This window comes from Dendrobium catenatum, unplaced genomic scaffold (genome assembly GCF_001605985.2).
Source record: "Dendrobium catenatum unplaced genomic scaffold, ASM160598v2 fragScaff_scaffold_948, whole genome shotgun sequence".
In the NCBI taxonomy this organism is placed as follows: Eukaryota; Viridiplantae; Streptophyta; class Magnoliopsida; order Asparagales; family Orchidaceae; genus Dendrobium; species Dendrobium catenatum.
This window is the reverse complement of record NW_021319410.1, coordinates 566,516-633,406: the sequence shown is the minus strand read 5'-3', so window position 1 is coordinate 633,406 and position 66,891 is coordinate 566,516. Positions and strand designations below refer to the sequence as shown.

At 34.2% G+C, this 66,891-nt stretch overlaps 5 protein-coding genes across 5 annotated transcripts; 3 read left to right on the top strand and 2 right to left on the bottom strand.

Annotated features, from left to right (window-relative positions):
• Positions 1-17,363: 17,363 nt before the first annotated feature.
• LOC110106422 (homeobox-leucine zipper protein HAT3) lies at positions 17,364-18,858 on the top strand. The gene is made up of 3 exons (XM_020836328.2): positions 17,364-17,957; positions 18,189-18,268; positions 18,405-18,858. The coding sequence occupies exons 1-3, from the start codon at positions 17,541-17,543 to the stop codon at positions 18,727-18,729; spliced, it is 822 nt and encodes a 273-aa protein (XP_020691987.1). The 5' UTR covers positions 17,364-17,540; the 3' UTR covers positions 18,730-18,858.
• A 717-nt stretch (positions 18,859-19,575) lies between these two features.
• On the bottom strand, positions 19,576-20,568 carry LOC110106423 (retrovirus-related Pol polyprotein from transposon RE2). Its single transcript, XM_020836329.1, has 2 exons — positions 19,972-20,568; positions 19,576-19,857 (listed from the first exon to the last, which is right to left on the bottom strand). The coding sequence occupies exons 1-2, from the start codon at positions 20,566-20,568 to the stop codon at positions 19,576-19,578; spliced, it is 879 nt and encodes a 292-aa protein (XP_020691988.1).
• A 2,008-nt stretch (positions 20,569-22,576) lies between these two features.
• On the bottom strand, positions 22,577-23,023 carry LOC114580324. Its single transcript, XM_028697505.1, has one exon. The coding sequence runs from the start codon at positions 23,021-23,023 to the stop codon at positions 22,577-22,579; it is 447 nt and encodes a 148-aa protein (XP_028553338.1).
• Positions 23,024-35,024: 12,001 nt separating this feature from the next.
• LOC110106427 (putative dual specificity protein phosphatase DSP8) lies at positions 35,025-47,445 on the top strand. The gene is made up of 6 exons (XM_020836333.2): positions 35,025-35,562; positions 37,378-37,500; positions 44,345-44,438; positions 45,954-46,036; positions 46,119-46,208; positions 46,435-47,445. Exons 1-6 carry the CDS (start codon positions 35,359-35,361, stop codon positions 46,807-46,809), a joined length of 969 nt encoding a protein of 322 aa, XP_020691992.1. The 5' UTR covers positions 35,025-35,358; the 3' UTR covers positions 46,810-47,445.
• A 9,788-nt stretch (positions 47,446-57,233) lies between these two features.
• Positions 57,234-59,941, top strand: LOC110106425 (putative kinase-like protein TMKL1). The gene is made up of 2 exons (XM_020836331.2): positions 57,234-58,011; positions 59,216-59,941. The coding sequence occupies exons 1-2, from the start codon at positions 57,495-57,497 to the stop codon at positions 59,767-59,769; spliced, it is 1,071 nt and encodes a 356-aa protein (XP_020691990.1). The 5' UTR covers positions 57,234-57,494; the 3' UTR covers positions 59,770-59,941.
• Positions 59,942-66,891: the final 6,950 nt, after the last annotated feature.

The window sequence follows — 66,891 nt, the reverse complement described above, 5'->3', positions numbered from 1 at the left end:
TCTATTGTTGAATATAATTGAAAGCAAAAATTCATATTTATTATTATTTTTTAAATAAATGAGAAATTAAATCATACTTAAAATTAAGATTAAAGATATGATAGCAAAAGCAAGATTTTTTGTCAGGTAGATAAAATGTCACAGTGAATTGATTGCATTTATTTTGATAGAAAATTTATGTCACTTATCTATTGAAAAATATTAAGACTTTGATTGTGATGATTTTCTTAATGTTTTATGAAACAAAATTTTAGTACATTTTTTTTTTTAATTTGACATTTTTACAAAAGAACCCAATAAGACTAAATAAAGTAGTACTCAAACTGACTCGATTCATTTATAGCCCCTATAAAATTATTTTAAGTTTATGAAACTTCAAATTAAAACTATTTTACATATAATCTTTTTAGTAGTATTAAAATCAACTAAAATAATCATTTGCCTACTAAGGCTTTGTTTGGAACGGTTTTCTTACTGTTTTTTGAAGTAATTTTTTAGTATACAAATTTTAATTTTTAAACTAAAAAATTATTTTAAGAAACAATAAAAAAACTATCCCAAACGAAGACTAGCTTTCTTACTACTTTTAAAAAAAACTTTTAAATACAAAAAAAATCTAATTTTTAATGCATAATTAAGCAAAAAATGTTTTTAATTAATAATTAAAAAGGAGCAAAAACGCCAATTCATTTGGCATTTTATATGTAAAACTTAATTAATTAAGAAAACGCCATGTGCTTCGGAGTTTGCCCATAAGCAGAGAGAGAGAGAGGAGGGAAGAGAGAAATAGGATGATATAACTAAATTTATTAAATTTTAGATAATTTTTATAACTTAATTAATGTAAATGTATAATTATAATTATTATTATAAACTTAACTTTATTAAAAATTATAATTATTAATTTAATTATGATATAATTAGTAATAATTTTTTTCTAATTTAATTTAATTACTGGCTTAAATTTAATTAAACTTATAACTTTATTTAAATAATTTTAATTAAATTTAATTAACTTTATAAATTTAAGTATAAAGTTATTTAATTTAATAAATTTTACAAGTTTATTTAAATTAATAAAATTATTTAAATTTATTAACTTAATTTAATTTTTTGGGTTATAATTTTAATTTAATTTATCAAATATTTAATTTAAATATTACTCATTAAATTACGTTAAAATTATAACTGGATTAAATGATAACTTATAATGGTTTATTTAAATAAATTTATTAAATTTAATAACTTTAAATTTAATAATTTTATTATAAAGTTATAAAGTGGGTGTGATTGCAGCCAGCAGGTTGAGGTCTCGCGAGGATCGTCTTGACCGCGGTTTGCAAGTGCGAAGGCCATTCACTAGCGTGCGAAGTGCCGGGCGACCGGACGTCTGGTCGAGGCCAGGGCTAGCTCGGGGTGCAGCACGTATGGGTCGGAACTGCAAGTGTGATGGCCAGCATCCAGCAGACGCTACATAACTTACGAGGATGTGACACATGTGTGAGGGCCAGCCGCCAGCAGAACACAGACGTCGGAGGGCTTACGCATACGTGACGTGGATCAAACCCGCGTTGATTTCGGGTTGCTGGTTCATCCCAAACCCAACCCGATTTTTAAAGGGGCCGGAATCTCGAACCTGAACCCGAACGTATGCAAAACGGTTTGATCCGAACTAGAAATTTTTTGGATCGGATCAGATTTTGACACCCTACTAAATGCTCTTTTTATCGAGCTAATTAATATATTTACAAGACTATTCGAACTAATTATAAGCTGAAATCATTATTGTCGGTCTACTCTGCTTTCCATGGTGTAAAAGAATAAAAAATTAAAGTAAATGTGTGAAGAGAACATTCATGATGTGGTCAACTTGATAGCTAAGCATTTAGATCTTCAAAGATTTTCAGGAAAAAAATGGCAGAATGAAGGTGGGGAGGAAACGAGAGAGAATATATTCCAGCATCCATAATTATACGATCACACCAAATAATTAAAATAGCATATATTCACGAATCTCAACAAGTTTTCTGGCTTTTGACTGCCACTGCTCATGAGTCATGGGCTACAGCCTTTGGTTTTTGATGATTTATTTATTTAAATTTACTGATATTTTCTGATATTATTTTCTTAAGAAAAAATGGCTAATAAATTCATGCACCACACAGGCTGCCAACGCCTCTTTAGCTGTTCAAAATCTATTATTTTATTCAATAAGCAATAGAATTGATAAAAAATGGTGAAAAGAAGCAGTGGTGTTGGACCGTTGGTGGAAGCGCGTTGTAGAGGCAATAGAAAATTTCTTTAATGAAAAATAGTTTAAGGTTTTGTTTGGACAGTTTTTTTTTTTTAAAGTAAAAAATTATCTTATGAAGCATTAAGAAAGCCATCCCAAACGAAGCCGAAATGTATGAAATATTGGGGCAATAGTCTAATTCTCATATTTTGATAAACCTGTTCATAAATTAGGGGATTTTAGTCCAATGATTATTATGCTTCGTCCTAACATGCAAAACTTTGTTATCGATTGTATGCTGTATCGAAAAGTTTTAGAATGAGATCATTCATCTTTTTACGACAATTACTTGTTGATCTTCTCATAATAATATCTCATCAAAACTCATCCTCCATAGACTGATCAACTTCAAACTAATGATCATTAACTAGAGAGTACTGTCAATGCAGTGACTTCTCCCAAAGGTTTTAGGCCCTTCTCCTCTACTGTAGCTAGCAAATGATTACCCTTTCAATATATTTTGTTCAACATATCGATTACGTAGAAACTAATATGCTCGTTATTAATCTTTAACTATCTTAAATTTAACTTTGACTTACATCATTGGCATCTGCATGGTGTCCTTTGTATTAACCATAATTCTCGATTTTGGAAGAGTTTCTCACAGATCTTGGATACACTCACACCAGAAGTAGCGGACTTTTCAAAAGCCATTGCCACTTGTTAACATCCTTCTCTAGCATCTTGTACTAGGGGATTTATTCTCTCATCCATCATATTAGACATTCATTCCTTTGGCTTTTTCATACGCATAAATAACCATAGAATAATCTTGTACATTCAATATGCATATAGTACACTCCATTTTTTTAGCTTCTAATAAGAGATAGGTCCATAAATTATTTTATTCCCTCTCATATAAGGCTAACAATACATTTGCTAAACTTATTAAGCTTTTATCAAGCAATTTATTGCCAATTGAAGAATGCTAAATTTTAGTGTTCGATCTTGATTAATTAGAAGATTTTTTTAGAGAGTTTTCTCCTAACATATTATATACTCATCTTTAAAATAAGATATAGTTTGCACCTATGTTTTTCTCATACATTTCGTTCTAATATTATTATAGATGAGGCCATCATAACCAAATAAAAATAATTCAAATATTCCTTTGATAAACATAAGAACCTATAAGAAGGGATTATCGCCTAACAATAACCACCTAATTGCACCCTCTAAATACATCTAGGGCTAGCATCAAGCTACTAAAATTTTTGAATGATTGAGGTCGTATCACATATTGTCAATTTTATTACTATAAAATGGCTCCAAATGGAAAAATATTTCCACCTAATGAAAGGGATTAAATGCTTGATTTACTAATAATATGTAGGTTAATACTCATAAGTTTGGTGCCTAAGTATATAATATTAAGATAAATAGAATCATAAGATTCAATTACAATAAATTATTGAGGTTGTTAAATATCATTGGGGATCACCATAGTCCATCACTTCTCATACTCAAGAAGAGGAACTAGAGAATAATCATATTTCATTTAGTTTCCCCGACTTTATAGTGGAATATAGTACTATTAGCATCAGAATTTTCATACTATTTCAATATGAAAAAGGGTTCCTCCCATTAACAACATACAACTTTTGATCAACATCCATAGTTTTATGGGCATGCTATGTGACACTTGTAAAGTCGGTGGATCATTCAAGTCATTATAACCCAATTAAGTTCAAGGTAATCCATTAAATTTCTACATTTGAACCTTTTTGCATGTACTTGAAAATAATATTATGGGAGCATGTAAGAGTTTGCATGTGATCTTAAATAGGTCCCGGGGGCTTCTTTGCATGTTTGAAAAAGTATGAATTTTTTCCACTAAGGCACCTCGGCGTTGGGGTTGGCAACGCTATGGTGCTATTGGTCTCAGGTTTTTGGCAAAATAAATTAGCACAACAGTGTTGAAGGTGTCACAATGATGTTGTGTGTTCTCTGAGAGAGCATCGTGGCGAGCGCCGTGGGGCGCCATGACTCTAGGCCACAATTTAATATTTAGAATATCGATCCAAATCCACTATTTCATTCGATTCATTTTATTTGGGCTGCCATCTAGTGAGAGAACTAGAAAATTTCCTAGAGAGAGCTTATTTTGAGCACTTTTGGTGTTTGAACTGAGATAATTTTTAAATTAGAAATTTTTTATTGCATAACTTTTGGTATGTTATATAGAACATAGTTCTGGACATTTAAATATTTTTTAATTAAATTTCTACTAGGCATTTTTGAAATGTTGCTTTTAAAAACTATTAAAAAATATTCAGACACCCAAAAAATAACTCTATAGAACAATTAAACCTCTCAAATATAGTCTTGCACAATCTTTGGTAATTTGATAGACTTTCGAGTCAGTAAAATTTTGCTACACTTCATTTGGTTTGATTGCTAAAATGCTACCTGAAGGGCACACCTATGAAATTCTATAAATAAAACAATTTATGTTTAACTGGTTAATTATAATGTTATGTGACATAATTTCTATATTGTGCATCTTTAGATGATATTTTTTATGCATATGAAGAGTTCAGTGGGAGTTCTATTATACATATATATCTGCGAAGTTCTATTGCAAAAATTCTGGAAGTGCTAAGAGCACTGAAAGGCTTAAGGGCAAGGAGTTCTAAATGGAATACATAGTAGTTTTGGAGTTCTGAATGAGAGACATAAGGGTAGGAGTTTCAGTACTATGTTTATTTCTAATCTCTTAAACATGTTATACTTAAAATTCAATAACCTACTTAGTTATATGCAAAACCCTACACTATTATGATACTATACTATTGTAAGTCTACTATTAAGCTAGAATAATTAGTTTTAAAATTATTAAGAAATTATTCGGGTAATATAATTTGCTGAATTGTTTTAGCTCATTCCATATTCTTCCTTTCCTTTTCAGGTTATGGCAAGGGTAAATGGTCTGTTGAGTAGATAAAGAATATTTTCTTTGTCTGGCTGGTGTGTAGGTATATTTTTTTATTTTTCTATTTTAAATTTTTAACAATTTTGGCATTTTTATATTTTGTTCCCCGTGTCAGTCTATTGCTGAAGACTGTGATAGCAAGAGTATGTAATATATACTTTTGTTTTGTGGATAAATGAAAAGAAAGAATTTTTTGTGGATGAGTAAATTCATGTATAATAAAAAAATTAAAAACTCTAATATCTGTTATTAAAAAAATATGATATATCTTCAAATAAAAGATCTTGGTTTGTGTTGTTTCACACCTATTCTGCCATCATTTAACATGGTGTGACATATATCTATGGGTCATATCAAATTTGGTTGTGGCATATGCTATCCCTCCCTATCTTTATATATAAATCTTGGATTGAGCATCACTAAGCTTTAACTTTATCCTCATGATCCATTTTGAATATCAGACTATGGAGTTCCTCTTCATAAATCTCGATGCAACCCTGTTTATATGCAGCGCTGCGGCGCTGTATTTGGTGAGCACCTCGGCACTAAGCACTAAAGCATATTTTATATATAATTAAATCAAAATATGCCACTCACTCCTCCCTTTCCTCACCTCACTTCGTGGCTTATCATGGAAGGAAATAAGAGCTAGAAGGGGGAGGAAGGAGGAGAGGAGAAAGAGAAAGCTTGGTTTTTGGTAGCTAGTTTGTTTTATTGCTTTTACAAAAGTCTTCAGATCCCTGTAGGTGACTTTTCTTATATTTTTTTTTTTCAAATAATGTGATTTCTGCTGTTTGATTCCTCTTGAAATTATTTTAATTGCATTTTTCTTTGAATTTAATAAACTTCTACTATGTAACCTTTTATATGTTATAGTATTTATTATTTTGAATATTTTAACTGGTTGATTTTATAATTTCATCAGTTAAAAATGTAGTTATTGCTTTTTGGATTATTTAATTAGAATATTGGTTTTGATATTTTAATTTGATTCTACTATTATTGCAAGCACATAGAATGAATTCTAGCATGTGATTGGGTGATAGTTGTTCATAAATATTTTTATAATAATGAATACTAATGTTTGTAAAAATAAGCAAAAGTTGGATTCATTGATGTTGGTTTACTAGTGTGTATTGATTTATTGGCTTACATATTTCACTGTTTTCATACTGCACTATTTTACTGGCCTCTGTATCATTTTACTATTTAACAAAATTTATTGTGATTGGATGTATTTTATTATTTATGCATATATTCAAGATCATGTTGAGTGTACTATTATGAACTAAGGAATTACATGCATACTATTTTCTTACCATGGTTTGAATATAGTTGTAGGATTTTAGTGACGTGCTATCTTTTTTTAGTTCATTATATGTGATTTAGATAATTTCAGTTTATGAAAGAGGATCGAGAGTGTGAGATTGATCAGTTATAATTTTTTTAGGTTTTACTGATGTTATGTTTCTTTGTAGTCAAGAATGAACACATGGCGCATTGAAATTTCTGACTCATGACTACTATACATTATTTTATATAGTAATTACATATGTATAGTGATATTTTAATAAATATATTTTTCTTCCACTTACATTTTAATATTTTATGATGGAAAGAAATTAGATAGTTCTGATGTTATATAAAAGATAAAATATATCATTTTTTCAATTTAAATGCTGCGACGTGACAATTTCTCTTGAAAAGGATGGCTTCCTAAACTTGAGGGAACATATAAGATCTTAAAGAAATCATCTAGTCTGCATGATATATTTGAAATACAATATAAAGTAAATTCTTATTAAATAAATATTATTAATTTGGTTGCATTTAATTTATCAATATTAAATGCTGCGACGTGACAATTTCTCTTGAAAAGGATGGCTTCCTAAACTTGAGGGAACATATAAGATCTTGAAGAAATCATCTAGTCTGCATGATATATTTGAAATACAATATAAAGTAAATTCTTATTAAATAAATATTATTAATTTGGTTGCATTTAATTTATCAATATTCATATAAAAAACTAAATTTATTTTACATTTTTTAGACTTTCATAAAATTCGCATGACCTCAAACAAGTCAACATATATTATCTCTTTTTTTTTTATTGGCTTGACAAAATGATTATTTATATGATTCTTTTATAAAATAATAAAATATTCTATGTCCATTAATATGGAGCCTTAAAAGTGAACAATTTCATTTTATATTTAAAGTTAATTAAAATTAAAAAAAAAAAGCTCACGCAGGAATAAACAGATATGATAGTGTGGAACCTCCCATTCATTATGTGTGGGCATCCAATAATTAGCCGGTAATAACTGCGGACCACACTGTCGTCCGACGAGGGAACAGCTCAACACCCACGACGGCTATCCACGTGGGTCCCACGTGCGGAGTGCGGAGCCCCTTCCTTGTGCTCGCACGTGCTGCGGCAGGACATCCAGGTCCACTTGAGATCCCTTCCGAGGCGATGCTGGCCTCCTAATAGGCTAATACCCTCTGTCTCATCTGGCTTGGCTCGGCGCTACTAAGCTCGGCTTCGTAGGAGACGAAAGTGCCCCCAACAAGGATCAGCTAATTGCGGCTAAGGACCCGTCCCAAACGAAGCCGGAGGCTCTAATTTTTTTATTATTTTATTTTTTTAAGATTGTAATCATAATTTTTATTTTTATTTTTTTTCTTCTTTAAAAAATTTTATACTAAAAGATTGATTTCTATAATAGCTTTTAAAATTTTATTTTAGGTACATCAGTTTTATAAAATAGTAAGAATACTATACCAAACAAAATTGAAAGGTTCCAAATTGAAGGGGCCATAGCGGGAAAGTAAAAGAGTCTAAGGCTTCAGTTGAGACAGTTTTTTTGTTGCTTCTTAAATCATCTTTCTATTAATTTTTTTTGTACTGAAACGTTGCTTCGAAAAGAAATAAGAAAGCCGTCCCAAACAAAATCTGATCTTTTTGTACAAGATTACTTGCTTTGCTCCCGAGCTATTGAGTTATATATGTGATCAAATCATAAATAAATGTGTGTGAAGATCTAAGTAATGACATCATAACTACACTAAATGGATGAATGTCCGTGCAATTTGGTTATCTCAGAGGCATGGTTATAGCTTTGATCTTGTTTATCGAACATCGAACGAGTAAATATTAGATCTTATTGTTTTATAAATCAACTTTTTAGTATAAAATTTTCACGTTCAAAAATTTTTTATACTAAAAAATAATTTTATAAAGCAATAAGAAACCGTTCTCAAATGAAGTCTAAGTTTAAATTTGAAACTTATTTAAAAGTAATTTTAAATATTTTGAAATTTGAGATTGAATTTTAAAAATTAAAATTTTTGACACTTAAATTAAAAAGAAGTTGATAGATGGTTAATGATTAGCATGATGATGGACACACTTTAAATTTTTGACACAATCACATGGTGTAGGGACGTGGAGTTAATGGAATGAAGACATCTCATTCAAAATGTTCTAACACTGACAATAATAAAGCTATATTTTTAATTTTTTTATGAAAAAGAGTCTAAGTTAGTTGAAACAACACATTATGAAGTAATATTACATAACATCTCACTTTCTCTTAATTGTGAAAGGCGATATTATATAATATGGATTATAAGCTTGAAATCTTATGTATGTGGGGGAGAATGTTGAAGAAGCTATGAAGGATGATGGTGGAGAGAGGGTCATTAGTTGATAGATGTTACTTTGTCGATGGCTATGGCAGTTAAGAGGTGGTTGGGGGATAATAGTAGTTGAGTGGTGAAAATTGAGCGACGACAGCCATTGCTGACAATCAAACAACTATGAACAGATAATGATAGTCAGATTAAGACAATTCGATTATGACAATAGGTAATGGCGGTCAGGTGCTGACACACAAATGAAGATAGTTATGAAATAACACTCAAATGATGATGATCGAGCAATGAAGTGATGTTCGAGGAATGGGGGTTGGACAATGGTGATTGTTGGTGGTGATAGTTGGAGTCTATTGACAGAAAAAAGGCACTAGAATTTTTCAAATCTCTAAGCCTTCTTCAATTGATTCATGTTTGATTCAAGCTCTGATTCTTCTGATGAATGTGGTCTATTTACAAATTTTGAAAGTAAAATTTTGATTCTTTCAGTGAAAACCCCAAAACACTTCATTAGATGTTTAATGTTAATTTTCTTGACTACAAATTATTCTTTAAGTATTTAAGTGTTTTAATGCCATCAAAATTAAATGATCTTGAGCAAAATTCCCAAAGAATTCTAAGCAAATTGGAAGTAGAGATATTGTTTGGAAAGATGTTGCATATTAAAGAATACTTAAAAATAACAATGAGTTTATGCTACATCATTTAAGGTCTCCATTCCTCTCGAGGCAACACCTTTTTTATATATTTTTTTTATAATTTACTATAGAGCAAAATAACTAGCATATCCTCTCAAGTCTCAAGTATCACACAAAATTTTGTTGATGAATTTCATGAACGATAATAGAGATAAATCATAACTCAAAGAATAACACAATAGGATTTTGATTCATTTTTTAATTAGAAATTAAAATATAAAGACGACTACATTTCCTTACAAGAATACATCACTTGATGTTATAAGGACATTCAACCTTGATCAATTTCTCTTTCAGTGCTTCTCAAGGTTCTCATGTGTATAGTATTCTTCTCTTTCTTCCTTCACCACAAACTCTTTTACTCAAGTATACAACTATAAATTTTTCATATGCTATAATGGGCGCCAAAAGTATACTATGCATGATTACCATAATCTTAATATCCTTAAGCATCTTTATTCTTAGAGTTTAGGATACTGAAATTGAGGAAGGGAAAGGTTCCAGAGACATGCCATATTATAGATTCATATCTCTAAGAACTTAATCTTTATTTGATTCTCATATATAATCTAGCTATGTGGATCTTAGGGCCAAAGTTTCTCTTAATTAAGTGGAATGTTATGCATTCTTGGGTGGAAGAAGAATCTCCTTGAGCTTTTTGGAAGAGAAAGAGAGGTAGGGAAGAGAGGGAGAGAGCCTTGCATAGGAAAATTTTACCCTCTTCTAATTGGCTTTACAAAAGGATACCATTAATTACAATAACCTATACACTTATATGTAAATATAGACCCTGAAATGGAATCTTGCAAGGCAAACAAAACCTAAATTTGGGACAATATCTAACATGGAATCTAATTTCTACTCATGTAACTTATTATTGAAAGCATGTAGCTCTTAATCAACAACCCTAATATTCGATCCTTGAATCTCTGCCTCTTATCAAACACAAGCATAATCGATACCTATTTCCTTCCAAGATCACCATTTATTATAGAAACCATTTTGAGGAGGGAGGCTAAGAAGAAGAGGAAGATGAAAAGCCTTCCAACCTACTAATGATTATTTTCTTAACAAATATTCTACAAGTAGAATGCGTGTCTCATTATAACAATTTATTCATTTACAATTAGAGTAAGAGCTTTAACATCCCCATGGTATTTGATAATATCACAATAGAGATCAAAGTGATAGAAGAATAGTAGTTTGATTTGATATCCCAATTTTTGTCATCATCATTATCACCACCAATGTATTTTGTGGGTGGGTCAAGAGTTTGAAAGAAGGATCTTCATTCACCTAGTGAATTTTCTCGAAATGTTCATCTTTAGGAATGAAATTAATAATCTTAATTATGCGATGTGAGGAATAAAACTCCTATTCATAAGCTTTGTCCTTGTTGGACTCTAAATCAATCAATTTAGGCTTAATGACTCCATAGAAATTGATAGCAATGCATGATTTGATAGGAACAATAGTTGGTTTGGGGAAACTCTAAGAAAATTTTCCATCATCTTATTGTTTAATCTTGTGGCTAATTTTTTTAATACATCATAAGTAGAATCTAGAAAAGTGTTAACTCAATGAATGTAAGAAGAAAATAAGAGCAACAATGAATGAACATGTTAAAGCTCTAAAAGTTATTTATAGAGTTTCAAAATAAGGAAAAAAAAATCAAACCTTGAAATCTACGAAAGTGCTATAAGTTATATCTACTATACACAAAAAAATAATGCTTTTGTCAAGATATTTGAATGTCTTCAATAAAATACTAAGAAAATATCTTTCAAACAAGCTCTCTTGTACTTCAAAAGATATTTATATTATTAAAAATAGTGAGAAGATAGCTAGATTGATAGAATAAAAAATTTATTTTTATTTTTAATGAAAATTTAATAATAACATACTAAACAAATATTAGAATAGATTAAATTCTAATTTATTTTTAATTAGAAACCTTTTCATGAAAAATATTGTACTCGACTCTATTTGATTTAGTTATAAGCCTAACCAAATGTGCCTGAAATCATGCTATTTTTATCATTTTATGTCATTATAGTTATTGTGATGACAAAATCATTTTAACATCAAATTTCTATATTTTAGAGTTTGTTTAATCCCTAAACAAAGTTGTATTTATAATAAATTTATCACAATTGAATTAGTTTAGATATTCTAAATTCATGCATTATGCATAATATTATGTCTGATACAATAAGAATCTCCACAATCCCAATAATCACATAGCAAAATAAATCAATAGGCTAGCTAAAGTAGTTTATTCATAACTTTCTAAAAGAATTTTAGTATAAATAATTATATTTATCAAAGTAATTTATTTAAATTAGAATATCTAATGTTTCAATGATCAAAAGTAAACAAATTTAAATGATAAATTAATGAAATTTTTTTAATTGAGTGTTAGGACAAAAAAATAGCCATATAAAATAATTATTACTTATATAGTTATAAGTATATATAAATTATGAGTAGGGTATCAATAAATGATCCGACTCCTCAAACCAACTCAAATTAGACCTAAAAACTTGAGTTTAAGTTGACTAGTCAAATAAATGAGTCAGGTTCCAGTCATGCATTCCATCTCGTTTGTTAAACGGGCTGGTTTTAAATTAACCCGCCAACTCAATCTTAACTGGAAAAAGGCTTGTTTAATTTTTTTACTTAAATTATTTTATTTATTGGTATAATAGGGCGTTAAACTTACACATGTTATTTTTGAAGTTATAATTTTTATTTTATATTTATATTTTTTTTTTCTAATTAATGAAAAAGTAGAATATGTTTATTTGTATTAATTTTTTTTAATTGTTAATAATTTCTTAATGAGAAACAATATTATTTAATTGACTATGTAGTAGGTTTTTTTTGTTTGAAATCCTGATGTATATCAAAGTCTTATATGGGGTCCTAATTGGGTACACATGCTTTACTCGGATGGACTTTGCCCATCCATGCCCACCCATGGTGGCTTTTGGGATACCGTACCAACCTATACCCACCCACTTTCCATTATTTTTGAACGCAGTCTGCCACGGACTGATGTCCTTGAGGCTTGTTGTCCTTTGCTCTGTTGCAAACTTTCAAGCCGCATATCAGAATTTACCATAGTCACAACATGGTTTAAGTGCTGCGCATTATATAGTGAGGATTGCAGTAATATAAGATATACGGTGATTAGCAATGTAAATTGATTTATCCACTGATGTTGAGTACTTACCCATACTCACCTACAAGGTCATGATTGTACCCATACCCACCCATACCCATTGGGTATAGGTGGGTACATGGGTGGGTGTAGGTATGGGTACCCAATGCAAGACTCTAATGTATATGTATTTAAATTTTAAGAGTTTGGAATTATGCCGTATCATTAGTGTTTATTGTATTATATTGAAATTAATGGTAGAGTTATACCTGATTTTGATATTAGTGTTTTATTAAAAATTTATTAATAATTAACTGAAATCATAAATTTTATTTTATTTTTTGAATTGAATGTTAGTACAAACATGGCTATATAAAAATAATAGAAAAAAATAATAAGAGAAATATAATAAAAGATAATATTCTGAATAATGAAGACATATTAAACTCATAAATATTTTAAATTAATACTTTATATATTAGAAGCATGTTCAATATCAATGAGGCTCCTAATCGTCAATAAGTTTAATACATGATGTTGACATCAATATGCATGTATCTGCTAGCCACTACAAATAACATTGATATGCACGATATCACTAACAAGATTGATGCACATCTTTAACACCAAGGAAAACACCAATAAGATTTTGGTGCAGCATCGTCGATGTCAACCATCGTTAATAAGGTCAATGCATGTCACTCACAACACACCAATGCCTTGAAAGTTTTTAGGTTACTTGAACATTTTTATAAATCAACGCTGACGTCTATATGACTGTCATCACCAATAAGTTTGGTGCTCGTCATCGACACCAATACTAATGTTAATAAACTTGTCAACACCGTCTACACCAACAATATATATTAAATTCCACATTAGCAATACAATTGATAAACATAATTGACATTGACTCTGAAGTAAACAAAAATGTCTTTAGACATTACCAATAGCATAAATCATGAAGACTTTGCCAATGCTTAACATTCTCTCTAAAACCTTTAACATGAAGACTTTGCCAATGCATAAATTTCATTCTAAATTATTGTTCAGCACACACCTTCATTCATACATTTATATATGATTCCTTGAGCCATCTTCAAAAACTACTCATGATTCCTAATGCCCAGGTTCCAAATTTCCTGCTTAGCAACTCAAGCGACAAGCGGGCACAAGCAAGATGAAGGTGCTCATGTGCGAAGAAAAAGAGAGATTATTAGATGCGGAGTGTGGACGGGGAGAACTGTCCGCACAAACATTGGGTACCTAGCGGTACCCGCACTCGGTACCGCTGGGTACCGCTAGGTGCCCAGTACTTCTGCGGATGGTGCGCACTCAGCACCTAATAATTTTTCGAAGAAAAAAGACCATTAATCAATAAGTCTTCTTGAGGACTAAGATGATCTCAAGCAACAAGATAAAATACTTAATATAACCATAAAAAGCTACATCTTTTTCTTTTTGATTGAATGAAATGTTAATATAAACATGGCTATAAAAAAAGGATCCATCGTATTTGTTTATGAAAACTTGAATAGGATAAATTATTGTCTTAAAAAAAGTTTTAAAATAATATTTTTAAAAATGAAATAATAAAGATTTTATAAAAAACATCAATTCTAAACATTCACTAGTGTTGCAACTTGCACCAAATATTCCCGTAGGTGTCATAAATAATAAACAGAGAAAAATAAAGGAGAGATTATGATAGATGCCTTCCAATCATTTTCTCATCAAGCAACAAATAGTTATACACAACAAGCGAAAGATTAAAAAAATATATATTTATTTATGGTAAGATTTTTTTTTTTTTGCATTTTAAGAGAAAAAATAGATGAGGATGTATTGATCAAATTTTGATTAAATATTTAAATTTATTTTATGATAAATGTAATATAATAACTAATTGGTTATCCAAATTTTGATGCCATCAAATCCAAATCTAATAAAAAAAATGAAATATTTATATTTTTAAATAATGCAACTACAGATCAATAATTCTTTTTTCTTAAAGTGATAGGTAATATTTGGGGCAAACGTTTATTTATGAGTAATGATACCTAATTAGTCATATTTTTTTATGATAGCTAATTATAAGAGAATATTTCTTAGTCTTTTAATCAAATAAACAATAAACACATCATTTAAAAAAATTTGTGACAATAACTCTAAGAAATAGCAAAACATTTTTTTATAACTATAAAAATATAAAAAAAGCAAGCTAGGGGTGTAATAAATTTCTTGAGTAAACTATTCTGTGCGGAGGCCGGATGCAGCTCTAAGTTTAGAGACGAATCAGGTGCAACCACGTCAGCGGTACCGAGCCGTGATATCTAGCTAAGGGATGACGTGACACATTCTGATTGGTCTCCAGACGGTGTTCGGCATCCGCATAGAATAATTGCACAACCCAAGACCAACTCAAAAAATTCGGGCTCGAGTTCACCCGTTCAATAGATGGGTTGGGTTTGGGTTGACTTGCGAACGAAATTTTGACCTAAAAGTGACCCGTTTATTTTCTAATTATTTTGTTTGCCGATATGCTCTTTTTATTCTTGATTCAGTTATCCTAAACTCTATATTTAATAACTAATAAACAACAATTTTCAATCAAAACAGTTTATCGTATTAGGTTCAGATCATCCAGGTTCATCTTTTTGACGCATTCATTAAACACATGATCAGATTCAAATCAATTTGATTTAAATCGAATAAATTTCGAATCAGATCTAAATCCGAACCCTAAAACAAGTTAGCAAAGTTCATGCGACCCAGCGGTCCGTTGCAGGGAAGAATTTTTTTGTGACAAACTAAAAAAGGAAAATTATGCATTGAAGACGATATTGCTCATCATTAATACTAACTTAATACAATTATTAAATAGTATAAAACAAAATCAGTAACTCCCTGCACAAAAATTGGTAGGCTGTGGAAGCAAAGCAATCAATTGATGAATAGTCTGTAGAGTACATTTGCCTCTTTCATGATTCACCCGACAGCTCTGATGGCCTGTCCATGTGATCCCTGATACCATATGGTCTGCATTATCCATCCTTAAAGACACACAGCTTATTTAATAGTTTAAATTCATTTGTAAAAAATAATTATAAATGAGAAATTATATTATACTAAAATTATTAAAAATTTCATAATTATTTAAGAATAATTGTTGATGTCAAAATGAACAAAATGTTGATAATAATGGTGATGCTGTGATTGGTGATGATGAATTATTCAATAAGATTCATTTTTTTATTTTATTATGATGATAATATAAATCAATAAGTATTGATCAGATCAAATCATATTGATAATGTATTAATTGATTATTAAAAATTATTGATGGAAAAATTTAGGATTATTATATTAATGTTAATTAAATTAGTTGAATGATTTTGTTTTTAATTTTGAGGGTTGATTTGGGAAACTTTATAATTGTTTTGCTTCTTAGGGTGATATCATATGTCATTGGGGTGTCAAAATGGGTTTTCAGTCGGGTTCAGGTCTAATTCGAAAATAATCAGCCATCATCTAACCTGACCCTATTATAAGATTAGGTCAAAGACCCAGACCTTAACCTGACTCGATTCAAACTCACGTATAACCAATACGACCTACCAACCTATTAATTAATTTATTTTTTTACTAATTTAGTAATCCTGCTTTCACATGCTTCTTTGGCCAAATCCAGTTTTCTAACAGCCTAATCACCTGAGCTGCCAGATCCATTTTACACACTTCTCCTTCTTCCATTTCGTGCGTTTCTTCTTCGTCCAAAACCCATAATCAGTCATGTTTGTTTCACTTTCAGGCTTCCACTTTTATGCATGGAGCCACTAACTCAGACCTACGCATGAAATGAAATCTCATTCCCACCTCCCATATATACGCACTTCTTCGACAAAATCCATAAATCCTTCTGATCCTGATCAAAATTGAGTTATTTTTGGGTTGACCTGAACTCAACTCGTTTATTAATTGGTTCTAATTTTTGGACCCAAACTCAGCACATTTGTTAAATGAGGAAAAACGAACTCATAATTTTCTGATTGGGTCTGGATCGAGTCGGCAGATCTAAAAAGAAAATTTTATTAAAATGTGATAGTTATATAAAAATTATTGTATATTATTTTAAAAAAATTATAATACCCCTAATAGTTATTAAAACTTTAATTTCCCCTCAGTCCCCAGACGGACTGCTATCATACTTCTCTTACTGCACGCGATCCATTTTACATAAATCTTGAAGCGAATGATTAAATGATCAATCATCATCGCGTGACTTATTTTAGTTATATTACCGCCACAACAGATCGAACATCCTAATCCTAACAAAATAAATTACTTTATTAAGCTTTTAAATTTAAAATGTTTACTTCATAAAGGGTCAAACTATCAAAGCAGCATTTTGTGTGGAGCCGCCGGCTTATGAGGTCGACGTGGCCCGGCTCAGCTTAAGCCATTTAGCCAGTAACGGCTTCCTGGTATACCCTAGGGCTAACCAGAGTTATTTGTTAAACCACGGTTAAGGTTTTACAAAATTTCAGAGTTCATTTCTCAGCAGCCATGATTGCCGTACTGTGGGAAATACTGCTTCCTATTTAAATCCCCGTTCTCTGCTTCTGAAAACCAACCTGGCATTTCTCTTTCCACCACAAAGCTCACAGCTTTACCCACTTCTAGCTTGTTTTTCTCTCTGCAACCCTACAGCTTCAGTTGAAGAAAAGAAAGGAGAGGGGAAAAGGCGGCGAAGAAAGAAAGAGCAAAGGGATTCAGCACATATCAGATCAGCCGATGGTGGTTGAAAAAGAAGATCTTGGGCTCAGCCTCAGCCTGAGCTCCTCAGATGCGTTATGCCCTCTTCAGTCAAACCTAATGCCGCCTGCGACATTGCCGACGGAGCAGAGGCTGATGTTGATGGGTGGAATCGACGTTAATCGGGCTCCGATGGAGGAGTGGGAGGTTGAGGATGATGCCGGTGGTTCTTCGCCTAATAGTTCTGTGTCGAACACGAGCGCCGGCGGGAAGAGAGGGTTTGGAGTCGCCGGGGGTTTTGTTGTCGGCGGCGAGGTGGTTGAAGGGGAGCAGGAGTGTTCGCGTGGTGGGAGTGACGAGGAGGATGGTGAGGGCGCGAGGAAGAAGCTACGGTTATCTAAGGAGCAGTCGGCCGTTTTGGAAGAGAGCTTCAAGGAGCATAACACGCTTAACCCTGTAAACATTTCTTTCTCTCTCTGGTTTGCAGGATTCCTGAAAAAAAAAGTGATGAACGTTTTTAAATTTTCATTTTTTTATGCTTTTCCTAATTTTCAAGTTTTGTGTTGCTTTAATTTGGGGATTTGGTTGTTGGATTTAATAACTTTTGTAGATTGAAGGATTTAAGCGCTATAAATCTGTGGATTTTAAAAGAAACAAGTTTGAGCTAATGTTATTAAAAATGTGCAGAAGCAAAAGCTGGCGCTGGCGAAGCAGCTCAATCTCCGGCCTCGGCAAGTAGAAGTCTGGTTCCAAAATCGACGAGCGAGGTAATTATCTTCCTCATCATCATCTTCTACTTCTTCTTCTTCTTCTTCTTCTTCTTCATGTTCATCTTCCTCTATAGAGGCATTTCAGATAGTAGTCCAAGTTTATTCACTCTATTCTGTATTAATGGTCTTTCAGGACGAAGCTGAAGCAAACCGAAGTGGACTGCGAGTTCTTGAAGCGATGCTGCGAGAATCTCACGGAGGAGAATCGCCGGCTTCAGAAAGAAGTGCAGGAACTTCGAGCCCTGAAGCTTTCCCCGCATTTTTATATGCACATGACTCCTCCCACCACCCTTACCATGTGCCCATCGTGCGAGCGTGTCACTCCGCCGCCGCCGGCTGTGACCGGCGAAAAGCGCCTCATTGCTCGCCCGATCAACGCTGCCGCTGGCGTCGCTCCTCACTGGGCATCCTTACCGCTCCGCCCATCCTTCCTAGACGCGCCACCGCAGCGCCACTGAACTCGCTCGGTAAAATTGGGAACCTCGCCGGGTTTTCTGGTTTGACCGGAGTTTTTTTTTTTCTCTTTTTCTCGAAGTTCAATTTATATTTGTAGCCTTTTTTTTTTTTTTTTTTTTTTAGTGTGGGAGATTGGTAGTAAAAAGTTAAAAGCCTTTTGTGAAGATAGAAATGTTATTTATATCCGCTTCAATTACTACATTTTATAAACATTTTTGTGCTGATATCGTTAAAAAAATGTTATTCTTTTTTTACATCATAATATTCTTTAAAGTGATATATTACATAAAAACTATATTAAAAATATAAAAAGCACTCTTTACACATTCTAAAAATGAGATATTTTTATAAATATATAATATGACCAACAACAAATTTTGCTTTGTTACGCGATCATGCATGATATTTTTGAAGATATAATCCATTAACAAGCAAAATATGTGATTTCCTTTGCAATCAATCAACTGATAAGGTCCTTGAAAGCAGAGCAAGAATGAAAGGAAATGTATTCATGTCATGCGAAGAGTACATAAGCAGCTATATATAGATAGCTTTGGGACTTAGACAGGTAACCAAATACAAGAATACACATAACTTGTAAAACAGGTATAGGTATATAAATGTGCTTATATTATACGCCCCCTTAAGCTAATGGACAGGTTGAACAGTCAGCTTGTTGCGTAGAAGATGATAGCGAGGAGTGGAGAGTGTTTTGATAAAAATGTCAGCTATCTGATCTTTGGCGAAGATATGAAAGATATGAACCGTTTGGGATTGGATATGATCCTTGATGAAATGGTGATCAATTTCAATATGCTTGGTACGAGCATGAAATACTAGGTTGTTTGTCAGTGCAATCGCTGACGTACTATCGCAATGTAGACTGTGGGAGACTGTAGTTGAATATGGAAATCAAGTAAGAGCTGGCAGAGCCATAGTATGTTGGCGAGAGCTGTAGCGAGAGACCGGTATTCAACTTCTGTTGAAGAGCGAGCGACAGTGTGCTGCTTTTTGACACTCCAGGAGATGAGTGTGTTGCCGAAGAATGTACAGTAGCCAGAAGTAGATCGACGTGTTTCTTTGTCTCCAGCCCGATCAGCGTTCGAGTAAGAGTGTAGTTCCGGTTTGCCCTACAAAATCAGAAGACCAAGAGGTAAAGTACCTTTGATATATCTAAGAACTCTATTGAGTATATAAAAGTGATGGGGAGTAGGATTATGCATATGTTGGCATAACACATTAACCATAAATGATATATCCGGTCTAGTTATGACAAGGTACTGCAGAGAACCAGTGATATGTCTGTAAAGCTTGGAGTCGAATGGTAAGGCGTCTTTGATATTGGGATCCGGAAGCCTGGCGCACGAAGGATTAGCTAGGGCCTTACAGTTGGTCATACATGCTAGTTTAAGGATTGAAGCGGCATAGTGCTGTTGGGATAGCATATATCTTTTGTTCATCGAGCTGATGGTAATACCGAGAAAGCTGCTTGCCATCCCCAGATTTTTCATGTTGAATTTATTGTTTAGCTGAGAAATAACATTTGTAATCAAAGTGGAATCATTGCCAGTTAGTAGTATATCATCTACATATATAACAAGATATAGATGACTGTTTCCCATTGTAAGGATAAATAGGGACGAGTCAGCTATGCCCGGAGAGAACCCAAGAGTGTGGAGAAATGTTGAAAAGGTTTGGAACCATTGCCGAGGAGCTTGTTTGAGTCCATAAATAGCTTTCTTGAGTTTACAGACATGGTGCGGATGATGGTCGTCTTCAAATCCTTTTGGTTGTTTCATGTAGATCATCTCATCAATGGTACCATGTAAGAATGCGTTCATCACATCTAAATGATTCACGGGCCAAGCATTAGAGATAGCAATAGTTAGTAAAATTCGGATAGTCGGAAACTTAGCTACGGGACTAAATGTTTCTAGGTAATTTATGTCGTATTATTGGTGGTTTCCTTGAGCGACTAATCGAGCTTTGAAATGAGCAATAGTGCCATCGGAGTTGTGTTTGATGCGGAATGTCCAACAACTACCAAGAACGGGTAAATCAGTAGTAGGGATGAGCTCCTAGGTGCCTTGTTTTTGTAAGGCATAGAATTCCTATGCCATTTCGCGACGCCAATGAGGGTGTTGGGTGGCTTCATTGTACGTAGTAGGTTCATGCAAATATGGAGACTGCATAGGGGTTTGAAGGTGAAGCAAGTTAAGACATTGAGTGGGTCTGAGGGAACCAATTTTGGTTTGGGTGATCATAGGATGAGTGGGCTGTGTTGTGTTGTTGGGGATCTTTATAGGCATTGGTGACGACTCATTTGAAGTAGGCTGAGGAGGAGGTTCAGATATAGCCGTTGAGGGAGATGCGGGTATGTATATGGATGCAGGATAAGATTGCAATGGTTGTAGAGTATGATTAACATGGTTTTGTTGATGTGTAGAGGAATTATGAGTTGTGGTAATAGGAGAAGTGCAAGGGACCGGTACTAAAAGTGATGGAGATATCTGGGAAGAGATCTGAGATTGAGGAGGTGGTGTAGTTTTGAATGGGAATGTAAGTTCATCAAAGACAACGTGTCCTGGGATGTAGATTTTGTTGGTTATAGGATCGAAGCACTTATACCTTTGGATATATGAGAATAGCCGAGGAAAATACAGGAGCAAGATCGAGAGTCTAGTTTGTGTCGTTGATTTGGTGGGATCCAAGGAAAACATGCAAAGCCAAAGACTTTTAAGAACATGTAATATGGAGTTTTGTGAAATAAGAGATAAAGAGGTGAATGAAGATTAGTGATGGCTGCATGTATACGATTAATCAAACATGATGCAGTGAGAACTTCATCAGGCCAAAATGAGTGAGGAAGCGAGGCGCTGTTTAGCAATGTTCGGGTAATTTCAAGCAGATGCCGATGTTTACGTTCTGTGAGTCAGTTTTGTTCAGGTGTGTAGGGGCAGGAGGTTTGGTGATTAATTTCATTTTGTTTAAGGAATGTTCTAAAGTTTTTGTTGAGGTACTCCATACCTCCATAATAACGAAGGCATTTAATCGAAAACTGTGTTTTCTTTTCAATGAAACATTTAAAAGTGCGAAAATATCAAAAACTTCAGACTTATGTCGCATAGGAAAGACCCACGTAGAACGGGAGAAATCATTAATAAAGACTACATAATATATGAAACCTTGATGCGAAGGAACAGGCGAAGGGCCCCAAACATTCGAGTGAATGATCACTAAAGGCACAGTGGCTCTGTGAGTTTTATTTGAAAATGGTAGTTTATGACCTTTTGAGGTCATACAAGTTGAGCAAAAAGAAAAGCTATGAGGTATATGAAGACATTTATTGTTAACATAAATTGTATGAATGATTCTAGAGTGCGGGTGACCAAGTCTTTGATGCCATAGGGAAGCAGCTTGAGTCGTAGCAGCTAATGTCGTTGTTGAGGAGGAAGAGTTGCTGGCTTATCGAACAGGGTATAGACCTCTGCTACTTGGACCCGACATAAGAGTTATGTTTGTCTTCATATCCTTAATAGCAAAACCATGAGAGTTAAAACACACAGAGACATTGTTATCTTGAGTGAGATTGGATATAGATAGTAAATTGTGAGATAAATGTGGAACATGAAATAAAGTGTTGAGTCTAAGCTTACGGTGTGGTGTTGGCAGAATACCTTTGTCGAAATGGGCAATGGGTAAAGATCTGCCATCACCAATGGTAATGTTGTCGGTACTTGTATAAGATGAAGCTTGCGATAAGTTGTCCATGGAGTTGGTTAGATGCGCCGGGGAGCCCAAATCCAAATACTAGTCGTGATTGTCTGAATCAGACGCTGTGACCATGGCTCAAGATGAAGAGTTGGGAGGTTGAGTTTCAGGGGGATTGACAGAGATGTTGAGACGGTGCCAACAGTTGTGTTCCAGATGCCCCTTTTTATTGCATATTTGACATTGAAGGGTGCTCGAGTTGGTCGTTCTAGAGGGCTGAGATGAGGATCGTGCTCGTCCCCTTCGACCATGACCTCGATGCGAATAGAGCGCAGTGGAGGAATCGCCTAAGGTGAGCTGACGAATGGACTCGGCCTGAATATTGATTTCTTCACTGATCATGAGAGAGTAAAGATTGTCTGGATCTATTGGCTGCAACATTATGCATATGGTCATCTTGAAGGCATTGTAGGACGGTGGTAGCCCGCTTAATGTGTACAGGATAATATCTTCGTGATCAAGAACTGAGCCTGCAGAGGTAATATTGTCCACGATGGTTTTAATTTGCTGGAGATATTGAGCCATGTTTTGGTTCTTCATTTGCATGTTGTGTAGCTCATTTTTGAGCTATATAACGCGCGAACTGTGATGATTGGAGCCGTCGTTCGAGCGTGAGCCAAATAGCGTAAGTGGATACGAGATGAATGACATATGGGAGGATCGCCTGTGTGAGAGTGGAACAGAGAGCTTCCGATAGATTTTGGTCTACAAGAAGCCATTCTTGATATGTTTAATTGATTTCTTTGGTACCGTCTAAAAGAGTTTTGTAGCAAGCGGGAGGAGAACTTGATGGAAGAAGAAAAGAGGCAAAACCATTTGCGTTCAGGAGTTTGAGAACCTGAGATCACCATATCGGGTAGTTGTCGGAAGAGAGTTGGACCGGCACAATGATCTTGATGTTATAAATCACGAATTTAAGGGCGGCGGGTATTGCGCAGCTGTCGTCAGAGAGGGATTCTTGAAGATCTTCGATCTGCAATGTGGAGGCTAAGAGACGTCCATGATCGGAGTAAGAAGGGAGAGATCAACAAGAAGGAAGAGATGAGAAAGGAGAACTTCTGGCGATGCAGGAAGAAGAAAGGAGTGGCTCTGATACCATGAAAGTAGAGCAAGAATGAAAGGAAATGTATTCATGTCATGCGAAGAGTACATAGACATCTATATATATAGATAGCTGTAGGACTTAGATAGGTGACCTAATACAAGAATACACATAACTTGTAAAATAGGTACAGGTATATAAATGTGTTTATATTATTAGTCCTCATTAATAGAGCTCCATCACGAACAAAATTTTACCTGTCGGATTAAATTTACTGTATACATTTTGATTTATCAAAACGGGTCTTCGTAGAGCCAAAATTAAGTCTCATACTTGAAAAAGTTCTATGATAAACTGTTTTGTTCTTTGATTGAATCATGTATGCTTTATACAATTCAAGGTTCAACTTGTCACACCCCATAATTAAATTTTAAAAATTGTCTATTTTAAAATTTTTAATCATTTACCAAAACTTTTATAAATTATCAATATAAATCAATCCAACGAAAATGACTAATATCATATACATTAAAATATTTTACTATATTTATTCTCTCAAAAACATATATATATATATGTATATATATATATGTGTGTGATCAACTAATCAGCACAATCACTAATCTATCAGTAACTCTTGACTATAAAGAGTGGAAGAAAGAAAACAAATACGGAATATGAGAAGGAAACCTGAAAATCTCTATCAACCTTATTCCACATGATATTGGCATCTTCCATAACTTGGAATCAATTAAAACTACATAACAACCTTACAAAGCCCAAAAGAAATCCAAATTCACTAGAACTTCCAACATAAGGCTTAAAAGATTAATATGTATGCCCAATTTAGTTGATATAGTCAATAACGCTTAATCTCATCAATGATCAATTATCATTCGTAATGCTTAAAATGATCAATAAGAAAAGCAAGAAATCATTTCAATGAATCAATAGTTGATATGAGAATCAATAAATTTGTAAAGCAATCATATTGAAAACATGCATAAACCAGTTAATCAATCATAACCTATTAGTGTCAATATCATCAATCATATCTATTTTATCTATTATTAATTATGTGTAATCAATACATGTATCTGTACCCATTATGATCTATCTATCAATGTTTTTATGAACATTACATTTATATATATCAATGTTATAAATCCATGTAAGCTTTATTATATGATTTAGCAATGCAGGACATTCAACTTTAATGTGGAGTTTTCATCATCTTTTAACCCAGGTGCTTCATAGTTGGTCATAAGTCATATCCATCATAATTATCATTTATCAGTAAGTCAATTATCATTACATGGCGCCTTTCATTAAATCAATAAAGAGTCGTCACTCTATGTCCGTCAGTGTAATCAGTCATCAATTACAGGCTACAATCGGGATAACATCACAAACCATCTTCAAAGAAGTTCATCGGCTCACCCTCATACACAATATATTATGTTTTAAGAGTTCATATTAATTACAGTGTTAATAGTCAGCATTCCTTGCTTATGCAAATGCCAAATTTATTTTATATCAATTGTATCAATCTATCTTTAATAAAATGCAATATGAAATACTCAAATATATAAAATACAGAAAAATCTATAAAGTGACTTTAGCTTCAAAAAATCATAACTTTCATTTCACCCTGTAGAAATTGATAATATTACAGTCAAAATATTCATAATATTTACATATATATCATATACAAAATATTACATAGTAAAAATGTGGCAAATAAGGAGAAAATATATTTTTATCAATTTAGGAGGAAATAAACCTGTCAAACAGAAAATTATTGAAAATTGAACTGAGATTTTGGCTACTTACAATGATCAGAAGACTTTTTTTTTTTTAAATAAAGCAATATGCAAAAACTGATTAAAATTTGCTTTATCTCATTCCCTCTCTTCCATCTCGAATAAGTCACTGCGATGGGAGGTTAATGTTTAGAGTATATATATATAATGGCCTAGCGCCGCAATAATGTATGTTAAATTTAGAATTACTATAAAACAGAGACTCAAATGTAGTGGCAACGATTTTTAGTGATGTTGTGCACTTAAGCCTTTGCCACAACATTACAAAGCTTAGCATTGTAGTGCCCTAGTTTAAATACAAATTCATATATAATTTTTAACACTTTTCCTATTTTTTGGGTCATACACTGCTAAGCCTACAAACACTTCTCTGCCAAACCTTTGAGTTCTTCTAATCATAATCTGACATTTTTTTTTTTGGATGTTTTACCATAATTCACATCAATTCTTAGAAAGGGATGTTGTACCTCTAATTTAAGAACAACCTTTACCTCAAAGACTGAGTTAGAGTTTTATATGTATTTGATACATCCATGAAGTTACTCATAACTTTTCATAAAATTGATGCTTAATAATTATATTCTAGTATTTTCTTTAAAATCTGCACCAATATTTTAATGAAGGCCTTAGACAATTCATTTTTTCAAGGGTAATAGATATTTGAGTATCTCTAATCAATATTGTGACATCTCACAAATATATTTATTTTGGTGCTTGTAAAATATGGATCATTATCAGGCATGGTTTGATGGGGAACACCAAATCTATATAGGTTATGATCTTTAAGGAAATGAAGAATGTGATGAGATTTGACTTCACATAATGGGATAGCTTCAGCCCATTTTAAAAAATAATTAGATGTTGCTAATATGAATTGATGGCCATTGAAAGACATCAAATTAATTAGATTAATTACGTGCACCCCAACTTTTAGAGGGCCATGAAACAATCGTCAGATGCAAAATATTTTGTGGTTGATTCAATACTACACCGTGCACCTGAGATTAGTGATAACGTCATGTAATAATCATGCAATCATCTATCATTGAACACGATAATATCCCATTATTTTATTGTTCATCTTTATTTCAAGACCGAACTAGTAAGCACCACACAATCCAGCATGCACTTTTACAATAATCTTTTGGGCTTAAGATTTATTAAGACCACATAATCACATTTGATCGAATATATACTATAAATCTCATCCATATTATCATTTTCTCTTTCTTGGTGTACTAAAAAATCTAGATGCACATTAAACATTACACTTTTATTATTGCAATCTATTACTTTTACTTGATTGTGTGCTAACAATTACATGTTCTTTCCAAAGTTTCTTAAACTCCCCTCATTAGGGGGAGTATGAACGATGATTCAACCACCCCGTACGTACTTCCAACTCGTATGCAAGTAGGTGCCCCTATATCAAGTTGAAGTTGTTCAAGTAGGCATGATTCAATAGATTTATGGGTCAAGCATAATGGAGGCAATATAATTTTGATCTTGTTGGATTTGTATAATCGAAACACAATATTTTGAATAGAAATTTGATAAAAATTATATTTTTACATGAACTCTAAATAATTTCCAAATTTTTATATTTCATTCCGACATCTTTTTATTTCAAAAATTAGTGAACATTTTATATTTGTTTAATTAATTTTTTGAGGCTTGACATTATTAGAAGTAAAATAAAATTATAAGATATGCTATAAGTCCCTAATTTGAGTAAAAATGATATAAAATTAACCAAATAAACTTAGGTTGCAATATTTTATTTATTTTTACATAAAATATTAAATTAATATAAAACTTAATAGAAATAACTTCATGACATATATATAATTAGTCATCAAATAAAATAGTGACATATATAATTTGAAAGAGATAATTAGTTAAAATTTCATTTAGATTCCAAATTAAAAAAATGATGACATAAATGATGTGATAGTTTAAAATAAAAAAAATAATTATTTAAATTATTAAATTTGTATCAAATGTCACACTCAAATATCAAAGCAGTAATATGCATGATATTATAATTATAATAAAAATATACATGAATTCAAATTTAAATTTAAAATTGAAATAATATAATATCTTAGAATTTTTCAATGAAAAACATTTTTTATTTAAAAATAAAATAAAATCACATCTATTTAATAAAATCTAAATATCATATATCATGCTATTTGATTATTTTTTAAAATTAAAGTAAGACTCAATTTAAAATTCTATAGTCTTTTCTAATATTAAAATAATTTGCAAAATTTACCTTTAATGCTCATTATGAAATATTTTAAAAATATTTTTATTTTTCATTTAATTTAGTGAATTGTAACTTTATTTTTAAATTTAGGACTAAGCTTCCTAGTGTCTAATAAATTATTACGTGCGGTCACTGGGCCGTCCAGAGGCCAATTAGGACGAGTCATGTTTACTATGTACTACTGTGTATCGGATGACATAACACGTCCTGATTAACCTCCGGACAGTATCTGGTGACCGCACGTAATAATCTTTAATGTCATTTTCACACCATAGGAGCATGTGAGAGGAGAGATCAGGTGGGATTTGTTTGGTGGGAGGTTAGGCGAGGAAGCTTCCCGAGTAAAATGGGACTTTCTCGTAAGGCATCTTTGGATTCTCTTTGTCTTGGATGCGTGGAGGATGGCCGACTGGCTTCTATTTGGTGGAGTGCACTAATTACTAATTAAGGGGATGGGATTGAGTGTTTTATGCGATTAGTAACTATGTATTACACACTCCTGGAATTATCTAGTGTGTGTATGTGCCTCTATAAAAATAAGAACAAATGATTGGGCTTAAGCATGCAAAAAATAATCAAGATATTTTGAAGGTTAAATTGACTCCATAATAGCAACAATTTGAGAAATATGTCGGCCATTTTTTGTTTTTTCTCGAGAAATATATTTGTAACTTGTAAGCTTATTTTCGATCAAAATAGGCCTACTTATGATTATGTAATATTTATTGTATGCGTTTATATGTAACTTCCAGAAGATATTGTAGTTATGTTCATTTGATAGCTGAGATTATCATTTAAAAAGTTAAATTTAGTCACATTAGAACTAATTTTCTTACAAGATAATTAACATAACTCACACATAGAAAAGTGAATATATACATTCTTGAAGATCATCAAGATTCAAACAATTCTCATCAAGTGTAATGTCTCAATTCGTCTAATAATTTTGCGCTAATATCAATATATATATATATATAATTTGAATAGTGTAATACCTCTTTACATGCATGATTAGAGTATACATATACGTGCTTATAGAGTATACATATACGTGCTTAGTACAACTCAAATGTGTCAATTTCAAGATAGATTATTACATGCAGAGACCAGACATATAGAACTGTACGGATTTGTCTCTGTGAACATTTAAAGCACAGTTCGCTACATTTTTACTATTCACAGAGACAAACCGAACTGTTCTCTGTGTCCAGTCTCCGCACTTAATAATTCATCCAATTCCAATGGAGATATTGGGGGCAACATAATAGAATTTAAATGATGTTCAAACGTTACTCTCACTTTGTTCGAACCTAAAAGCTTATTCAAACCTTATTATAATTGTAATTGAACCTTACTTGAATATTATTTGAATAAGATACGACCTCAATCAAATCTTATTTGAACATTCTTTGAACATTATTCAAAACTTGTTTGAAAATATGAATAGGATCTGACCAAGATTTGAAGTAGATAATATGATGTCTAATATCATTTATGGGTTAAGGTTTAGAATCCAAATAATTTTATCAACCTAAATAATCAAACGTGTAATATCACTAATCTTAAACTACTAGCCAAATATGGAGATAAAACTTTGTTTGAGACTAATCACACACGAACAACTATTGCTGGAGATGTGGAAGGCATTAGGAAGTGGAGGATTCTAGCAGTTTCTTACTCAAAAGTTCATGTGATTGCTTGCTTAAGGGCCCCTTTAAATTCAAATTATATAAAATAAGTTACATGAATATTTTGGTTTGAAATAAATTTTCACACACATTTCTTCAAGAAAATAAAGAATGGGCATATAAAGTCAAGTTTTCATAGGAAAATTGGTCGATATGGATGGAACTGGCAATTTTTCGGCGGTTTTTGAAATTTTAGGAAGTTAAAGCCCCGTCAGAATAAACCACGTAGGAAACTGAGATCGACGGACTTTTTATGGCGTCGGTAATTACTGACGATTTTCCGACTGTTATAACCTCAAAAAATTATCGGCACGTAAACCACAGGAAAATTGTCGTAATTTACCAGCGCGTCGACCACAGGGAAGATAACCGGAATTTCCTGCGGTCAATCCGCTGGTATAACCCCCCTTTTTACTGGTGTAACAACTGGTAATTTCGGTGGTCAAATGATGACCGTCGGGAATGTCGCCGGTATTTGATAAATATCCTGTAGGGCATCAAGCGTAATATCTCAATTTACGTATAAAACCAAGTTTTCATATATATAGAATGTGTTAAAATGTATTTTTTGTTCAAAACATGAATATCATTTTTCAACCAATAAATACTTATTCATATGACTGGAGCACCATCAGGGAAGATGGAAAGCAATTTGCAATGTATCAAAGTTTAATGTCTTGAAATTATTGATAGGCATCTCTAAAATTATTTTCACTAAATTTGTGAGCAACTAAGATTGACTATCCTACCATTGTAAACTGAAGGCATCAATTGTCATGGTATCATTTTCTATTGGTGAGGCTTGCACATCATTGGTTGTTTTGCTTTAGGATTTATGTAGCATCCACTTACAAGGTAAGTATAATAGGATCATTGAGACAAATATGGTGAATGGAATATGATTAAATTGACATTATAATGGCATGGAATTTGAATGCATTCTCCTCTCGAAGTCCTGTCATTTACTCTCTTGCACCTTATTAACTCCTCTCTAGTTCGAGAACGTCACTTTGCTTATGTTCATTCTCTCTTTTTTTCTCTCCCTCTCTCACTTTATAGCATCCTTCTTTTACTCACCGGCTAATATATAGTTATATTTCTTTCTTTTCTTTTTATTCTTCATGCCTCCCTTCATAATTTTCTCGTTCCCCTCACTCTTTTTCACTCTTGTCATATTTACTTCGCTCTTTCTCGTCTCTCTTCACTTGTGTAACTCTCTCTCTCTCTCTCTATGTAAATCCCCCTATCTTTATTGATCTCCTTCTTCCATTAATCCCCATTTCCTCATATTTTAAATTCCCTTATCTCTCCAAATTATGAAACTTTATTCTCCTCTACACCTAAAGCAATGATCTATTTTGTAATAGGGTTACTTCTATTTAAACTCTAATATGTAAAATATTTTAGGCATCGCTACCATTTAGAGAGCATTTTTTATCAATGTTTTAAAACTCTGATAATTTATATCTTTAACAATGATTTTAAGCGCTATTTTTATAACCCATTAGCAGTGATTTAAACTACTGCTATTGTTACATTATCAACATAAAAAATCAGAACTACGACATTATATGCACCCATCAATTGAATACCCTTCAGCCCCTTCACCCATAACCTAAATAGCCTTATGATCTCTAAATTTCTCATGCCCTTTCTCTCAATTTTCCACTTCTTGCTCTCAATCATTTGGCTACTTGCCACTGCCACCTTTTGCCCTAGCTAGATTTGGTCACCCCTCCTGCTATCTCTTCATCACCCAAGCCTTGCTCTTATTCTTCCGCTTGCTTCTTCCATCCACCATCTCCTTTTTTCCCTGCCAGTCATTGCCATCCCTTCCAAAAATCAATGAAATTTAATAGTTGACACAACTATACTCTTTGCAATTTTTTTTCATGAAAAAAATAATGTTTGACACTTGATTTCAAAGATTTAAGGAACGTGTTTACCGACTATACTTCGTGTTGCTAACTTATACAACATTCTTCTTGAACTTATATGTTGATTTCTTCTCGCTATTGTAAAAAATTCAAATAAATTTAGTTATAATCATGTACTTGTTTGGCATGGTTTTGTTTTACCTTTATCATGCAAATCATTTTGTATTTGAAACATGTGTAAATTTTTTATGAGCTACTCTAGCAAATTAAAAGAAGGACATCGCTACAAAGAGAATGTGTGTGGAGAAATTATTCCATTCGGACGCCAAACGCTGTCCAGAGACCAATCGAATGTGCCACATCACCCCCCGCTCGGTACTGCTGCTTTGTACCGCGGATCAGTGATGCTGATGTGACGCATTCTAGTTAATCTCCGGATGATGAACCGTATTTTGCGTCTAGGGTGTCAATATTTGACACGACACGACAACCCGACTCGGACCCGTTTGATAAACGGGTCGGGTCCTGGTTCGCAGATTCAACCCGACCCTTTTGATAAAAAGGGTCGGGTCTATTAAACGGGTCGAGTCGGGTTGACCCGACGGGTTGCCGAGTCAACCCGAAAACCCGTTTATTTTAAAAATTTTTGAATTTCCCGCTGCCCTCGCCAGCTGCCCGTGCACGGGTCGAACCCGAACCCGACGGCTGACCCGAATTGACACCCCTATTTGCGTCCGCACATAATAATTTCTCTTGTTTGTGAGTGAGAGAGAGAAAAAGAGAGAGGAGTGCATTTCATAATTAGACATAATTGAATCAACTCTGTCAATATTTAATAAGCATATCATTACTTCATGTTGCATATCATTTTAACTTATTATAATTAACAACATCAAAATTATATCAATAAGGAAAAAAATTAAGCATTACAAGAAAGTCGTAATTAATTTATATAAGCTCAGTCCCTGTCATGAAAATTTCTTTAAATAAATCATTGCAAATGTCAATTCCCAAAGCATTTTTTGTTTGTTATTTTGTCCCTGAATAAATGAACTACTACTAAGATCTATTAGCTTACAATTTACTTAGGCTTTGTTTGGGACAATTTTTTTACTGCTTTTTAAAACAGCTTTTTAGTACAAAATTTCTAATTCACAAATTTTGTACTAAAAAAATGTTTTAGAAGGCAGCAAAAAAGTTATCACAAACGAAGCCTTAGTCTTCTAAGTTTTGTTCAAAGTGTCAAGGCTATAATCAGCTTTACTACTCGATTGCTACAAATTACTTGAAAACTTACACAACATAATGTCTCTAGCATGCATAATATTGTCTCTAAGGCTTCATTTGGGATGGCTTTCTCGTTGCTTCGTAAAACAACTTTTTAGTATAAAAATTTAAAGAAACAACAAAAAAGTCGTCCCAAAGAAATCCTAAAACTTCTTAGACTCAGTAATGCATGTTCTGCCAGGACTGAAACAATTGATCTTAGATAGGAAATATTTTAAATTCTGCCAAAAAGACTAGCCTAACGACTCATGAATCTAATATTGTCTATAAAATAGCTAGTGATTGTAAAATCATTAACAAAGGGTGCTTTAGTGGGTACAAAATGTAGTGATTTTGTGTTGTTATGAGAATCTCTCTAAACTTTCTGCAACAGTTTTAACCACTATGAAAGCTTGTTATAATCGCTTTAAAAACCCTTCTCTTTTGTGGTGTACATGCCTTGATCAGTGGAATAAATAGCTAAGTCCTAACTAAGTTGATTGATGTAGTGAAATGACACCTTTCAACTATATACTTCATTAAATTATTTATGTGGCACCAGCGTACAGGAACACTGGATGAACTATGTGATGCACCGCTTTAGTTGGTGTTAATATAGGTCCATCAAAGGATGACGTGTGGGGGGTTGCCTCGATATGACATAGTGGTTGGGTGTCAATTTTGGGTCACGGGTCAGGTTCGGGTCGAATCCGGAACTGACCCGGCACTATTTGGGTCAACCTGAAATCGACCCATTTTTGCAAACCGGTCAATTTTTCGGACATGAGCCCGACCCGCTTCTGGTCTGGGTCAACCCGTCACGACCCGAATGACCTGAGGCCGACAAAAAATTACTAGTTTTTGGGTAAAAAAAAGGGGTCAATCTCCGATTTTCGAGTAAAAAATGGGTCAATCTCGGGTTTCCGAGTCAAATAGGTTTTCGGGTCAAAACGGGTCAATTTCGGATTTCCGGATCAACCCAAACTGTTGATCCAGTTTTTGAAACGGGTTGATTTGCTGAACCTGAACCCGACCCGTTCAGATTGACCCTAACTTAGAATTTTTTGGTCGGATTCGTGTCGAGTTTTCAGATCGTGTCAAATATTGACACGCCTTGTACCATTGCTTGATGTGCAAGTTTGATGATTAAAAGTTGTCACTCTACTCTTTAGCTTATAACTAGTCAACCTGAACAAGCACCAAATTTCTAAGAGATAAAAGTCCCCGGGTTATATTAGAGTGAGTTTCTATCTACTCTCTCTCTCTCTCTCTCTCTCCTTCATGTTTGATGGTCGCACAAATTTTGGGTTGGTTCACCTTTTTAATCAAATTCTTAGAAGAATAAGAACTCAAGTAATTTTAAGACTATATGGCTTCAACACTTCTAGCTAGGTACAGTGAGCACCAATATTAGGGTGGCAGAAAAGAAAAGAAGTTTCATTAACCATGAAGAATGCCAATCATCAAATAGTAAGGTTTAAGCTTCACAATAAATTTGACTAGAGTGTTATGGGGTGACAAGAAAACATGCCACATTAACCCATGAGCTGGCTTGGGATGAACTACATAAATGGCTCATGAATTGGGCAAATTATTGCATCCGGTCACCGGACGCGGAGATAGGTCCGGATATTAATAAAATAGTATTTTAAATTAAGCGCGTCAAAAGCGCAGGTAAAGCGCACCTAAAGCGCATTCACACCTAAAGCGCATTCAAAGCGCAGTCAAAGCACAAGTCAAAAGAGCAGTCAAAAGCGCGGGTGACGTGACAAGTTTTTATTGGATATCCGAACATATTCTCCGCGTCCGGTGACCGGATGCAATAATTTGCCCATGAATTGACATTAATGAGCACCTCTTGTTTACTAGAAGATTGCTTCAAGCCTGAATCAGATGAGCTTATTGACACAATAGTTGCGGATGTAAGAAATCTAGAGTGGCTTCGACCGACTCTAGGTAACTAGGTCAAATAGTCGAAGTCAGTGCTTACAAACGAAGGTGTTGGCGAGTACCTGAGAGCTTAAAATGGGCTTTCAATTTTTGTTAAAAATTTTTGTGAGCAACGAAACTCTAGGAGACTTAGGTCGAACCGTGGAAGTCAGCAACAACGTCCTACTTGCAACTGAAGGCGAAGCCCGGTGAATTGGCAATGCTGTCGTGCAGAGAAGATAAGCGAAAAATGGGGTGCATTAGGTTGAGGTGTGAAGCAGGCGTCAACAACTGAAGGCCTTTGAGGCGTTGTGCAGGATACTCGAATGGAGCATATGCGGCTGCAGGATTCAAATCACATAATTTATTTTTAAAATAAATAATAAATATATTATAATTTTTAAAAATCTCATTGTTCGGCCTTGGGTCACCATATTTATATTTTATAGCTCTTATAAAAAGTAAAAATAAAAAACCTGATTTCGCAAGCATGATCGAACGGTTCAATCATCTGGCGATCAATTGCCAATCCAACGGCTCATTCTCTTATTGGCATATGCCGTAATTATTCCTGAAGTAAAGGCCAATTGTACAACCCAGTTTCTTCAGTACATATTACTTTTCAGATCGGGATTGGATAGTGGACAAGCGTCCTTCACTTCTCGTTTCCGTAGGTTTTCTGTCAAGAGATAGGAAGAAGAAAGAGAGGGGAAGCGTGAACCTGCAAAGGGAAACTCAGAGAAGGGTGATCGAAATCGAATAGCTTGTGGTCTCCGGCTCCGATTCGATCCCTATTTGCCAGGAAACCTATGGTTTTTTTTTTTCATCCTTTATCTCCCGCTCTGAATCAAGGCCTTCGAATCTTGAGCTAGTACATCGGGTCTCGGCTCTCCGTGATGCTGAGAAGCGAAATTAGGGTTTGTTGAACTGAAATTGTATTTAACTTGGACTTTGGATTTGGAGATGCGTATCCTGGAGTTGGAAGAGGGAAGCGAGGCAGAGGAGCCGGTGTCGGGGTCGGTGGATGATGGCAGGATCGGAGTGTTCAATCCGAAGAGGGCGATGGTAGGGGTCGGGGCGAGGTTTCTCTTCTATCCCACGCTTCTTTATAATGTTCTGAGGAATAAGATCCAGGTGGAGTTCCGCTGGTGGGACGAGGTTGATCAGGTTTGTTATCGCTTTTTTCAATTTCCTTATTTGGTCATGTCTATCCATGTTATTATTTCATTTATGAATTAGGGCATGCTGATTTGTTAGATTTAATTTAAAGAAAAGAGATGTGTTCAACAATAAATCGGCCATTGTATTGAGAATTCGCTTAATTGATTGTGATAATCACTTCTATAATTTTAGAACTTTTGTTGCAATTAGGAACGCATGCTATTTTGTGGATGTTAGTCGATTAAAAGAACATGAAATGAACAATTAAGGGGGTAACAAAGTACCTGTTTGTGGAAGCTTTGAATGAAGTCCTCTGGGATATGAAACTGATACTTCATCAATTATGAGGAAGCTTCCATGCAATTGGTTAAGTATTTTGGTGAGAACTGAATTATAATTGGACATTGCAAACCTTCCTTTGTTGTTTGTTTTGTTTTGTTGTTCAGTTGAAATGAGTTTGGTGCAATTTCTGTCAATATCTGAAATTAAAATGGTGTTGCATCCCCAAAGAGGAGAGAAAATGCCATGTATAGCGTTTCTGTTGTCATATTTTCCCTTGCATAAGTGCGTTCTCTTAGCTTCTGAAGCATTATTCTTAGTCGTAGAACTGATGGCTATAATACTTTGTCTTATGTTAAATAAATATGTTTAAATATTGTTGGTCTGGGTGACATATGAAGAATATAATGAATTAATTTGAAATTTTTTGAACTCTTTTCCTTATATTACTAAAATTTGCAAAAATTGTTAGCTATTCATGTTTCTATTTTGCTGCTTCAAATAGCGTTGTCAACATTTTAATCTTCTTAGGTGAATTTCATTGTGTGTCTGTATGTGTTTCTTTGTTTTTTGGCTATGGAAATTGGGATCTGTTACTTATTGCTTTCTGCGCTACAGGTTACTTACATCCTTTCTTTTGTAAGAGGCGCTAGCCTTTTATTGATTTGCTAAAAACTGTTCATTTTAATTTTGAAAAGTCTTTCTTTATAACCTTAAAAGCATTTTGTTTTACGAATGGGTTAGTTCTGTATAAAATCTTTGGTAAAAAAATGTGTTGATTTTGTGTTACATGAATATATATGATTCTTCCTCAAAAAGAAAAAGGTTTCGGACGATTTCTATAGTTTTTTTTTTAATAGAGTTTTCTGTAGGTTGATTACATTTTAATGCTGAAAATGTGTTTCAATGGTGATATTTCTTAATTATTTCCATTGCACTTTTTGCCAAATTCACAAATCATTTTTCATAGTTTTTTGCACCTGCTTTTTTGAAGAAATTCATTCCTAGTGGCTTACTGGTTGTTTGGTCCCTTCATATTTACAATTATTTATATATGTGTGGCATGGTTTTATGTTGTTTCTTGAATTTAGCCACCAGGAGAGGAGGCTGGAGGCTTTTCCATCTATCTATTATTGTCACCGGTTATCCACCTTTGTGGGCCTATGTTAAAGTTATGAATGTTGTGTTTGTTCAAAATCCTTAGCTAACTTACATTTTTAGGCATACACTATTATTACTAGACCATTTGAATTGGTTAATAGTCCATTTTCTGGATTAAGATGCCAGCTATATGGCTTAGGTTTCATTTTTTTTTTTTGCTGAATTTATTGCTTTGTGTATTACTTGGTTCATTTGCTTTGGTACATAACTTCTTACATATTTTGAGTCAAAGATGAGTTACTGTTGTTAGTATCCCATTTTTTTCATTTTTATAAATTTTGTTGTGTTGCAGAGTTTCTACAGATCATTGGTGTTATAGAGTGGATACATATATGTACTCAATGTCATGTAAGGGTCAATACTAACTCTTTTTTAATATAGTTTTTGCTGTTAGGTGCTGTTCCTTTCCCTGGAGATGTTCCTCATCTAAAGCAGCTCGGTGTGGGGGGAGTGGTCACTTTGAATGAACCCTATGAGACATTAGTGCCTACATCCCTTTTTCATGTGAGTAATCAATTTTCATTGTTTTTTTATTCTAAAATATTTGCATGAGCATGTCATTTTTTGCATTTTCTTTCAAATATTTCATTTTAAGAAGTTTATATTCAAAATTTTTCAAGAATATTGTATAGGTGAATGAATAACTGTAAAACTTATAAACTTTATACCGTTCAAATATTTTTTTTTTTAGTTGGGATATTGTGTGGTGTTTTTTCCCCTATTTTGGGCATAATCTTTAGGTTGCATTTTATGCTTTCTAGCTGAAAATACATAGTATTATGTGTGCTTATAACAAAGTGATTTAATTTGGAGAATTTGTGCAGTTTTATTTAAGGATGTAGAGGATACTAATGGTGTTAAAAGTGCTGTAAAGTGTAGCGAGTAGATTTTGCATTTTTTTTCTTTAGATGAGAACTTATTTGAAAAGCCCCATGAAGGGCGCCATTCGATGTGGTGGTGTAACATCATCATGATATGATGCTGTTTCATTTGCATCATGATGCACTATGATCAGATTACTGGTTCTGTTGAATAATTAAGAACTCAAGCGAGCCTTTTCTTTTACTATATGGCCCGTTGGGTAAACTTTGCAACTGTAGGTGTTGATTTTGTGATCAGTTAAACTGATTTTAGGACCGTGCCATTGAGTGATAAAGTTTATAACTAGATTTCCCCATGTTTGTCAAATAAGCAGCAATAGGCGGAAGATTCTCCGCCTCCTGTATGCAGGAGCCGACCACCCAACTCTTCAATGAGCTATTTAGGAATGTTTTTTATGGGAGTTGGGAGGGAAATTTCAAAGTATGGGCTATTTAGGGATTTCCTTTTGAATTGTATGCATTAAATAATTTGTTTTCCTAGGGTTAGGGCATCTTGAATTTGGCTAAATTTTGAGATATCTTAGGTTTAGGTTTTTTCGGGCTCTAGCGGAGTCTAGAGATTTGGGAGAGATAGATCCTCCTCTCGAATTGAGGATCAACTGTATTTTGGTATTTTCCTGCCGTATCTTTGATTATTGCAATAAAAACTTTTGTTTTTATTATTTTCATTGGAGTTTGGAATAGTTTTCTCGTTGTTTTTTTCGAAATTGATAGGATTTACTAAAAATCTTCAAGTGTTTCCTATCAAATTAGTATCAGAGCAATTTTCTGGGCTGAAATAGAAGTCTTCCTCGTTGATTTCTGCTGCGTTCTCCTCTCCAATCTTGTTGTTTTTGCTGTTTGGGAGGTTAGTTTCGTGTCAAGCTTGTTGATCTTTGCTATTGGAAATCCAGGTTCCCATGGCTGGAAGAAAGGTGAAAGTATTGGAAGGGGAGATCAGACAAATGAAATCTTGAATTTTAGATCTCCAAACTCAAGTTTCATATATAAAAAAGGATATTTCAGCCATCCTTGATAAGTTCGATTCAAAATATTCCATCCTGGTGGAGATGTTGGAGAAAATGTTTGAGGGCCAAACCAAAATATCGCCGTCGGTGGTGAGGGAAGGCTCCGATAGCTAAGGAAGTGGGGAAATTCCTAAGCCGATTAGATGAATGGAAGATCATGAGGTGGAGATTTTGGAGGGAACAGAAAAATGCCTCCCCTAAGGCTTTCTAGGGAGGAGTCGGGTAAATGGTATGTAAAGAGGCATGAGGGGGTTGGGCATGAGTGGAAGGATGTTGAATTTGAAAGAAGAGAGGTTTAATTTGAAAGGCGATGACTTGATTATGATCGAAAAGGTGTCGAATTTGAAAGGAGAGTGGTTGAATATGATCGAAGGGGTGCTGAATCTGAACGAAGAAGGTGGGCTTGTGGTGAAAGGTTTGGGTGCGAGCGGAGGAGAGATGATTAACACAATATGGGGGAACCACCCCCTTGGGGAATGGAAAATTTTGGAGGAAGTAGAGTTGACGGAGGAGAACTGAGAGTGAGGAAACTAAAGATGCCTATTTTTAAAGGAGATGATGCACATGGGTGGATCTACATGGTGAAAAGATACTTTACTGTCAACAGGTTGACAAAGAAGGAGAAACTGACGGCAGTTGGCCTATCTTTGGAAGGATAGGCTTTGGCTTAGTACTAGTGGAGAGACATGCGACGACCCATAAGAAGTTGGAGAGAGTTCAAGGATTGTTTGGTAGAATATTTCCGAACTGGCAAAGGAGGAGACTTCTACAAACAGTTCTTCGTCTTGACACAGGATGGTTCAGTGATGGAATATTGGGAGAGATTCGAGTACCTTGCTAGTCTATTGGACCGCCTTCCTAAGACAGTGCTAGAGGAAAATTTCATGAAGGGACTGACACCAAAGATCCGGATAGCAGTTAGAGTGATGAGGCCTTGTGACTTGGGAGAGGCCATGGATCTAGCTCAGTTGGTGGATGATTAGAGACACCTATAGAGAAGGATAGGAGGCAGCAGCTCAGGAGACTCGTAAAGGATGACCACCGCCTTATTGGCATCCACGGAGCCAACACCAGATATTCTTCGTGGGACTTCAAAGGAAAAGCCTGTAGGAGGAAGACATTGGGGACAACATCAAGAAGATGACAGAAACGAAATTACAGGAGAAGAGGGCGAAGGGAATCTATTTCAGATGCGACGAGAAGTATACTCCAGAGCACAGGTGTAAGGACCAAACTCTTCAGGTTCTTACCGTTTGTGATGACGAGGGAATTGATAAAGGTGTTGTCTTTTCACCTTATGGAGTATCAGTTATACAATATTTTATAAAATAAATATTAAACAAATATTCGGTGTGAATACTCACCACCATTTACTTTGCATAAAATATTTTTAATGTCTTTGTATTTTCTTAAGACAAGTAAAAATATTTTGCGTTTTCTTAAGAAACACTATTTTTTTGCATTTTCTTAAGAAAATGCAAAAATGGTTAGCATTTTCTGAAGAAAATGCTAAATTACTTAAAAAATGCAAAATACATTTGCCTTTTTTGTAAAAATGTAAAATATTTTAGTGTTTAAGCTTCTTAATAAATTTATCCTGATTACTTTTTTTTTTTGCTATAGAATTTTTTATAGTGTTTCTTTTTTAAATTTAGCCATATTTGCCATTAACATATGTTGATTCTCAGCCATAATTTTAAAAAAGAAAACATTATTTATTCATTCATTCTTTTACCATGGCTGACCGCTCATTTAAGTTGCATGCTTCGAAGATATTTTTACAAACTTACGAAACTTGTAACTTTAATCTCGTTGTTTTTTTTTTTTTGAAATTGATAGGATTTACTAGAAATCTTCAAGTGTTTCCTATCAAATTAGTATCAGAGCAATTTCCTGGGCTGAAATAGAAGTCTTTCTCGTTGATTTCTGCTGCGTTCTCCTCTCTGATCTTGTTGTTTTTGCTGTTTGGGAGGTTAGTTTCGCGTCAAGCTTGTTGATCTTTGCTATTGGAAATTCAGGCTCCCATGGCTGGAAGAAAGGTGAAAGTATTGGAAGGGGAGATCAGACAAATGAAATCTTGAATTTTAGATTTCCAAACTCAAATTTCAGATATAAAAAGGATATTTCAGCCATCCTTGATAAGTTCGATTCAAAATATTCCATCCTGGTGGAGATGTTGAAGAAAATGTTTGAGGGCCAAACCAAAATATCGCCGTCGGTGGTGAGGGAAGGCGCCAATAGCTAAGGAAGTGGGGAAATTCCTAAGCCGATCAGATGAATGGAAGATCATGAGGTGGAGATTTTGGAGGGAACAGAAAAATGCCTCCCTTAAGGCTTTCTAGGGAGGAGTCGGGTAAAAGGTATGTAAAGAGGCATGAGGGGGTTGGGCATGAGTGGAAGGATGTTGAATTTGAAAGAAGAAAGGTTTAATTTGAAAGGCGATGACTTGATTATGATCGAAAAGGTGTCGAATTTGAAAGGAGAGGGGTTGAATATGATCGAAGGGGTGCTGAATCTGAAGGGAGAAGGTGGGCTTGTGGTGAAAGGTTTGGGTGCGAGCGGAGGAGAGATGATTAACACAAGATGGGGGAACCACCCCCTTGGGGAATGGAAAATTTTGGAGGAAGTAGAGTTGTCGGAGGAGAACTGAGAGTGAGGAAACTAAAGATGTCTATTTTTAAAGGAGATGATACACATGGGTGGATCTACAGGGTGAAAAGATACTTTACTGTCAACAAGTTGAAAGAGAAGGAGAAACTGACGGCAGTTGGCCTATCTTTGGAAGGAAAGGCTTTGGCTTAGTACTAGTGGAGGGACAGGAGGGAGTTCAAGGATTGTTTGGTAGAATGTTTCCGAACTGGCAAAGAAGGAGACTTCTACGAGAAGTTCTTCGTCTTGACACAGGATGGTTCAGTGATGGAATACTGTGAGAGATTCGAGTACCTTGCTAGTCTATTGGACCGCCTTCATAAGACTGTGCTAGAGGAAAATTTCATGAAGGGACTGACACCAGAGATCCGGGCAGCAGTTAGAGTGATGAGGCCTTGTGACTTGGGAGAGGCCATGAATCTAGCTCAGTTGGTGGATGATTAGAGACACCTATAGAGAAGGATAGGAGCAGCAGCTTAGGAGACTCGTAAAAGATGACCACCACCTTATTGGCATCCACGGAGGCAACACCAGATATTCTTCGTGGGACTTCAAAGGAAAAGACTGTAGAAGGAAGACATGGGGACAACATCAAGAAGCTGACAGAAACGAAATAACAGGAGAAGAGGGCGAAGGGAATCTATTTCAGATGTGACGAGAAGTATATTCCAGAGCACACGTGTAAGGACCAAACTCTTCAGGTTCTTACCGTTTGTGATGACGAGGGAATTGAGAAAGGTGTTGTCTTTTCACCTTATGGAGTATCAGTTATACAATATTTTATAAAATAAATATTAAACAAATATTCGGTGTGAATACTCACCACCATTTACTTTGCATAAAATATTTTTAATGTCTTTGTATTTTCTTAAGACAAGTAAAAATATTTTGCGTTTTCTTAAGAAACACTATTTTTTTGCATTTTCTTAAGAAAATGCAAAAATGGTTAGCATTTTCTGAAGAAAATGCTAAATTACTTAAAAAATGCAAAATACATTTGCCTTTTTTGTAAAAATGTAAAATATTTTAGTGTTTAAGCTTCTTAATAAATTTATCCTGATTACTTTTTTTTTTTGCTATAGAATTTTTTATAGTGTTTCTTTTTTAAATTTAGCCATATTTGCCATTAACATATGTTGATTCTCAGCCATAATTTTAAAAAAGAAAACATTATTTATTCATTCATTCTTTTACCATGGCTGACCGCTCATTTAAGTTGCATGCTTCGAAGATATTTTTACAAACTTACGAAACTTGTAACTTTAATTTGTTTCAATCTAACTAAAAGGTTGGAGCTACTTTATTTTCATGGTGTTAGAAAATCCTTGAGCTTTCACAATTTCTAATTATTTTGAATTTAGAGAGAGAGAGAGACAGTGTGTGTGTGTGTAGCAATACTTCCTTGTGGCATGAAGGAGATGCATGTTTCATCCCACTTAGATACATTGAGGAATGATGTCTACTTTCGACAGGCAAAAGTTTTTGTAAGCTTGTAGAGCTTTCCTACAGTTAGTGCGTGATTTCATTTAGTCATGAAATATTATTTAAAGATATGTGATAAATTAGAGACTAGAATAGGTTTCTAAAAACTGAAGATGTCACTAAACAATTGTTTAACCCTTTCTTGCCTCAAATTTGAGATATCTTGTTCTAAGCTAGCCTAAACTATTTTGTAGAATTATCACTTTCCCTGAATTTTTGTTGTTTCAATATGAATATCGTGGACTTCTTTTTTTAAATAGTCAAACTATATCTTACTATATGCTAATGTGAATATTCAAAAGCTTTTTTTTTTTGTGTCCTTTCTTCCTTTTTTTGGGCAAATTGTGGGATGCTATTTGAAGTTTACCAAAACTTTATTATTTATTCCTTTGACTAATGACATGTATTTATTAGGGAGGTATTGAACTCAAAGACATGATAAATTTTAAATTTATGTATGTTTATGCATAATATTAAACATAATGTTCCAATTTGTACACCTATTCCTCCCATTTAACCTCACCGGACAAGACTCTTTGCTTTCCTGAGAGCTTGAGAGAGACTATTCACCGCATATCAACTGTTGATCCTCACTACAGTTGCATGGAGGACTTACTGTTGTCAAATTGCCAGAGTAGCTCTTTATCGTGGTCATTTTCACCATCAAAAGGAAGATACTTGCCATTCAACGCATAGCTATAAGGTGGAGTTTATCAACATCATTACTATCATAGAGGAAACTCATCATTACCGGAAGGAAGATTTGAAATATGAATGTTAATAGATGTGTGTAAAAATGTTTATTAATAAGTTGAATATATTTAATACTTGCTATGTACACCTAGTTATTTTGTCATTGCATATTCCAGGAGGATTTGATTATATAGTTGCGGTCTTGGTTGATCTAGTTAAATGGATGTGTTTAAATATTTTTATTCATTAGTAGAGTTTGGTTGTTTTAAAGGGTATAAGAGATATTTTAGATTTTTTTTAGGAGGGAGATAATGTAGGGGTAGGAGGTTGAATTAAAAAAGATTATGTGGAATCTTGAAAGGAGTAAAAGACAAAAATAAAATATAGGTCAACACATGGACCTCTAGTTGATGTCATCGTCTTTTTTCTCAGTTCATGTGGAGGCATTCCATATCTCATTCTTCTTTTGCTTCATCTCTTAAGCTTATTGTTTTACATATTATCACCCTTTTAATGTTTATTGTGGTGGTTGGCGTTGGGCTTATTTTGATAAAGGACGCATCTTTTGCATTATATTTGTTTTGTTTTCCAAGTACTGTGCAAGTGATGTAGTTCAACTACTTTTTTTGAGAACAGGCTTATGGGATTGAGCATTTGGTGTTACCAACTAGAGATTACTTATTTGCTCCAGCTTTTGGGGATATATGTCGGGCTGTAGATTTCATTCACAGTAAGTATTCCGTATTTAGCTTAACGTGCATTTGGAGGTCTATTTTCTCTTGCAGATTGTAATATTATGCCCATATAATATTGTTTTGTGTGAAGTGTAAAAAAAGCTGTTTTATGAATTTGTCAACTTCCTAAATATTGTAGCCCCAGAAGTTCAATGTATGTGTCACCTAGTGAACTCTTAAATTTCCTAGAAAAAGATTTTCCTTTCAAGTAGCTTGTTTCAGAAATGGATTAGATTTTAATTGTTATCAAAATCTTTAACTTTTCCCTCCTTCATTCACTCATTCCAAGTTTCTCTTTCAAAGTATTGAATGATCCTTATTTAATGGTCAACCTTAGTGTTGTTGCTTTAAAATTGGGACAATCCTTTTTTGTAGAAAATAGAAAAGTAGAAAAAGCTAATTTGAATTTTATTGGTTGATTATATACAAAATGTCAAATTATACATAGACTTTTCTAAAAGTCTTACAATGGTAATAAATCAAAGTTGTTTAGAAAAAAAGAAAAGAAAATATCTCTAAGGCAAACGGAATTGGAGGCACATGGATTGCAATCTAAGGGCCATAAGAGGATGGATCTAATGGTTCGAACCCTTAATCCTTGTGCTCAAGAATTTCTATCGAGATTGATTGGCTTGTGGGTCTCACAATCATTCAACAACTTTGTTCCTTGAAGCTTCAAGCATTTTTGCAGTCCAAGCTTGCATGAATATTAAACTTCTTTGATCTAATTGATGCCCAAATTTTGGTCCAGAATTATTAATGCGACTTGTCTGGTACAATGCATATTTGCATATTCATGTTTTTCATGTTACTCATAACCATACTGTTATGTATAACGAAATGAATAAATCCTCCTTTTGTATTCTTTTCATTGTTTTCTTTATGACACATTTTTTTCATCAGTTTTTCCTTTGTTCATTGTTCTCATTCCCTGATATTCTTTTTATGCTTATTAATTTATCTCTTATGTTCCAGTGTTTTTAGTTTAATTACATCAAACATTTTATAGCAATTGGTAGTTCCTCCTAAACGGGAAGATGATGGCCTGATGATTTGGGGATATTTAGTTGCAGACAACTCGTTACTACGAAGTTTACTTATGGAACACTAATATTTCTTGGATTCTTCCCAAACTTTCTGCTAATTCGTAGATATCACTATCGCTTGAATCAGTTTCTAAGATTCTATGAAGATATCACTATCGCTTGAATCGCTTGAATCAGTTTCTAAGTTTCTAAGATTCTATGAAGATAACACATATATTCTCTTACGTTCATTGTTTTGGTATTTTAAGATAGTTTTGGATTTGTCAACTTTAAATATTCCTATATCTTATTATCGAACTTAGATTAGAACTTCTTCATTGTTACTTATCATTTTACATTACCCAATATCTCTTCTTTTGATATTCAATTCAAAAACTAATCAAAATGAATAGCATTCTTTTGAAACCTGATTAGTATCTTGGAAATTGGAATTCATTTTAACTTTGTTATTTGTTACTGTAAAAGAGAATGTATCTTGTGGGAAAACTACTTATGTTCACTGTAAAGCTGGGCGTGGACGCAGCACAACTATTGTTCTCTGCTACCTGGTATGTTATTAAAGAACTTCCCCCCCACCCTAAAAATACGGATATTATAATGGGGTCCTTGGTAATGATTTTTATAATTTAGGTAAAATACAAGCAAATGACACCTAGTGCAGCATTTGAGCATGTCAGAATTGTTAGGCCGAGAGTTCTCTTGGCTTCATCACAGTGGCAGGTATCTTTCAATATTTTACATGACTTTTTCTCCTGTGATTCACAGAAATATTTGTTTGATTTTTTTAAAAATTTGAGATATTCTAGTTAGAATCCAATTTATCTAGATTATCTTATCTTGACTACTTTTATTCACATTACATCCATGTGAGAGATAACATCAATCAAACACTCATCATAAATAACAAAACATTTGTCTCCATTCAAGATTTTTTTTTCTAACTCAGGCTGTACAAAAATACTACCATCTTGCGGTGGAGAAACATAATAATTCCTACAATAATTTGGACAACTCTTTCCCATCATCATTAAGCCTCATTTCCACCTCCCCACACCATCCAACTCTCGAAGACAGCTCCTTTGTAATGATATCAAAATCTGATCTTGATGGATACGTTGGGAACAGCAGCCTATGGGCAGAACTGAGCTTAGTTTACAGGATGCAATTTGCAAGTCAAGCAGCTATTGCAAGGCTTTCATGCCTCTGGCTCCGTTGTCATGATAATAAGAAGCGGGGAGTCGAGAGCTGCTCTCTTGAGGCTGATCAGATGGGAATGATTGGGCTCCCCTGCCTGATGAGTGGAGTGGTAGTGAAATTGTGAACAGAGAGTATTGCACATTTTTAAGCACATATGTCTCTTTATCTTTGCCTTCTTATGTTTAGTCACCAAGTGTCAATAAACGCCTCTTTTCTCTTTCAAACTTGCTGATGCTGAGGCGTCTACCTGTAAGGCTTCGTTTGGAACGACTCTCTTACTGCTTCTTAAAGTAGCTTTCTAGTACAAATTTTTTTATTTTTATACTAAAAAGCTGATTTAAGAAGCAATAAAAAAGTCGTCCCAAACGAACCCTAAGTCATCTATCAGCAAGTGATGCTAAGGCCTCGTTTGGGATGGCTTTCTTACTGCTTCTTAAAGCAGCTTTATTGTAAAAAAATTTAATTTTTGTACTGAAATGTTGCTTTAAGAAGCAGTAAAAAGGCCGTCCTAAATGAAACCTAAGTCAATTAGCAGGTCGGTTACTTGTATCAAGTATGTATATAAGGGGTAACAATTCAAGGACCATACGTTTTGAATCTTTAATAGCAGTTTTACTAGTCTGTCGTAAACCCGATTTTTGTATTTATTATTCTCTTTTGGAAGAAATTGGGTCAGGATAGTATGGGCTTCAAATGTTGGTACTAGTATGGAATACTAGTCTCATACGAAGTGAATATATATGACAGGGAGTATTAAATATATCAGAAAGGACTGTCTTAATGCTTTATTTTTTATTTTATAGTAAATAGATACATAAATTTATATTTTGTCTATGATTTGTTTATGTATTTGGAGAATTTTTATTTGGCTTTGTAGAAGGCATGTTTTGTTGATTATAAATGAATGTCTTAGTGTTTAGATGTTTTATTGTAGATTTATTACAGATGTCTTGTTTATATTCATATCATCTGCAAATTAAAATTGTGTCATTTCAAGTTCTGTAAATATAATATGCATATTATATTTCAATTTTCAGGGATCTTTTTGATGAAATGGGTAATTTGGCCCCTTTTTTTCATTTTACCTTTTTTGGTTTATTTTTTACTCTTCATATTGGGTGCTCTATATGGATATAAGCGAGCCCAAGCATGAGTAAAATTCAAGTGCTCATGTTTGTCTCATCGAGCAAACTTGTTTTTTATTTTTACTTTTTGTTACAAGCTGTTCACAAATATAAATTTTGCTTGAGAGTCATAAAATATACCTCTTGAAGAAAGAGTTTTTATTGGAGGAGATTTAAATGGACATGTTGGTAAAGAGGTAGTTGATTTTAAAAGCATTCATGGTGGCCATGGATTTGGAACGACGAATGAAGGTGGCAAGACCATATTAGATTTTTGTTTAGCTTATGATTTTTCAATTGTTTGTCTTGCTCTAAGGAACATTTACCTATTTTTTATTTCAATAATTTTGTGTTTTTTTGTATTTTTCAATTAAATTTATATTTTGTTGCCGAAAAATAAGAATAATTTTGTATTTATAAAACTATCACTGCGTAACTTTTTATATGTTATAAGGATTGAGATTTTTAACATTTTGAATATATTTCGAAATTTTTTAATAAGTGATTTTAAAAAAATAACAATTTTTGTCTACTCTGAAATTTATTTTGACATATAAAAATAGTGCTTCAGTTCAATTAAAATTTCAGAATGATGTTTTACACAATCTTTGATAATTTGGTTAATTTATGAAAATGAGAATTTTTGTTCAATAGAGTTTTGTTGTCTGTCTTTAGGATATTTTGTCATTTTCTGAATTAAGCTTAATTATGTTTTATTTTCTGCAATATATTGAAAATAAATGTAGATTTTTTATTAAGATTATTATCATATTATGATAATAATATGTGTGTAAAGACAAGTAAATAGTGGTTAAACATTGGTTAGAGATTGATTGACATATACATAATGGTGAGCCGATAGATTTTTCTTTAAATACTAAGATTTGTTGTTATCATCTACTGATTCACGCAATAAACTGATTGAGAGTTATAAGAAGATTATTATTGTGCCAACGAGCAAAGAGTGACGACTCTGTTTACTGAACCAACAGTTTACTAACATTGATACATTATTAAAAAATACTGTGATAGCCAGATTTTTGCTTGTTTAGTGCGACTATTGAAATGATTATTATTAAGGCATTATTCATATTACTATACAAATTTATTATTAACATTGTTATTGATTTATTGATACAAAAAATATAATATATATACATTGAGCACTTGATATACAAGGATATATTTAGCATGTGATTAAGATACTGATTTAATATTGATATAAAATAACTATATAGCATGTGTACGCTCGTATATGATTTTACTACTTTAATTTGATTTCGATAGTCTTTATCAGTGATTTGATTTAATCATTTTATAAAAAATTTCTCCTGATTATAGTATTTATATGATGATTGCTTTATTGATTTGACACTCGTATTGATTTACTGTCTTTCGTATTGTACAGTTTCACTATTTTTGCATTGATTTGTTGATCATATCGATGTAATTACTATGATTTGATTATTGACATGCATATTACTCCTTCACATTGTTTTGAGTTATATTATAGGTTTTGGTGACCTACTAGACTTTTTTAGCTCATTATATATAATTAAATATTTTCATAGCAGGGTAAAGGATCAGGTGTCTGAGTTGATCAAATCATGATTCCTCGGTTTCTATTTTTTTAACTATTCTTTTGTACACATCATATGATAGATGTGTGATGATTGTCTAAATCGTGAGTATTGTATATAATTTTTGGGAATTCATATAGATGTGTACATTAATGTTTTGAATTATAGAATATGTTTTCATTATTTATTATCGATAGATAATAGTAGATAGCTCTGGTTGTTATTTATTAAAAGATAAAAGAATAATTCTTTCAATTTAGATTCTGAGGCATCACAACACATTATATAGTTGAGGTTGGAAGAATATAATGATAAAGGAGCTATTCTCAAGAGAACATTGGCATGTTCATTTGCTTGGCAGAACTATATTTAGGTGACGGTTGTCGGAGGGATCACAGTTGGCGGGCAATGGTGGTCGGAGGGATCATAATCGGGGAGCGAATGTGGTCAGAGGGATCATAGTTAGCTGGTGATGGTGGTTCAAGGGACCGTAATCGACATGTGACGGAGTTCAGGGGGACCATAGTCGGCAGACAATGAAGGTCAAAGGGACCATAACCTGCAGGCGATGGTGGTTGGAGGGACTATAGTCAGTGGGCGACTAAGGCCGGAGTGATCGTAATCTGCAGGCAACAAAGGTCGGAGTAGTGTGTCGATGGCAGGGGCAAAGGTTCAACAATGATCGACAGCTGGGTTGAAGTCTTGTGGAGGTCAGCTGTCGGGTGGTGACCTGACAATGTTCGGTCAAACGTCTGGCGGCGGTTAGTGGCAGGGTGGAAGTCCGACGGCGGTCGGCGACCAGACGATGGTCTGACAATGGTCGGGTGAAAGTTCGGTTGTGGTTGGCGATCGGATAGAAGTTCGGCAGTGGTCGACGGCCAAGTAGTGGTATGACGATGGTCTGGCGGGAGTCTGACAGCGGTCGGCGATCGGGAGGTGGTCTGACGATGGTCGGCAGGCGTCTGATGACGGTCTGTGGTTGGGTAGAAGTCCAGCGGCCGAGTGGTGGTCGGATGATGGTCGAGCAAGAGTCCGACGACCAGGTGGTGGTTCGGTGAAGATCGACAAAGGTTTGTCGGTGGTGGTTTTGGAGCACTTGAACCCTCAAAGCTCTCTCCAATTTCCAACCAAAGGTCCAAGCCCAGCCCTCCATGTGGGAAGTGATGATATATTTATAGATTTTTTAGAGTGGTGTGCTTTATAAATATGAAGAAAATCTAGGACAAAATTGGAGTGGTCAATCGGACGGCACATATCGATTTCCTCGATCATAGAGCATTCATTAAGCATTTGAGTGCAATAATGATGTCAGAATCAAGCGTTCTTGAGCTTCTTGGATTTCTCTCGTCGAGCCGCTCTATTCGACTATAAACATGTTATATTTGGATATCATTTGGCTATCCAATTTATACTCTTAACCTTCCAATTGTGCTTCAGACCCTCAATTTAGACTCCTTTGCGCTTGGATTGAACCGATTTTCATGTTGTTAGGTTTTTTTTCTTTGAGACGTTCAGCTTCACTATAAGTTTGCTGAATTGGAGTTAGAATGGTCCAATATTTAATTTTGAAAGTTTACAACTTAAATATGCCTCAATATTCCATTTTTTGTGAGGTATCAAATACGATTAAACATGAATAAGCTTTTGTCGACCCTATGCAATTTTCTCCACATACTTTATTTGTTTGACTTCTTGGCCCAGAACTGCTTGGTAGGTATGAACTTAAACAAATTCAGAAAAAAAAAAAACAAAAAGAAAAGGAGTTTCCATCTCCTACACACTGGAAATAGGGGTGTCAATTTCGGGTCACGGGTCGGGTTCGGGTCGAACCCGAACTGACCCGGGTGGAAAACGTAAACTAAACGGGTTGGCGGGTTGACCCGGCAACCCGTCGGGTCAACCCGGACCCGACCCGTTTTTTAAACAGGTCAATTTCTAGAACCCGAACCCGACCCGTTTTGAAATCGGGTCAGGTCCAACCCGGATTTTCCGGGTCGGGTCCGGGTCGGATTTTCGTGTCGTGTCAAATATTGACACCCCTAACTGAAATGATAGGGTAAGTAGTTCAATGTTCGCAGCAGTTTTCCTATAATATTCAAAAATCAGAAAAACTCCAAAAAGCGTCCTTTATATATCTGTAGTGGATAGTGAGTGATTCGAATGATGCGCATGGAGAGTAAAAGTCTCATAAAGTCGGATGGTTGGCTATTCAATTCAGCAACCTAATGATCTGAAACACGTAGTGGACTAATAAGTATGAAACTTTCGAGCTTCTGCTTTTAATGCAGAGAGCCTATTGCTTGCATTCATTATGCCGTATCAAAGTGGCCAGAGACAACCTGTGTTGTTGTGACCTTATTTTAATCCAGTTTTAATTTCAAGCTCTGATGTTGACAGCGAAAACTACTTTTTTTTTCTTTTTTTTTTCATCATTTAGGGGGTGTTGGGCTGCCCGAAGGATTCTTACACTGTTTGTATTTTCTATTGTATTTATTATTGGGAAATGCTTTGCTGTTAACTCGAAGCCCTAAAAAACAAAGCCAATCGCTTGCTGGGTTATAAGAAGTCTGCAGGTTTCTGTCACCTGTTTGTATTCAATGGCGTCAGGACTTTTTTTTTACTGAAATTATTTGGGCTGCCAATTACTCTGAGTATTGAATGCCTCATTTAGTGGCAGTTCGGATACAACTCATCTTAATCTATTTGTTAGAAATTTTGGCTATCAATTAAGACCATCTCCAACCGAAAATCTCATTTTTCACTTCAAAATGGCGTGAAACTAAAATAAATGCCGTGATTCATCCAATCGAACTCCAAATATGAGAAAGTAACATTCTTTCTTCTTTTCGCGCGTTTCTTCGGCAAGTTAGGTAGAGAGAAAAATAGCGGGGATGAACAGTGCAACGCCAAAATTGGCTTCCCACTGTTCAACCGCAAGCAAATAGCAGAATTTTTATCGTTCCGCTGGAGCTCTGCAACAACGCCATTCAAGCATTTTTAGTTCGGTTAGAGATGCCCTAAAAAGTTTTGGGTTCGAGTCTTCTATATGTGATGTGTGTGCGTGTTTGTCGTTTTCATTTCGAGACGTATAAATTATTTTCGATCGCTGTGTGAAAGCCTACTTTTTGTAAAATTGTGTTTTTTATCTTACCTATTTCCCAATCTTTAACTTTTTTGCTTCTCCATTGATAAAAGGCTTTTTCGGAACAACTGTTTCTCATCAAAATTATACGAAAGGAGTTCTGCTACCAAATAAGACCTTAATCTAAACAATTATAGAGCATTTATGTGCCTTAATGATGTCGGAATTAAGTGATCTTGGCCTTGTTGGATTCGTCTCGTAGATCCTCTCAATTTAACAATAAGCATGCTATATTTGATGTTCATTTGGTCCTTCAATTAATGCATTGGACCTTCCAAATATGTCCCAAACCTTTGACTTGGGCTCATTTGGGCTTAGATTGGACTAATTTTGGTGTCGTTGAGTTCGTCTCTTTGAGACAATCAATTTGACTATAAGTTTATTGAAATCAGAGTTTGATTCCAATTTAATTTTTGAAGTTTTTAACTTGGATATGTCTCGAAATTCGTGCCTGATCATTTTTTTTTTTTTTCGATGTATAAATAACTCTACTTGAGAATTGCTCTTAGGAAGCTGAAGAATACTTTGCCATAAAAATTAGTGATCATTGCAATTTTTGGACAACCCAAATTTGATTTCAAATACTTTAAGGATATAATATGATTAGCATGGGATTTTAATTTATAAGCCATTTGTGATGTTACAATATTCTTGATTGTGACCCTAATATAGATTCTTATCTTCTCAAATGATTTTTATCAATCTAACTATCAAAATCTCAATTCATTAGCTTCGTTAGATTGGTGACATGAAAAACTTGAAAATGTTACCCTATGCTTACCAATCATAAGCTTTGCTAGATGTGGTTGTAATTCGACCACAATTGTTAACCAGTAGTTGGTCGCATGGACTAGCTTTAACTCAAATGGGTCTCAGGACAAGAGCGTCTAGATACTTTCTGTAAAACATCATTTCAAGACTTTAGTCATAATAAAGCACTATTTTTCAAAGTTTAGATTATTTTTTATTCAATTAAAACCATACAAATTTCAAAATACCCAGCATAAAATTTCTAAAAAATAATCAACATGTTCAGAATCTCATTCTCAAAAGCATACAAAAAATGATAAGATGAAAGTTTAATAGTGTAAAGTTATCCACGAAATTAAAAATTTAATCAGATATATCACTAAAATATCAAAATTTTTGAAACAGAAATAAGCATAATATGACATATCTCAATCCGGACAACTTTTTCAACTAGCTCGATGACTAAAATGACATGGAGCAGCTCAAATCCGAGTCTCTCTCTCTATCTCTCTCTCTCTCTAAAAACCCTCTCCCTCTCTCTTTACTTCAACTGGCTCAGCGTTCAAATGAATTAGAATAGTAAATTGGAAAATATATAAAAATTAAGATAATTGCCTAGTGCTGCTGCGCTAGTTCATTTATCCAAAATACAGAGATTGAAGCGTTGCAATGTCATTATTTAGTATGTGGTGCTATAGTTGCGCTAAGGCGCTCAAATAGTAACATTTTTTAAATTTTGTCAAAATTCTCTCCAGATCATTGAGACTTATTTTAGAGCGCACACACCCATTCTCAAGCTTTAGAATACTTCTAAATAAATGAAAATGAATGTAAAACATAAATTCAAATCTTTTCATTTAAAATTCCCTTTTTGCAATTTTGAGTTGTTACAAGAAGTCCCTTCAGCAATACTTCAAAATGCTCTTTAGTAAAGTCTTCATAATTTTAAGTGAATATCCCAAGTCGATATGAAGAATCCTTATCAAAGGAATTTGCCCTTATCCAATCTATTCCAACTTAATTAAAGAAATAGTTCAAATATACATTGACCTCAATCTTTCCACTCAAGCCTATATCACGACAAATAAAGTAACTAAGGTTTCGTTTGGGACGGTTTTCATTATGCTTCTTAAAGTAGCTTTTAAGTAGAAAAAAATTAATTTTTGTACTAAAAAACTGCTTTAAGAAGCACTAAAAAAGCCGTCCCAAACGAAGCATAAGACACATCACTTGTAATTTATGTAGAGTGTTGTCATAAGGGCATTTTGAATAAATGTCTTTTTTACAACATTGAATGACAACTTTTCAAAACTTTAGGCCAATTCAATCTTATTTAAAAAGCCAATTATGCTCTTTCATTCTCGATTGGGCATGCCAATCACTATATTATGAATAGTTATTATCACCATCAATTGCCATGAACAATCTATTCAGGCTTCATTTCGGACGGCTTTATTACTGCTTCTTAATGCAGCTTATCACCATCCCGATGTCATGCTCCAAAATTTGTGCATGCTTGCCTAAATATCAACTTCTTCGAATTTTTGTAATCTCTATAGGACACAATTTGCGAACCAACTATGAAATTAGATTGCTATTAATAAGACAAACATTTCCTCATACAAATAGTAATTTATTGGCTATTTTTTAGAGGTCAAAACCTAATCTTTACAACTTCTTAGATTTTCTTAGAATTTCAATTCACAAGCTATTTGTCATCTTTGTTTGCTCCTAAAGAGGTGAAAATTGTAATATCAGTATTTTGACATATGATTTTCATATTCTAATGATGCTAATTTGATAATTAATTCATTCATGAAATTATTTAAATTATTCTAACTATCAAAATTTTCATTTGCCAACTCTAAGGAGATTAGCTTCAAAACAACATGCGCTACTCATTAATTAGAGGTTTAGGCTTCATTTGGGACGGCTTTTCTATTGCTTCTTAAAATAGAATTTTAGTATAAAAATTAAACCTTAATTAACAGAGACCATCATCAGAACATCAGATGCACCACAAAAAAGAAAAATAATGGAGAAAGAGAACATTAGCATAGCAATATAGATGACCTCTCCATAAGTGCATGTCACATTATCAAAATATCTTTATATTTTTATATAATCCTCATATAGCCTTTTTATTTTCATAATAATTTTTATGTGATCATATTATTTTATTTATGTCTATGCATTTGTATTAAAGTTATTAGTATGAAAAGTAAAAGAAATACACATAGAACACACACAAAGATATATATATATATAACGAAATATATTTTCATAATTTCATGTGATATGAAAATTAAAATAAAATATTTCAAAAATAATAGTAGGCCTTATTATTTTTATTATTATTTTGATATAAGTTTAATAGTAAATATCTTCATAAATTTAAATTTTATGTGTAAAATTATTATATGCATTTTGAGAAATTTTTATTTCACTCCTATAATATTGTTACATATGATGATCACGTATAAATTTTTTAATATATTTCTTAGTTTATGAATTTTTTTATAATATACATTTTCATTATTATTGTATTATCTATAAATTAAAACCATAATTTTATATATTTTAAATATAATAAAAAGTTTTATTTGTTAATTTTCCAAGGATATTCTCATAAAAAATGGAGCTAGAATTTCTTGACCCAATTGTTTTTCCCTTAATGCACTAACTTTATTCTTTGATACTTTGTAACAATGTTTAGTCTTCTTAATTGTTTTTTACATTAGTTAATTAAATTAAATGGATCTATATCCTAAAGATCATGTTAGCCATAACATAATTTCATATTCAAATTAATTGTTGAAAGTTTTATTTAATAATATATGTCTTTATCATAATCCCTAACTATCTTAGAAAAAAAACATTTTTTTTTATAATTAGTTGCAAGCCTACCCAAATGTCCCAAACCAATTTAGCAAGCCAAAATGCTGGAATCCATTAATTAAATACAATTTTTTTATCATTATTATGAGCTTTCCCCCCGATTAAATGATGGAATTGCAAACATAACCCTATATCTAAGTCCCAACCATTTTCACCTTGATATAATCTCACTTGAGAATTACTTTACAATGGCCATCAAAAGATAAAAACCAAAATGCACATTCCCTAAATTTTACAAAAAAAAAAAAATAGCACTCTCTTAATTGAATTTCAACGACGAAGATGAACTTACAATAGCTTTCAACGCAAGCTCCCTGTAGGATGGTTGGAAGCGACATGCAAAGATGGTTCGCATCCATGCGAGTTCTATGGATTTCACAACCTGCATCTTGTTCACCAGATTTTACGTCTCCAACTTTTGCCTTATCACATCAGATAAAACATCATCGTTAAGGCTAGCACTATTTGTTTGATGAATTTCCTCCCATCCCATCTCGACTCACCCTTGCCTGTTACTATCATTGGCTCCATTTTTCATCCAATAAATTTTTGTCACAACCCAACGTAATTTTATCTTCGTCATCAAGATTGTATTACTGAAATATTTTTTTATAATTAATAAAATTTACATGTTATTTATATATAGAATAACAACAATATCAAGTCTTTATCTCAATATGTATTTGGCTACATGAATCTTTATTCTCCATTGTTCTATGTTATTTATATATATAAATTAAATAAATTTAAGCCCTTAAAAGATAATCAATATATATATCCCGATTGAAATATGCAGAGAGAATTAAACAAATAAAATTTAAATATATTTGGCTAACTTTACCAAATTCGCCTCTCCAATAAAGCCGAGTTAAATTGAGTAATTCAACACGTATATAATAAATGTACATTTATATATGCTCAGTCGATCATATAAGAACTAGATCTACCGCACGATTGTTCCTACAGACAATCCAACCACGGATTGTCTTCCACGTGGCATTCCAACCTACGAAAAAACTCCATTTCACTTCCCTCCTCCCTCCTCCCTCCTCCCTCCTCCACCACCTCCCCCCTCTCTGCTGTAGCGCGGGTTCCCAAAGGCGAAAACTTTCTTCACTCTTTCTCCTGCCTCAAAGAAAACCCTAACAATTTCTGTCAAATTTCTCCTCCTGCCCTTCTTCAACCCCACCATGAAAATGAATTTTCCATCAATTTCGTCTTTTAACGAACCTAATTTTACCAAATCCCTAAAACCTTCATCAATGCCAACTCTCCCGAGCTCCTCCAACTCAGACTAACGCTACGTCGCCAAAAAATGAAATGGAACGGTCATTTACGAATCATTCTCGCCGTACTCTTCCCCTTCCTTTTCCTTCTCATCCTCATCTCCGCAGTCTTCTATTGTTATATTCGCACGAAAAGGGTTCGAATCATACAAAAAAGCCACGAAGAATCCGTGGAGATAGGGGATTTCGACTATGCGGAGGTTGAAGAAGAAGAGCTAGTGGTGTTCGCGGGTGGCGAGCATTTGAGGATCCAGGACATCCTGAACGCGCCGGGTGAGGTTGTGGCGAAGTCGAGTTACGGGACTTTTTACAGAGCCAGCATCAAGAGAACCGCCGACGGAGATGGAAGCACGTTTATGCTGCTCCGGTTCCTTCGGCCGGTCTGCATTGGCCGGAGCGAGGAGATTCTGCCGGCGATCCGGGTGATTGGGCTCGTCCGGCACCCTAATCTAGTTCCTCTTAGGTCGCTATACGTGGGACCGAGAGGGGAGAAGCTCTTCGTTTACCCCTTCTACACCGCAGGCAATTTGGCACAGTTTCTAAAAGGTACCTTTTTTGTTTCTTGGAATGATCTAAGCAGATTGGGTAAATACAAAATGTATTATCGATTTTTGGGAAGAGAAGATGGTGAAAGTTCGCATTTTTAGGGTGTTTTTTGGCCCATTCGCTCGTAATTTTGGTTACTTCGATGTGATTGCTTATTATTTTAAGGATTATTTTAGCTGTTTGTTGATCAAAAAAAAAATTTGAAAAAAATGAGTTCGTTTCTAAGTATTTATGGGAGAAATAAAATCATTAGATATAATAGAGTTTTTAGAGGATTTATGAGACTCAAAATCAATGGTGATTTTAATTGCATCCAATTTAATATGAATCTATCAACTTTGATTGCTTTTCTGGATATGTTTTCTAGCTGCAAGCAAGCAAATGGGCCCTAAATTGAGAACTTAGGATAGCTGCTTCATTTCTCCAGGAGGCATCATTTTTATCATTTACTATTATTCTACCATTTTGCTCATTAATGTTAGAGTTCCACTCTTTGTGTTTTGAGCTGAAGGCTCATTGATGACAGAAAAGATGAAATTTATTATATGCAATTAGAATTTAGAAATCAAGATTAATTTCAATCTTCATAAATTTCCTCACAACTCTCTCAAATGTGATAATTTTGGTATTTGCGCATACACAGCTCACAGGAAGTCTTGGATTCGAAGCTTACGTATGTGATGTGTGTATAAATTTGTCTTAAATTTCTCACAAAAAAGGTGTATTTGTGCATAAAATGAATGAAACCGAGAACATCATTTCTAGAGAGATTATTTTGTGCGGACGCCGAACGCAGTACATCCGGATATCAATTAAAATGAGCTACGTCAGCCATACCAATCCGCGGTACCAAGCTGTACCGATGCTCGGTACTGCAGTACTGAATGGTACCGAGCCGGGGGCTTAGGCATCCGAACGGGGTTCCACTTCCGCACAAAATAATTTTCCATTTTCTAAGCCATATTTTCAGCTAGAAGCAACCAAATGAGCCCTACATATGAGTGTTTGGTAAAACAGATTCAGTCCTTGAATCACAATTCAACTGATTCTTTTTAAGTGTGACTGAGACTACTGATCTAACCATCTCATCGTTCTTTGCTTGAGCATTAAGTGAATTGAATCCTGTCATCAAAATTACCATCCTGCTGCAGGTTGTCTTTTGAATACTGTTTTGCCTGTCTGATTTTGCATGATCTCTATGCAGGTGAAAGTCGTGAGTCCAACTTATCTAACAGATGGGAAGTTATATACAACATTTCAGTGGGAATTGCCAAAGGACTTGATCACCTCCACAATGGATTACACAAACCTCTCATTCATGGTAACCTCAAGTCAAAAAATATTATGTTGGATTATGATCTCCAGCCCCGCCTATCCGATTTCGGCCTTCATCTCCTACTGAGACCTGTTGCAGCACAAGGAATGTTTGAGGCTTTAACTGTTGAGGGCTACAAAGCCCCTGAGCTGATCAAGATAAAGGAGGCGAGTATGGAGACCGACATCTACAACTTAGGGATCATCTTGCTCGAGATGCTCACTCGCAAGGAACCGACGAGTTGCAGGTTGTTGGTGCTCAATCAGAAGATGTCGGATGTGTTCAGTAGTGAACTCATCAGTGAAAGAAAAGACCAGAGTTCCAACATTGAAGCTCTTCTCAGAAGATTCTATCAACTGGCAATGGCTTGCTGCTCGCCTTTGCCTGCTCTTAGACCAGATATCAGAGAGGTTATCAGAAAGCTGGAAGAAATTGGGCAATGAGATCTATTGATGACTGTTTGTTTTTTTTTGAATTCAGGTGTTGAATTCCTACAGTGCAGAATGTGGGGATGGGGAAGCAAAAATTCTGGAATTGAGGGGGATTGTTCATATTTGTCCTTGAAATACCACCCGATAAAGTTATATATACATATATATCCACACATTCTTCTCCAAACTTTCTTCCTATACATTTGGTATTTTTAAATTGAGATGAAGATCAACCAACAATCAGCTTCTTCAACTGGATATTTTTTGTGCGTACACCGGACATAGTTTATCGTTGATAGGCGAATCAGGTGCAGTCATATTATTTAATACCGAGCCGTTGTACTGAGTAGGGGGTGACGTGCCGCATTTTTATTGGGCTCTGGATGACGTTCGGCGTGTGCACAATAATTCATCCTTCAATATAAAACCTAATGTGAATAACCTTTTTGAAGTATCTCTACAGTCATCGCCATGCATCATGGAATTTTTGTGATGGAAAATATGATAAATGATTTATGCAATTATGCTACTGCCTTTGGGCTTCTTTGGTCAGGGCTTGAGTTATACTAAGCCAAAATAATTTAAGCCGGATGATGTCAAGCCTAAAACTTAGCGAGGCTAAAAAAGTTTTGTTCATGAAAGATAAGTTATTATATGTTGAGAAAATTATTTGATTATATTGTGTTTAAGTTTTTTTTCCTTGCTCGCCATTATATTCTAATGTTGAATACTCATTATTTAATTTATTATTAGGAAATTAAATTATCTATTTGAAACTTATGATGATTAAATTTATACTAATAAATTTAATTTTAATGAAATGTTTGGGTTAATTTTGTTGAAAATATGGCTTCTAAAAGGATAATTTTATTAATATAAATTTTATAGTTGGGCCATTGGGTGATGATGTTGGGGTGAAGGTGGTCAAAGAACCATAACCGGTCGATAATTGTTGGGACATTATAGTTAGGTGATGGTGCTTGAAGGTACGTAGTCGGGTGATAATGGTGAAGAAATTATAGTCAAGTGATGGTGTTATGGGGATCATAATAGTTTGATAGCAATTGGATGACGATAATAGGGTAATGATGGTGAGAGGACTGTAGTTAAGCAAATACAATACTCTAATTACCATTGTCCAACTACGATACTCAAATCACCATCAGCCAACTATGATTTTTTTACCAACATTGTCTGACTATGGTCTTTTGACCACCTTCGTTCGACTATGGTCTCTCAACCATTCCCACCCGCTATGGTATCCTCACAACGTATGTCGCTTCATCTCCCACTGTCACCGATTATATCAATGCATGTCATCTCCTATCAGATCGATACACACCGTCAAACATCAGCATTGATTGTCACTGCTTTGTCATTTGCCATATTTAACAACATTAATGCATAAAATCAGCCATAAGGTTGATGCGCATCATCGCATCGATGCACACCTTCACCTATAAGCTCATTAATACAACAAATGATCTCTTGAATATGACTCCCTTGTTACAAGACTCTTCTAACTTCTATCATTGAATTCATTCTTCATAATTCATATTTATTATGTTACATCAACGTGTTCGTAATTTATAGGGAATGACATCATTTGTAATTGATAATAAATACTAATAGAACCATTTCAACTAGGTCAAGCCTTGCAACTTTTTAAATCTCTGGTGTCACTTGCAATTGCTCTTTTATTTGTCTGTAGGGCTTTAGTACAAAACTAAGACAGAAAATGGTTTCTTTCTATTACTTTTAATATTCTAACATGCAACAACCATGAAATATAAGCTTAACTACTTAAGCACTTTAATTTAAGACTTCGTTTTGGACAACTTTTTTATTGCATTTTAAAGCAATTTTTTAGTACAAAAATTTTGAGTTCAGAAAATATTTGTACTAAAAAGATGATTTAAAAAGTATTAATAAAATTGTCTCAAATGAAACCTAAATCTCGTTTGTCAGGAGCTTAAACTAAGTTAAATTAATATAACGTAAGCCAATTGATGAAAGGTTTGAGTTTAAGTGAGCTTATGAAAGGTGAGAAAGATTAGTTGTCTAAGTTGATAAGCAGAAAAAAAATCATTATCAGGCATTTGGGCTTTAATTTATCCGCTTAACTCAACATGTAACTATGCTTAAATTCATTTTTAATGAATATTAGATTTATTTTAATTTAGGTGATGGTGCTTGAAGGTACGTAGTCGGGTGATAATGGTGAAGAAATTATAGTAAGGTGATGGTGTTCTGGGGATCATAATAGTTTGATGGCAATTGGATGACCATAATAAGGTAATGATGGTAAGAGGACTGTAGTTAAGCAAATACAATACTCTAATCATCATTGTCCAACTACGATACTCAAATCACCATCATCCACCTATAATTTTTTGACCAACATTGCCTGATTATGATCTTTTGACCACCTTCGTTCGACTATAGTCTCTCAACCATTCCCAACCACTATGGTATCCTCACCACGTATATCGCTTCATCTCCCACTATCACCAATTATATCAATGCATGTCATCTCCTATCAGATCGATACACACCGTCAAACATCAGCACTGATGGTCACTGCTTTGTCATTTGCCATCTTTAACAACATTAATGCATAAAATCAGCCATAAGGTTGATGCGCATCATCGTATCGATGCACACCTTCACCTATAAGCTCATTAATACAACAAATGATCTCTTGAATATGACTTCCTTGCTACAAGACTCTTCTAACTTCTATCATTGAATTCATTCTTTATAATTCATATTTATTATGTTTTATCAACGTGTTCGTAATTTATAGGGAATGACATCATTTGTAATTGATAATAAATACTAATAGAATCATTTCAATTAGGTCAAGCCTTGCAACTTTTTAAATCTCTGGTGTCACTTGCAATTGCTCTTTTATTTGTCTGTAGGGCTTTAGTATAAAACTAAGACAGAAAATGGTTTATTTCTATTACTTTTAATATTCTAACATGCAACAATCATGAAATATAAGCTTAACTACTTAAGCATTTTAATTTAAGACTTCGTTTTGGACAACTTTTTTATTGCATTTTAAAGCAATTTTTTAGTACAAAAATTTTGAGTTCAGAAAATATTTGTACTAGAAAGATGATTTAAAAAATATTAAAAAAATTGTCTCAAATGAAACCTAAATCTCGTTTGTCGGGAGCTTAAACTAAGTTAAATTCATATAACGTAAGCCAATTGATGAAAGGTTTGAGTTTAAGTGAGCTTATGAAAGGTGAGAAAGATTAGTTGTCTAAGTTGATAAGCAGAAAAAAATCATTATCAGGCATTTGGGCTTTAATTTATCCGCTTAACTCAACATGTAACTATGCTTAAATTCATTTTTAATGAATATTAGATTTATTTTAATTTAAATTTATTGAAGTATGAAAAAGTATGCATTACCAGTTTGGAAAGATAGTTTTAATTACTTAGAAAATATAAGCTTAGAAATGTTTTTAATTATGATTTTAATTTTAATGATGATTAAGTTCATTTAAATGAACTTTAAATTTAGTGAGATAAGCTTAAGCGTTTAAGCTTTCCATTCACCTAATATATCTTTGGGCTTGTTTAAGTCTTTATATTCTGCTTTTGAATTGAATTGAAATTTTTTTTAACTAAGGTTGCAAGTGAGCTGAGTCGGCTTGCGAGTAGGGTCGAACACGACTCCTTAACAAGCTCATGAGGTAAGCTTATCGAGCTACGTGTTCGAGCTCGAACCTACACTGAAGCATAGCTCGATTCTGCTCAACTCGTAAGCTTGACGAGCCGCTCGTTTAAATTAAAATATATTTCAAAATAAATTTCAGAATACTATAACAAAATATATACTAAACATTTTTAATTATATCTTGAGTCAGGCTCGAGCTTTCCTAACGAGCTACGTAATCATGCCGAGCTCAAGCCTAATAATTTTTTCGAACATTAAATAAGCTCGAGCTCGAGCTCAATAAAAATTAAACGAGCTTAAATCAATTAGACAAATAGTCGACTCAACAAACTCATTTGCACCCCAAGATAGAATCTTCCCAATGCCTTTATTCCATAAACCACTTGATAAATTCCCAAAGCCCTTAATTAATAAACCACTTACCAAATTTAAAGTTAAGTCAATTTCCAAGTAAATTTTGATTATTGAGCATTTTAGCATCCCTCATTATCTTGTTAATCTGACTCGATGAGTGGGATTAATTAATATCATCAATAGTATAAATAATTTAATCAAAATATAATTAATGATGTAAAAATGACCGCCTTAGACAAGCGGGATTAATTTAATCATATCCAAATTGATATGTTACGAAAAATCGTCTTGATCAGAGCACGAATTTCGATGCAAATATGAATTGGAGGCTTCAAAATATTTATATTGGGGCCATCCTAATTCCTACTTCATCAAAATTATTGTCAAATTGAACATCTCGGTGAGACGAACCCAACGACACCAAAATCAGTCTAATCTGAGCTCAAATCAAGAGTCCAAAGCATATTTGAATGGTTCAAAGCATAATTTGAACTACCAAACGAATTCCAAACATCACATGCTTATAGTCAAATCGAGCGACTCAACGAGAATCGTCGAATTCTGTTATCATTAAGACATTCAAATGATCAACAAATAGTCCTCGATCAAAGAGATCAATATCGGCTGCTCATTCAAACCACTCTCATTTTGACCTTGATCTTCCCCATATTTATAAGACATATCACTATAAAAAAAAACTATAAATCGCCCCAATTGTTTTCATGAGAGGGGAGGAAGAAGAGGAAGAAGAGGAAGAAGAGGAAGAAAGAAGGAATATAATGGAAGAATTTGTGAGCTTCCTCATCGCCGACCACTGCCAAACTTCCACCCGTTCGTCAACCACCGCAAGACTTTTGCATGTTCGTTGACCACGATCAGACTTCCGCCCATTCGTTGACCACCGTCGGACTTCCACTTGTTCATCGAGCATGGCCGGACTTTCACCCTGTTGTCAACCATCGCCAGAGTTATTCTCGACCACCATCAAACTTCCGCCTGTTCATCAACCACGACCGGACTTCTGCCCGTTCGTCGAAAACTGCAGTTCTTCTCGGCCACCATCAGACTTTCACCCATTTGTCAATCACCAATAGACTTCCAACAGTTTATCGACCTCCACTGGAGTTCTTTCTGACCATCGTCGGACTTCCGCCCGTTCGTCGACCACCACCAAAGTTCTTTCCGACCACTATAAGACTTTCGCCAGTCCGATGAACACAGCTGGAATTCTTTCCGACCACCAATGGACTTCCACTAGTCTGTCGACAACCACTGGAGCTCTTCCCGACCACTGTCAGACTTCTGCCTATCCACCGACCACTAGTGGAGTTCTTCCCTATCACCCGTCAAACTTCCGCTCGTCCGTTAACCACCTCCAGAGTTCTTCCCGACCATCGTCCACCAACTAAGGCCCTTTCTGACCTTTATCGCATGCCAACTACAGTCCTTTTGACTTCCATCTCCCGCCGACTACAATCCTTTCAGCCATCGTTGCTCAATTACGGTCTTTTTTAATCTCCATCGCCCACTGATTACGGTCCTATCAATTACCATCAACAACTACGATCCTTCTGACATCCATCTGCCACCGACTACAATCCTCTTACCATCTGTCGCCCACCCGACTACAGTCCTTCCAACCATCGTCGCCCACCGAGTACGGTCCTTCATATCGCCTTGCTACGGTCCTCCTATTCTCGCCCCCCCCCCCGACCATGGTCTTTCCGACCAGTCGACCACCTTCATCCGATTAAGATCTTTCTGACCTACATCGCTACCCAACTATGATCCTGCCGCCCAATCAAACATATCAGCACTTATTCTTCCAACTACTAGCATATAATGTACTCTATATGATGTATATTTGCTACATCAAGCCAAGGCCTTCCTCCTAAGGAAGGGCCTCATTTGTAATCAATTTAAAATACTGGTGAATTAATTCAAACTAGGCCAGACCCCATAGTTTTTCTCCATTTTTAGGGATTTCTACGTAAAAAAGTATGGTGTCTCTTATGAACGCTATAACTATACAATCTTATTTATTTATGTATTATATCTTCGTACAAACTAAGATGTTATACTATATGATCACTCTCTACCGCCTTGAATATTCCAAGACGCAACACAAATAAATTACAACCTTACATTAAGGCTTTGTTTAGAACTACTTTCTTATTGCTTCTTGAAGCAAAATTTTAGTACAAAAATTAAAAATTTTATACTATATAGCTTCTTTAAGAAGCATTAAAAAAGTTATCCCAAATAATTATTGTTTGACTTCTTGCTTAACCAGAAAATATATTTAAGGGGGGCCTAAATTTTTTTTTTTCCTTCAAATTTTTACATCCGGATTTGGGATCAAAATAGTCAGTTTTAAAAATGATAAAACTTTGATAGTGAATTAGTATATATTTTTCTTCACAAAATGACTTCCAATCATTAAATCATTTGATTACTGCTAGAACGAGTTCAATATATTAACTAAATACGTGATATTAAAAATCTCATTGCACAAAAATAAATCATAAAATATCTTTAAGATCGAATCAATACAGGATTAAGCTAATATCAACCTAGAAAAAAAAATGTAAATGAATAGGAAATTAAATTGGGAGTGATTTGAATGGACGGCCGATCTTAAAACTCTTGATCGTGGACCATTTATTGGACATTTAAATGTCATAGTGATATCAGAATTCAGCAATCTTGGGCTCATTGGATTCGTCTCGTCTAGCCGCTCAATTCGACTATAAGCATGACATGTTTGGAAACCTTTTGATAATCCAAATTATGGTTTAAACCTTCTAAATATGCTTTGAGTCTTTGATTTGGAGTTATTTGGGTTCGGATTGAGTCGAATTTGGTGCCGTTGTGTTCGCATTTTCGAGACGTTCAGTTCGATTGTAAGTTTGCTGAAATCGGAGTTCATATGGTCTCCGATTTAATTTTTGAAGTTTCCAACTTGATTTTATCTCTATATTCCCTATATATAAATTTTTTCAATTTTTTAGAGGGGGCACGTGCCCCCCCTTGCTCCCCCCTTGGCTCCGCCAATGATTGTCCACCCTCAAAAGAGAGACCGATTA

Excerpts from the sequence above, each read along its gene's own strand:
- LOC110106425 (XM_020836331.2), top strand. The coding sequence starts at position 57,495 with ATGAAATGGAACGGTCATTTACGAATCATTCTCGCCGTACTCTTCCCC. Across the intron at positions 58,012-59,215 it reads TTTGGCACAGTTTCTAAAAG|GTGAAAGTCGTGAGTCCAAC; the intron begins GTACCTTTTTTG and ends ATCTCTATGCAG.
- LOC110106422 (XM_020836328.2), top strand. The coding sequence starts at position 17,541 with ATGGTGGTTGAAAAAGAAGATCTTGGGCTCAGCCTCAGCCTGAGCTCC. Across the intron at positions 17,958-18,188 it reads AGCATAACACGCTTAACCCT|AAGCAAAAGCTGGCGCTGGC; the intron begins GTAAACATTTCT and ends AAAAATGTGCAG. Across the intron at positions 18,269-18,404 it reads TTCCAAAATCGACGAGCGAG|GACGAAGCTGAAGCAAACCG; the intron begins GTAATTATCTTC and ends ATGGTCTTTCAG.
- LOC114580324 (XM_028697505.1), bottom strand. The coding sequence starts at position 23,023 with ATGGCTCAATATCTCCAGCAAATTAAAACCATCGTGGACAATATTACC.
- LOC110106427 (XM_020836333.2), top strand. The coding sequence starts at position 35,359 with ATGCGTATCCTGGAGTTGGAAGAGGGAAGCGAGGCAGAGGAGCCGGTG. Across the intron at positions 46,037-46,118 it reads CTATTGTTCTCTGCTACCTG|GTAAAATACAAGCAAATGAC; the intron begins GTATGTTATTAA and ends TTTATAATTTAG. Across the intron at positions 46,209-46,434 it reads TGGCTTCATCACAGTGGCAG|GCTGTACAAAAATACTACCA; the intron begins GTATCTTTCAAT and ends TTTCTAACTCAG.
- LOC110106423 (XM_020836329.1), bottom strand. The coding sequence starts at position 20,568 with ATGAACGCATTCTTACATGGTACCATTGATGAGATGATCTACATGAAA. Across the intron at positions 19,858-19,971 it reads GACCGGATATATCATTTATG|GGCAAACCGGAACTACACTC; the intron begins GTTAATGTGTTA and ends CTGATTTTGTAG.